The sequence below is a fragment of the Delphinapterus leucas genome, chromosome 4 (assembly GCF_059928025.1).
Source record: "Delphinapterus leucas isolate spDelLeu-1000000601 "Yukka" chromosome 4, BTC_Dleu_Yukka2, whole genome shotgun sequence".
In the NCBI taxonomy this organism is placed as follows: Eukaryota; Metazoa; Chordata; class Mammalia; order Artiodactyla; family Monodontidae; genus Delphinapterus; species Delphinapterus leucas.
In genome coordinates, this window is record NC_143132.1 from 134,644,766 (window position 1) to 134,716,854 (window position 72,089).

Sequence of the window (72,089 nt, forward strand, 5' to 3'; positions counted from 1 at the left end):
TCTAGGCCCTTATTTCCACCTGGCAAGGCTTTGGCTGGAGTAAGAAGCAGCTGCTCCTCTCAACTGAGGAAGCCCCTCCAGATGACCAAGGTTTCTACCTGGCCAAAGTCGATCACGCAGTTTCATGCAGTCTCCATCGGCTTTGGGTGTAGATCTCTTGTTCATGCTATTCCCTGTGCCTGGAACATTCTCCCCTGTGCCCCCAACCCTTTGCCCTGCTAAGTTGTTTTGATCCTGCAGGAATTTCTCAAATGTCACCTCCCCAGGCAAGACTTCCCTGACTACCCCGACTGAGTTAAGTCACTCTGTTTTCTGTTCTCATTGCATCCTTATAAAACTCTTCACTGCTGTCACAGAAGAAGTATTTGTGACAACTCTCCCTTACAGAAGAATTCTACTTACTAAATATAGAAGGAATGAGGAAATACAAAACTACCATTAGAACTTCAGATTTCTGCAGGCAAGGTCCACCCCTGGATGTTAATCTTAGTGGCAAAAATTAAAGAAGAAAAATGATATTTGCATAGTTTCAAAATACTCTCCCCAAACGAAATTTTTATTAATGACAAAAGGAAAAATGGCAACACTGGAGTGTAGAAACCTGGCAGATTTTAACTTAACGAAGTGACCAAGAGGTTAACATCGATAGTGATAAGACATATTGTGATCATGTACCTCCTGATACCATGCGCTGAGAAGGGCACACCACCCCTGTGGCATCCTTTCTGATCACATAACCTCAATCTAATCATGAGAAAACATTGGACAAACCCAAGTTAAGGGACCTTCTAAGAAGTAACTGACCAGTACTGTTAAGTCTCAAGGTCATGAAGGACTAAAGAACTGTCACAGATTGGAGGCGATTAAGGAAAAATAACAACTAAACATAACATGAGACACTGGTTTAAATCCTAGAACAGAAAAAAAACATTCTTGTGTGTGTGTGTGTGTATATATATATATATATATATATATATATATATATAAAAGAAAATCTGTACTAGATAGTACTGCACCGATGTTAATTTCTTGTTCTTCAGAACTATAATATTAGTTGTGGGAGATGTTAATATCAGGGGAAGCTGAGCTAAGTGATGGGTATATGAGAACTCTGCATCATTTTTTGCAAGTCTTCTGTAATTCTAAAATGGTCACAAAATAGAAAATCAAAAAAGTATTTGCGTAATTATTTGCTTGATGGTTGTGTCCCCTGCTAGGCTATAAACTTCACGAGGACAGGGACTGTGAATGCAGTCATTTTCATCATTGCACTGTTTCATGCATCTGACACACAAGGGGTATTCAATAAACATGTGCTGAGTAAACAGACTCGTGGTTACTGACACAGAAAAAGTCCATGGCATATTACTGAGTGAAAAACATAGGACGCAAAACAACACATATAGTATGTTAATACTTGTATAAACGAGGAGACTAAGGATTTACAAACCAATGCTGACTGTGGCTGTCTCTAGAAGATAAGTTATGGATAATTTTTCTTCTTTTTAATTTGTTATATTTTCTAAGCATATTTAAAGGCTCACAAAACTACTTTTGTGTGCAGAAAAAAGTGTGCGCACACACACACACACACCCTGCATCTTCATTTCAAAGAAAGCCATGAGCATGCCTGGCAGACCTGGAGCCAGGCCTCAAGGGCTAAGCAGGACATGCGTGTGCATGGGCAGTGGTGACCCAGCTACATGGTGACTGCAGCCAGTGCAGGGAAGAGGTGCCATAAGGATGGCTTCTGTGCTTCTGTGCTTCTCAGTTTCTCCATGCAGCCAGCCAGAACTCCCTGAGCAAAAGTGTTGAACTAGTGCATTCATTTCCTAGGGCCGCCGTAACAAATCACCACAAACTGGGGTGGCTTAAAACAACAGAAATGTATTCTTTCCCTGTCCTGGAGGCTGAAGGTCTGAAATCAAGGTGTCAGCAGGGCCATGCTCCCTCCAAAGGCACTAGGAGAGAATTCTTTTTTGCCTCTTTCTGGCTTCTGATGGCTCCCAGCGATCCTTGGCTTTCCTTGGTTTATAGCCGCATCACACCCCCAATCTCTGCCTCCATAGTCACATGGCCTTCTTCCCTGTGTTCCCTCTGTGCCTCTGTATCCAAATATCTCTCTCCTTTCCCTTATAAAGACAACAGCATTGGATTTAGGGTCCACTCTAATACAGTATGACCTCATCTTAACTTGGTTACATCAGCAAAGACCCTATTTCCAAATTACACAGGTACTGGGGATTAGGACCTGAACATGTTTTGGGGGGACACACAGTTCAGCCCTCTACAACTACAAACTTCCCTGTACCCATTACCTATTACTGTGTAACACGCCACTTCAAAATTTAGCTGTCTACCACCATATTATTTGCTCACAATTCTATGAGTCAGCAGTTTGGCCTGGGCTCAGCTGGGAGATTCTTCTACTAGTGTCACCTGGATCACTAGTGTGACTACAGTCTTCTAGTGGCTTTACTGGGCCTGGAAGATCCAAGATGGCCTTATTAATATGTCCGGTTCTTGGTGCTGGTGGCAGTCAGTCTTGTGAGTCCCATCTGAGATGGTACTGTTCTTCTCCACGTGTCTCTCATGCTCCAGCAGGCTAGCCCAAGCGTGTTCACACACAGGCTGGCAGATTCTAAGAGTACAAGGGCAAAAGCTAGTCCTCTTGAGGAAGAGGCTGCTGCATCATAGTAGTCAAAGCAGATCACAGGCAAACCCAAATTCAAGGGGTAGGGAGACAGACTCCACCTCTTCATGGAAAACGCAGCAGAGCCACATTGCAAAGGGCCATACACACAGGAATGAGAGGGGTTGTTGAAACTATCTTTGCAAACAATCTACCATAGGTCCCAAGTTCTGGGAGGATAAGATGAGCAGATGCAGGCCCTGCCCTTAAGAAGCAAGTGCAACAGATGATCGTGATGCACTGGCGAATGAGCTGTGTGTTTACATAAAGGCATGAGAGAAAGCACCATTCTTTGGTGTATGTAGAGGAAGATAGTATGAGGTTTAAACTCAGTAATCCTCTTGCTCTCTGATTCCCAGGTGAAGGGCCCTCTCATCTTTGGTTCTGGATAATGACCCATGTCTTGGACCCTTATGGCTCTAGTCACAAGCTCAGATAATCATTGCTGGGGATCATAGTCTAACCCTAAAGCAAGGAAGGCATGATCGCAAATCTCCAAAGAAGCAGCTATATCCTCATGCACAATGCTGACTGAGACAAGAGATTTTCAAACCAGGGAGTTGGTACAGAAATGGGTGGAATCCTGGATGTATTCATTCACTGTGTAAAATATGGGGTCACAGGCCTTTTGTAAGAACCAACAAGAATGATTTGCAAACTGTACCATCATCTGTAAAGATGTGTTTTGCTCCTGGTTCATTCATTTATTCATTCATTCTCTCATGCTATGTTTAACTTTGTTTTGTCTGTCCAGAACAGAACCCTCCTCCTGGGATCTGCTCTTCACCCTTCTCCAACCACGTGCTTCGAATGGGAACTTCCATCTTCATCCAGGGTCACCCTTAGATGGTGTTAGATGCACCAGGTGAGGCCCAGGGGCTGACAGGACCACTCACATGGTGTTCCACTTACAGCCTTCAACCTGAACCTTGGGACACGCACCTGGAGGTGGTCAGCAGGGGAGAATGGAGCTAGCCTCCTCCAGTGCTCTCATGTCTGGGCCCTGTTACCAAAACGATGAGAGCCAGCACCTCTGTACAGCCTGGCTGCCCCCTCAGCAGCAGGCACTGGCCAGCAGACCATCATGGTGGGCTGGTTTTGCTCTAGGTACTATGCCCTCTGCTCCCACAAAAACCTGGATCAGCTTGCCCTGACAGCAAACACATCTGCTCACAACCTCAACAAAAATGACAAGTGAAGCCTTTGGTTCAGATGGGAAGGAGGCAGAGGGACCTTTATGGAGGCCCCTCAGCTGGATAGGACTAGAGGGGTAGCTTCCTCCTAGGGATCAGAGCCTTTCCTTCCCCAAGTAGTCCCTAAGTGCAATTCTGCACACCCTCACTCCAGGGGCAGCCAAGAACTCAGCCCATGTGAAGCACATGATGAGGTCTCAAGAGCAGGTGGTCAGCTTAAGGCAATGGGACTGTCTGGACACGTACCCCCAAAGCTGTGATCAGAGATCAGCGAGCATCACAGAAGCCATTGGGAGGAGATGGTCTGAGCAGGTGAAGGGCAGAGGTCAAACGGCCAGAGCCTGGAGAAGCTCAAATACATCTTCCTGGACTCTCTCCCGGTCATAACCCCGTTTGCCCACCAAGCTCCCAAGTACCTTGGTCGGCTCCAGCAGTAATGGCTCTATCTGATTCTGTAAACTGTCTGCCCAGCAGGCTGTGAGAGCCCTGATGACAGGGCCCGTTGTCCACACTGCAGACCCGGCTCCAGCCTAGGCCTGGCATGGGGTGGAGGCCGGCAGTGGGAGCTGTCAGTGGATAAGCGACCTCTTGAGCAGCTCCCATGAGGACCTTAGGGAGGGCTAGCAATGGGTGTCAGGGCCAGGACAGCCCCAGTGACTGGAGGGCAGGTCTCAGACAAGAGCAGCAGAGCACGCAGCAAGCTGAGACCAGCAAAACTTGATCTAAGACAAGCTCTGCGAGGGGAGAGGGACAAGGGGACTCAGGCTGCCCCACCAGCAGCATCCTATCAGAGGAGGCTGAGAGCAGGGGGGAGAGTAAGGTGTTGCGGGGAGAATCTCCAGGTGAGGGGCTCAGGGCAAAGAACAGGGACCCAGGGGCCTGGGTCCCCATAGAGGAGTCCTAATGTGAACAACATGAAAGATGTCAGACCTTGCCAGGATATTATGAGCAAGACCCCACAGCTAGGCTCAGGGAGCCCCCGGGAGCAGGAGTGGCCGGGACGGTTGGGTAGGAGACTCCTGGTAGAGCCAGGTGGCCCCTGCACTCAGGGAGGTGAATGGGTGCAGGCGTCCACAGGCTGAGAAGGGGACTGCTGGGGAGAGGCTCCCAGAGGATCCTCAGCATCTTGGTCAAGAGTGTGACATCTGGGCCCACCTGGCAGTGCACAGAGCTGGCAGCCGGGAGGGGAGGTGGGGCTGCAGAGAGGAAGCAGCTGGGGGTCAGAGTCACCCCTGGTGGAGCAGCAAGGACAGGAGGAGGGGGATGGAGCTGGGTGCTGGTACCCAGCATTCAGGGCAGGGGGAAACAGAAGTGAGTCACAAGTGGAGAAGAGTGAGAGGTGAGGCTTTTCTAGTGTGTGGAGACCACATCACTGGAGGCAAGGGTTGCATGTTACCCTGATTACCTGGAGGGCACAGGGAGGGATGGGAGGCAGGGAGTGGCAAGGTCAGTTTGCATTTCAGGAGCTGGAGACTCACCCTGTGGGCCCCGCCATCCCTATCCCAAGGCCCACAGTGCTATGCATCCTGCTACTTCTTTGGCAGCTCTGGCCTTAAGTTCAAAATAGTGACCTACAGGAGGGATGGGGGAGGCAGCCAGGGGCCCCAGCAGGCAAGTTGCCCGTGGGAGATTCCCTGCTGGGCAGTGACCATGGGAACCCTCAGGCCCAGCGTCCCCGGCATGGGAGGAAGCGTGGCCCTTGGGCCTTGGGCCTCACCCAAAATGGAGCCCCTTAGCAGCTCACTGGCTCCCCGAGGCCCTGGGCCCAGCCTGCACGCCTCCCATCCTGCCCGGCGCTCCCTGCACTGGTGGCCCATTAGGCTGCTCTGGCCAGGCTAGAAGGTCCTAGGGCCCCGTCTCAGGTCCTTCACTCACCTGTCCCGCGTCAGGGTTGCTGTCCGCCTCCCCCCTCAGGCTTAAGGAGGGGATGACCTGGGCCTTGGCTCGTCACGAGCTACCCGGGGCTCGCGGATCCCACAGCATGTCAGGCAGTCTGGGCTGGGCTGGGCTTCTGGGAGCCATCCTCCCCCATCATCTGCCCAGGATGCCCAGGTCCCTAAGACCCACCTCTGCTGAGGGCCACACAACCACCCCTCTGCACAGCCCCAGCTGGCAGAGACCAAGAACATGCTCAGGGCGAGGGTGGGAGCTTCCCAACCCCCACTACCCCCCACCAGCTCCCCACGCCTCGCACAGGCACCTGCCACCCAGCGCTCACCTGCTCCCAATGACAGGGCCCAGCCACAGTCTGCAGCACTTCCTCCACGCTCCTGGGAGGGGGTTCTCACCATGTGGGGCTGATGTGGGGACAGGTGAGTCATCACTTTTAGCAGCAGAAGGCTGACACAGTCTCCGGCTCCCACAGGAGGAGGGAGGACGAGGCCAGGACTGGTCCAGAGTGGGTGAGAGGGAATCACAGCATTTTTGACCCCTCCTCTGCTGTCATGCTGGCCACGGATGGTGCAGCAGTCCTGCCTCAGAGGAGCTCAAGCCGGCTGGAGACAGCTGATAAGAGAAACTCACAACGTGTGGAGCAAGCGTTCGTGAAGTTCGTGAAGTGGAAGCAGAGATTCTACAGGAGCCCAGGGCAGAGACCTGAGGGAAGCCAGGAAAACTCAGAGAGGAAGAGCATCTCACCTGAGGCCTGTAGCTTGACCTGTCAGATAAGGAAGAGGCTTGAGGACGGAAGGCGGGTGGCTGGGGTGAGGGCAGGGAGATCAGCGGGCAGGGGGGACTGGCAGCCATTCTATACGGCCAGAGAGTGGAGGGCCAAGGGGTACGAGATGGCCTGGAGAGAGGGTGACCAGGACAGCACGGACCCCAGGAAATGCCTGCTGCCCGGAAGGGGGCCTCTTTCGCCGGATGGCCACAGGGTGGGTCTGAAGTGGGTGTCCTGGGTGTGATCGTGAGGATCATGTCCTCCAGAGGACTCACTCCTGCTTCTGCCCCATGAGCCCTGGACCATAACTGCAAGGCTGGACCCACAGGAGCCCCGGTATGTCCTCTTGGGACCACCAGCCAAACACGTACTCACTCTCATTGACCACACGGGGAACTTATTCTGCAAATAGGCGTCTGAGGTTCAGAACATCCAGCGACCTTGCCTGAAGTCAGGCGGCACATCAGGCACAGAGGAGGTCCAAGCCTGTCCAACGCAGGAGCTCTGGGCAATGTTAATGGGTGTCATACTTTGTGTCACACACATACACAACAGATCTCCTGGTCATGTAAACTTGGGAAGTGCTGGCTTAAATAACTCAAAGAGGCACTTTCCTGCAGGGCTTTTCAGGGTCTTTAATGTGCTAATGGGTGATTCACCGGAGAGATTTCTGAATGCATTTGGCATGGAATCCCTTGGTCCCTGACAGAGCTGCTGTCTCCAAGGAGCCACTCTGGGGCCTGCTGGTCTGGATGGTAGAGTCAGGGACTGGGCTCTGGAAGCCTGCCTGCCTTATGCTTTGTGTGTGCTCACTTTGGTGCTGTCCTTGTGTTTGAGAGGCTTGGTTCGTTGCGGGTACGCAAGCTTGGGCAGAGGAGAATGGGGAAGGTGGGCTCCCTGGGCCCAGGCTTCACAAGAGCCCTCTCCACTCTGTGTCCATTGCCTGTCTGTGGTTGAAGGAGGGACACCCCAGACAAAAGAGCCATTCCCGGCCACCAAGGGCACAGGCATGTTTGGGAAAGGTTTCTGGGAACTGGTGGCACTTTATGGTGAGGGATGAGAAGATCGAAAGCGTCAAGGAAGAAGCCGCGGTTATGGGAAGAAGTGGGACTGAGGCTGGGAGAGGCTGGGAGAGGGAGCTGGTACCTGTGGTGGGGCTTTGAAGGCTGTCCATGAGGGATTTCGACTTGGATCTGGGGGTATCAGAACCACAGAAGGTGCTTGAGACAGGGATGACTTGATCAATCCACACACAATTCCAGCCTGGAGTCATACCCAGCAGAAGGGATGCTTTCCTTCCTCCCCGTGGGCTCCCAGGACCTGTCCCCACCACGTGACCTCAGTCACCGCCTGTGACCTCTGGTCTCACCCCTGCTGGAGTGTGCCAGCTCTGACCCAGCCATGCCACCTCTGACCTGGGCCCGCCTCCTGCAGCCTCCTTGGCCTGGTGTCTCCATCTCCATAGGCCCCCTCTGGCCCTGAGATGGCCTCACGTTGCCCTGGTGGAAAACCGTGCGCCGGGCTTTCGCAAGCTCCCCGCCCTCACTGCACACTCCTTAGTGGCGCCATCCTCCCCCGCCACTTCCCTGCGCCATCAGGCGCTGCCCTCGGCACATTTAAAGAAGGGTAACCTCTCTGGGGCACCAAGAAATACCTGGGCATGCAGAAAACGCTGGCGGGTGGCCCCTGCTCCAGAGAACACAGGAGGGCACTCTCTCCTTGGCCTAGCCTGCTCTTCATCCCAGCTTTCCTGGAGCCCATCTCTGGCTCTCTGGGAGATGGGCACATCAACCAGGCCAAAGACTAACCCTCATGGTCACCCTGACCAGAATGCCGGGCACTCATAATAGGCAGATGCCAAAAGCCGCCTGGGGAGAGAGAGGGGAGACAGAAGAAAGGGTCTTGAGAGTCTCAGACTGCACTGACCTGCTGCCCCCCGCCCCATCCCTGGGATGGTTAAGGGTCCATATGGCTGGGCTAAGGCTGATGTCCCCTCTGCCCTCTGTGCCAGGGTGCTGCCTGACACATCCTTTCTTTGATGGGTTAGTTCTTGGATGTGGTTCTCCTTCTGCCTTGCAGAAGTGGCTTTTCTGATCTCTGCTGGGGTTCTGGGAATGGGGTCACTGGCGTCAGCTCCTTTTACACAAATACGTGCACACATACACAAAAACAAACATATGCAATGCTGACACCCTGGAGCACTTTCCTTGGAATTCTCTCTCCCTTGGCTTCCATGGAAGGTCAGAAGGCTTAGCACCTCTTGAACCCACTGATCCATTCCCTGCTGGCATGTAAGGTATTTTTACAATTGTTCTAAAATCCCATTATCTCATCCTCTGAACAGGTTCTGTGAGTGGTCCTGGCTGAATACGTGACTGGCCACCGGCCACCAACTGGTCCCCTGCTGCCCTCACTCCTGGGGCAGTGGAGCGACCGAGACCTCTGGGTCTTCAACATACTCTCCCCTCCTGAGGCCTGGATTATGGGAAGAACACAATGAAAAGTTAGAAAGGAATGGTCTTGACCACAGGGGATAACTGTAAACGCCAAACGATGTTTCTAAGCAACACAAAAGTGAAATTATACAGTTGACAAGCCGGGAGGAGCTCAGAGATAATTTTGATCATTCTTTCTAGCCAGCACTTACCATATTAGTAATTTTATATTTATCTGTGTTATTATTTGCTTAATTCATTCAACAAATATTTACTGAGCACCCACGCTATGCCAGGGGCTATTCCTGATCTGTGATAAAGCAAAGATGTTTCCCTCTGGGTGCTTACATCCCGTTGGAGGAGAGGGAGAGAAAGACAACAGTAACAGTATTCATAATTAATAAGCAAATGACAGAAAGTAGAAAGTGATACGCACTAGGGAAAACAGAAGCTGAAGAGCAGGGAAAGTGGTGCTTGGGGTGGGGGCATGTGGTAGCCTTCGAGAGAGTTAGCAGAGGAGACCCCGGGGAGGAGCTTGGCAATGGAAGGGGCAGCTAGAGCAAAGGTCTGAGCAGGGGCTAGGGCGGTGGGAGAGGTACCAGGGAAGAGACCGCATGGGGCCCGGTGAGGACTTTGGCTTTTGTGAGAATGAAGTGCAGAGGAGGGGGGTGGCGTGATGGGACCTCACACCTGTGAGAGCCCGGGGAGGCCAGGGTCAGCCTGCAACCCCATGCCTAGCATTCAATAAATACTAAATACTGGTGGAACGAATGAATGAATGAATGAACCCAAGATGGAGATCATGCCTCCACCATCCCAGAGAGACAGGACTGTGGAGATAGCTCTGAACAAAAATGTTTCCAATCTGGTCATTGTGTCTGAACCAGAGATTCCTGTCCATATCACTTGGGGAGTTTTTCAAATTCCTCAGGCCCAGTCCCAGACCCCTCCCCACAAGTCTTGATTCCTAGATTGGGTGGCGCCCAGCACATGTATGTGATTCTCAAGCAAACCCACCCCCAAGGGAGAAACTGCGGTCTAGACCTTCCCAGATGCTTCCAGCTCCTCAGGACCTGACAGCAGTTCCAGCCCCAGGGCACATATTGAATGAAGGCATAAATGTTTGTTGACTGAATTCATGCACGTACATGTGCATGAAGATAGCTAATTAATTGTTCTCAATGTATTTCTGCAGAGCTCTGAGCGCGGGGCCTCTCCTCCGAGGAGAGGGCTGCTGAGGAATGAGGCTGGACTAGACAGCCCAGTGTCTGCAAGAGCAGGGGCGCCCAGCCGGCAGTGGGGGCTTGGAGGGAGATGGCTGTTCACTTCCCCTTCCACACAGGAGGGGCCACCCACATTCCAGGGACGGGGACCACATTCTTCCTGCAGGAAATGCTGGGGCTGCGAGGACGGTCCTGTCAGCCCCTTTCCCTTCATGCTTCTTCCCTCTTGGCCAGCTGCCTCCCTGGGGGCCTGGGGCCCCAGCTCAGGGCGTCTGGGTCTCACAGATTCCCAGCCTCTTGCTTGCAGGTGTTGGCTGCCAGAGATTTTTTTCATGTAAACAGTAGGGAGCCCCTTATTCTCTTGACATACTTGGAATAAGTACGGCCATTTTTTCTCTTCCCAGAATTCAAAAAAGGCCAGAAATTCCACAAGGCATCTGACTCAACTCTATTTTCTCTTTCCTCTTGCTTTTCCACCCTGAGCCTTGTGCCCTTTATAGAGCAGCCCCAGGAGCCTGTGCGCTCCAGCCTGGGGCTGTGGCCACACCTGGTGGCCAGAAGGAGTCCTGTGAACCAACTGGGTCCAGAGGCCCGCCTTGGTGCATGCCACCAAGGAGCAGCTCTGAGCGCAGGAGAGCAGAGAGCAGTGGGCCGAGGGCCCAGCACAAAAGTCAGGCGGCCTGGCTTCGGTCCTGCCCCTCCACCTATCAGCTTTGCAGTAAATGCGTTCCATCTCTCAGCCTCATGTCTCACATGGGTGCGTCAGTAGCTTCTTTCTCTTAAGGAGGCTGTGTGGCTTCAGGGAGATAATACACGGAGAGCACTTCACAAACAGTAGCTATAATTATTGTATGTTTTCTAGTATTTGAGTGCCTGTCATATAACAGCTACCGTACAAAGTCCCAGTACAGTAACTTTGAACTAAAAGTTCAGGGCCCACAGAGGCCACCTTACCGATGGGACAGTCAAGGAAACAGCAGCTTTGGGCTCCATGTGATAAAATGGTGCTCAAGACAGAGGGGGAGGGGTTTCCCCAGTGGTGCAGCAGTTAAGAGTCTGCCTGCCAATGCAGGGGACACGGGTTCGAGCCTGGGAAGATCCCACATGCCACGGAGCAGCTAAGCCCGTGCGCCACAGCTACTGAAGCCTGTGTGCCTAGAGCCCGTGCTCCGCAACAAGAGAAGCCACTGCAATGAGAAGCCTGCGCACCGCAATGAAGAGTAGCCCCCGCTCGTCGCAACTAGAGAAAGCCAGCACACAGCAACGAAGACCCAACACAGCCAAAGATAAATAAATAAATTTACATATAAAAAGAAAAGGTAGAGGGGGAGGTGGGCTAACCCTTTGCAAAGAGATCAAGACAGTTTCACAGAGGAAGGAGACCCTTGCAAAGGCTTTGAAGGTTGAATAGGAGTCCTTAAGACAGACGAGGGGGAAAGGACATCACAGGTAGAGGAGTCAGCATTTCCCAAGACTCAGAGGCGCCGTGAGCAAGCTGGGTTTGGAAGTCCACCGTATAGGAATCTAAAGTGGGAAAAGGACAAGGCTGACAGGGAATCTAGCGAGACGGGCAGAGGCCCATCCTAGAAGATCTTGGAGGCCTTGCCAAGGAGAAGTCCAGCTGTCTCCTCTCCCTAAGGGCACTTACTTGTAGTGAAGGTTTCTTTTTAGGAAGACCTCTGGCCGTCGTGGGGGGAGCGGCAGGACAGACACTGGAAGAGACGAGGCTGGGTCAGAGTTAGAGGATGGATGCAAGAGGTCGGGCAGGGCTTCTGCCGCAGTGGTTGAGAATCCACCTGCCAATGCAGGGGACACGGGTTCGAGCCCTGGTCTGGGAAGATCCCACATACCACAGTGCAGCTAAGCATGTGAGCCACAACTGCTGAGCCTGTGCTCTAGAGCCCGCGAGCCACAACTACTGAAGCCTGCGCGCCTGGAGTCCGTGCTCACCAACAAGAGAAGCCACCGCAATGAGAAGCCTGTGCACTGCAGCGAGGAGTAGCCCCCGCTCACTGCAACTGGAGAAGAGCCCTCGCAGAGCAGCGAAGACCCGACACAGCCAAAAATAAACAAATTAATTAATAAATTTAAAAAAAAAGAAGTCAGAGCAGTGGCCCCCAAGCTTCAGTCATCCCCCTGCTCCTTCCTGGTGTTTGACATATCCAGGCACAACCCCAATCATTATTTACATAATGTTTCCCTTTATGTTAGTTCAGTTTTAGGTCTGTTGTACCATTATAGCTACTGCTTCACTTTTTCCGAACATCTATGTAAATCCTACACTCTTGAAATGAAACGTGTATGTCCACTTGCCACTGGAAATCACTTCTCTGCCCTCCTGCCTTGGGAATCATGGATCCTGCTAGAGCCCACCAGCAGGGAGGGGAGAAGGGTCTGCTGTGTGGTGTCAGCTGGGCTGCATCCCAAACCCCTGCTTCAACCTTTATGGCATTTGTGACTTTGCTTGGGGGCTGGAGATGGGCATCAGGGTTGCAGCTCTGAAAACAAAGACAAAACAGACCTCCCCAAATAATGCCATTTGCAGCAACATGGATGGACCTAGAGATTATCATACTAAGTGAAGGAAGTCAGGCAGAGAAAGACAAATATCATATGATATCACTTATATGTGGAACCTAAAAAAATGATACCAATGAACTTATTTACAAAACATAAACAGACTCACAGACTTCGAAAACACACTTACGGTTATCAAAGGGGAAAAGAGGTGGGGGAGGGATAAATTAGGAGTTTGGGATTAACATATACACACTACTATATATAAAATAGATAATCAACAAGGACATACTGTATAGCACAGGGAACTCTACTCAATATTCTGTGATAAACTATCTATGGGAAAAGAATCTGAAAAAGAATGGATATGTGTATATGTATAACTGAATCACTTTGCTGTACACCTGAAACTAACACAACACTGTAAATCAACTATAATATAAAATAACAATTAAATTTTAAACAAAACAGGCCTCCCCAGCCCCTGGCGGCCCAGACTCTTGTCATTAGTGGCCCTCCTCCCCTGAGCATGTGGGCTCCAGCTCTGCTTGGAGCCCAAACAGGCAAATGCGCTTCCCTGAGACAGACAGAGTTAGGCAGACCTAAGGACACCTCGGTGGTGGAATCCTCTGTGGGTAACTGCATGGTGCTGTGTTAGTGAAAAATATGCAGGGGGAGGGAGAGAAGGAGGAGGAGGAGGAAAGAAGGTAAGAAGAGAGGAGACGCATCATCTGATCTATCTTCCCAGGAATCTTGTAAGGTAGGAATTATTGTGCACCTTTTACAGATGAGGAACCAATCTCAGAGACATTAACCAATCTCAGAGACGTTAAGCTACCTGCCAATGTTGCTTCTAATGAGAAATAACTGTATAACTAAGCAAATAACCCAGATCCGTCTGACATTAAATCCACTGCTTTCTTTTAAAAGAATGATGTTCTGGGACTTCCCTGGTGGCACAGTGGTTAAGAATCTGAATCCGCCTGCCAGGGCAGGAGACACAGGTTCGAGCCCCTGGTCCAGGATGATCCCACATGCCACGGAGCAGCTAAGCCCGTGCGCCACAACTACTGAAGCCCACGTGCCTAGAGCCCGTGCTCCGCAACAAGAGAAGCCACGGCAATGAGAAGCCTGCGCACCACAATGAAGAGTAGCCCCCGCTCGCCGCAACTAGGAAAGCCCGCACACAGCAACGAAGACCCAACACAGCCAAAAATAAATACATAAATAAATAAATTTTTTAAAAAAAGAATGATGTCCATAATCACACCACTGTAGCAACTGTTATTTTTTAAAATCCCTTTGTAGTGTTTTCTGCATGAATCTCTTCTTTTATTCACCTAGCATTGTACCCTGAACATTTGTAATGTTGCTAAATAGTCTTCACAGTAATGATTTTTATGTGATTTTCCACACTGTGGACATACCATGTTTCACTGAGCCATCACTGAGCATGGTGGTGGTTTCAACGTCTCGGGATTATCAATCCCCACTTCCACCCTCCCCAAGGCAGGCTCCCCTGGGATGAGTCAGGGCTCCCACCTGCCCTACGTCTGAAAGGTTATTTAGGTCGTGGGGACCCCATGATACCTGCAGTGATGCAGCAAGGTATTCTGGAGCCTCAGAAGGTGAGAGCGACTCAGAAAGCTGTGTCCTCTTCCCCCTCTCACAAGCTTGCCATGGTCCTGGCCCTGCCCCTGCCGCTGTCCCCGCCTCATCAGGCCACAAAATCGGAGGTGCTGTGGACTGGACAGGCCAAAGGCTGCTCTAGGTAGTTTCTTACTGCCGGAGAAGGCAGCCCAGACATCTCAGGGGCCAAAAGGCACCCAGAAGACCCCAGAACTGGGATAGAAGGCAGAGCCCTGCAGAGGACCTGGGTCATTACTTGGTCCCCATTCCCCTGAGAGGCCCCTTACAGAGAGTCCTCTGTTCTCTGCCCTCTTGGGGAACACACACATCCCAAGCCTCAGCAACTCCAAGATGCCTCTGGAAGCAGAAACACTCCCAGCAGGCGAGCAGGTGTGCACGCCGCCTAAGGTGACCGGCCAAAGATCACATTTTCAGGATGCTTCTTTGTTTTATCTGTTTGCAAGGCAGATATTTGGGGAGGCTGGGCTCAGAATTGCTTCTCGGTTGCCAGTCCCATGGGAAATGGTTCACATTCTTCGCATAGTTGCAGGGCTGTGAGGCAAAGGAGCTGACTGCACACGAGTGCCAGGAGGCCGCTCCCACCAGACCCGAGGAAGATGAGCCACCGCCTCGGCATCCTCTCTGCTTGGACCGGTTCCGGTGTGGGAGCACTGGATGTTCTCTCCAAGAAGGCAGGGTGGTGGGAAGCCTCTAGAGGGGGTTTTTGGAGAGACAGTCATCGCATCATTTATGCAGGCCCAGGACTGAGAAGATTTTCAGAGGTCGAGTTCTCTGTGCCCCTGCCTGGCGCACACGCCCAGTGCCAGCAGCACTGACCTTTGGAGATGCTCACAAAGTGTTAAAGAGACCAGCTTTCTTGAGCCAGTGGGACTTCAATTTCTTCTGGGGGTGTTGCTGTTTGCATTGTTTCCTTTTAATAAAGAACATGGATCCTTTAAAAACAAAATCAATAAAGTTATTTTAAAATAAATAACTAAATAAAAGGACCACCAAGCTAGGGCATTTCACCTCTTGCCTGGATTGTAAACCCCAGGGTGTAGCAATCTTTCTTGTCAGAAAATCATGCTGTTACCCCTCTGTGCCCTTTCCTGGAGTCGCTCGGACACCTGCCTTCGCTGCTGCATGGGGGTGGGGCCGTGGCCTCCTTGGGTCAAACCTGTGACTGGTGGCCAGTCCTCACCCAGCATGGGCATGCCAGCGTGCAGCCAAGAACCACACACCTACAGAGTTCTCTGAAATGAGGAGCACCATTCCTGAGACCACTGAGTGGAGAGGGCTTCAAACGGCAATCTGGACTTTATTCAGGCGCCACTCAGTGCCAGGAAATGCAGGGAGAGAAATCCCCTCTGGCACCACCTCTGTGGTCTGTGCCAGGCCCCTGCCCAGCCCGCGCGTGTAGATGTGTGCTCAGGGAACCCGCCCGTGGCGCTGTCCTGGGAGCTGCCCCCGCCCCCCACCCCCTCCAACAGCCACAGCTTCAGAGCTTCAGGAAAGCACCAGAAGAGAGGAACTGACGGCAGAAGGAAAGCCAAGCAGCTCGCAGCCTGCTTGATGACTGCGTGCCTGCTTAATATGAAACTGTGAAATCCTCCTGGGAACCTCGTGCCAGGTGTGCGAGTGGGATTTAAGAGAGGTCCGGACCCCTCCCTGGGGTGGCTACTGTCCAGGAGGATGGAATGAGAGGCATGCCTCAGAAGTGCCAGAGCTGACAGGCTGACAGCCTCATGTTGCCTGAACTTCCCATACGGCCGAGGCTCTCAGCCCTGGCTGCACACCGCACATCACCAGAAGAGCTTTCTAAAACTCCCCGCAGCCGGGCCGCACCCCAGACCAACTCAATCATGCTCCTTGGAGGCGAGACCCAGATATTAGCATTTTTTCAAGCTTCCAGGTAATTAAAATATTAGCCATGGTTGACAACCAGTGCTTTAAAAAGATATCTGGGGTACCCTGGTGGCGCAGTGGTTAAAAGTCCACTTGCCGATGCAGGGGACACAGGTTCGAGCCCTGGTCCAGGAAGATCCTACATGCCGCGGAGCAACTAAGCCCATGCGCCACAACTACTGAGCCTGTGCTCTAGGGCCCGCGTGCCACAACTACTGAGCCTGTGTGCTACAACTACTGAAGCCTGCGTGCCTAGAGCCAGTGCTCCGTAATAAGACAAGACACTGCAGTGAGAAGCCCACGCACTGCAACGAAGAGTAGCCCCTGCTCGCCGCAACTAGAGAAAGCCTGCGCACAGCAACGAAGACCCAATGCAGCTGAAAATAAATAAATTTGTTTTTAAAAAAATGAAAGAAAGAACAAAGATATCTGATGCATCCCAGGCTCATCAAACAAAGTAGGGCTCCTCCTAAGTGATTCACAGAGCCGCATTCTCCCTCGAGGCCCTCCTCCCTAAGAGTGAGAGGAGAGTCTCAGCTCCTGCCATTCTTCAAAAGCCGTCTCAATCCCCACCTCCCGTGGGAAGCGCTCCCCGGCTGCCTCAGCTGCTGTGAGCACCTTCCTCTGAGGTTCCCGGTCACTTAGGACCTGTGTCACTTACCATGCACAGCCATTGATGGACTGATATTTGCCTTGTCTACAAATGGGGCTATCTGTTCCCGTGGAGGCACGCACTCTGTTGCATATTATGCTTCCTTGTAACACACCGACCTACCACCCACGACCATGCATCACCCATATTACATGCTCAGTAAGTGTAAGTAAGGCTGACTTACATTCTACTGCATTTCAACATTTCAGGCAATCTTGGTAAGAAAGTTGAAAGAATGTCTGACACAAATTAGTGGTTTTAATGTTGATCAGTCATTGTGGTCACAGAGGAAATGGGGGTGGCCAGCAGGGGGTGAAAATGGCTGCAGGAAGAAAGGCTAAGAACTGCCTGCTAGACTCTCTTCCAGGAATGTATGTGTAACCCATATAACCCAGCTCCCATGTGGTCCAGGCTCCGCACTGGACATCTGCTAAGACGTGGCAGTTCCACGGGGTAGTGGGTGGGGGAGAGATGTTTTCTAATTAAGAGCACTTTGAATATTTACTGCAGTCCCTTAAGGTAACTTGAACATGGCAAACTGAGCCCACACTTTCCTATCTCCTCTCTACCTCTCTCTCTGTAAATCACATCTGAGGAGCTGGTATATCAGCTAGGCCTTAAAGGGTGGAGAGAGAAAGAGAGGGTGTTTCAGGCAGAGACACTAGCTGGGACACAATGCCCACTGGGTTCTCAGACTGGCCGGTGGTCCTGTGACTGTGGAATGAAGGGATTAAAGGATGGGGGTGGTTAAAAAGAGACTGAAAAGGAAGAGCAGGGCCAGTGTATGGAGGGCCTTGAATCGCAGGCTAAGGAGATGGACTCCAGGTTTTATCATCCAAAACTGAAGGCCGAGAAATGTTATAATGGGGTCACTCTGGCAACCTGGAGACCAGCCAGGGCATGGCAGCAAGCCCGGGAGAGATGGCTGGGCCAGAGAGAGGCTGCCCACGGGGGCTGCACAGTCAGGTCCACCTGTAGCTGCTGGGGAAGACGTTTCTGAACCCCACCTCCTGTGTGGTGTGTTCTCAGGCCTGGGGCCAGTGTTGGAGGTGCTCCCACATTCCTTACTTCAGAGACCCGTCCAGAGGTCCTGGCCTGCCTGTTCAGTCACCCCAGACCCAGATCGGCTACTCCACAATGCTCCTTCAGCCTCTGAGCTGAGATCAGAATACCCCCAGGTGTTGGTAGGCCTGCCCTCAGCTGGCTTCACCCACAGGCCAACATTTTTGTTTTATGCCCAAGCCAAAGGACACTTACAGTTACCACCAAATGGAAAACAAATAAGCAAATCTCTAGATTCAAACAAGAAATATATTTCAGTGAACTTTTAAAAACTGAGGAATAGCTCTTGAATTCTAAAATTTTTATGTCAATTTTTACCAGAAGACTTTAGGAGTCTGGGCTGCTTGGGTTTTCCAGGACGCTGATGCTGAGATGGAGTTAGGAATGCAAGATGACTTATGGGGTGAAGTGTGGCAGAGGAGAAAACACCTGTGAAAGAAGGGAGAGAAAACACGATTGGAGCTTCCAGACTGCGGTGTGGGCCTGACAGTCTCTGCCAGCCCACCAGGGAGCACTAGAGGAGCCCAGGGTTAGGGGGAAGCGTGGAAATGCCTCGGCCCTTGTACCACCACCTTGCTCAGTCATTTGCCAAGGCCACCCCCAAGAAGGCCTTAAACTTGTTCTGAAAGCTGGGTGGATGTAGCAGGAGTCAACAGCTGTAGGTTGTGAGCTGACCACAGCCTTGCATCTGGGCAGTCATTTCTTGGAGAGACATCTTCACATCTGCCATGGAACCTTTCCTCCCCACACCTGCCAGCCTGAGTGGACCACACCTGGAGCGTTTGAGCCCTGTCCTCCAGTCTCCACAAGTGTTCCCTTCACTCCCACCTTCCTTCCCTCCTGCCTCAGTCAGCAGAGGACATCTCTCTCAGGGATCTGTTCTGTCTTCTCCCTCTTTCCACTTCCCAACGCTGATGCCTTTTCCTTCATTCACCTCCTCACGATACTCTGCCCAAAACTCACCACAAGGAAAATCAAAAGATGAATGACTACCTGGGAAATAATCTGTATCACTTGAGTCACCAAGGATTCACCTTCCCAAGATATAAAAAGCTCAACAAAAGTCACAGACATAACGAAACATAAAAATGAGCAAAAGATATGAATGATAGTTCATAGGAAAAAAAACACAAACGGCCCTTGGGTGAAGAGATGCCCGACCTGACTCATAATGAAAGAAATTCCAGTTACGACTACACAGAGATACTGTTTTCACATATCAGATTGACAAAGATCAAAACCTTTGATTCAGCACAGCGTCGGTGTGAAAACAGGGCACTCACACACTGCTGGTGGGAATGGGAATTGGTAACGCTGTATGGAAGATTGACAATATCCCTTTAAGTGACATTCCTATGACCTTCCAAAGGCGGTAGAATGTAATAGTTAAGAGAATGAAGTGGAGCCCCAGAACCTTGGTCTGAATCCTAGCTGTTCAGGTCGCCTAGTTTTCTGTGCCTCAGTTTTTCTCATCTGTAAAAGGGGATGATAATAGTACCTACCTCTGGAGATGCTCATGAAAGGATTAAAATATATTAGTAATTGTAGAGCACATACTATAGTGTCCGGCTCTTAGCAAATGCCATGCAAATGTTAATATCATTATTATTAATTGGCCCAGCAATCCCACTGCTAGGAATTTATCCTACAGATGCGTTTGCTCATGTGCTAAATGAGTGTACAATGTATTCACTGCAGCGCTGATGCAGCTGGGGAGAAAACTGCAAGTAACCCAAATGTCCTTAAAAAGGTTAAATTAACTGGTGCATGTGTATAATGGAATACTATGCGGATGCAAAAAAAACAAAAAAACAAAAAACAACCCAAAAAAAGCTCCTTAGTACTGATCCATTGTGTACAGAATACTACCGTAAGCTTTTAAATAAGGAGTAGTATAAACACAAGTCCACATTCCCTTATCCACAATTATGAAGTTCAAAACTCTCTAAAAAAAAGTTTTTGTTTGTTTGTTTGCTTAGGAAATTTGGCACAAACTCATGTGGTAGCAAAACTTGAACTGAAATGAACTGAACTTACTTAAGGCTGATTATGGCTCCATTTATCCTACCTGGTGCAGAAATACTAGCATGTTTTGTCACAGACTCTGCTGGGAGTGTGACATAATATACACGTACTACTTTTGTACACTCCTTGAATTCCGAATTCCCAAACTCACCTGCCCCCGAGGGTTCCAGATAGGGACGTGTGGACCTTTTTTGACCTTTTCTTTTTCCCGTTAAAGTATCTCTTTAAGACTGCACAAGAAATTAGCACCAGTTGCCTGTAATGAAAGGAGCTGCCTGGCTGTGTGACAAGAACGTGAGGGACAATTTCACCATATTTGAGTCCAAGAATGTAAAAAGTCTATGGATATCTTACTTATTCAAAAAATACTATTGAAGACCTTCTTAGCCCAGGCTGCCAGGTCATCTTAAAGCCTGGACACCCTCTCACTGGCATGTCTGCGGCAGCCTGCCTGGGAACTCGGACCTGGGAACCAGGGCTCGAGGGTGGGGGCAGGTGGGACAGGAGCCTCATCTCTGACTCACGGTGCTGCCCTGGGCAGGTGGGGAGGCCTCCTCCCTAGAAAAGTGCAGACACTGGGAGTGAGTCAGTGTCAGGCACTCCGATGGGCCGATTGGCAGGGAAGCCAGGTCCCTCGCTAGCACCCTCCTGCACACCTACTCTCTCCCGGAAGGGCGAGAGCCACCCTCCAACTCCATCTCAGCACATCTCCCAGCAGAGACGTGGTGTGAGGGTCTCCGATCCAGCTGTGACCGGCAGGGTCCTGCAGATGGAGGCTCAGGATGGAGAGCAGGGTGCACCACTGTGGACACACAGGAAGCTCCCAGCAACCCTGGTTTCAGGGGTGAAAATTCTGAACAAGCCACCACATGAAGTCATGACAAGGGGGGATAATTAAATACATCCAGGGGATGGATAGACCTGAATATGCAGTATGGAATAATGCCCATGACCTAGTAATGAGTGAAAAAAGCAAATTGCACAACTACATATATATATGTATATAGGGAGATACATATATATAAAATCATATATAGTCCCACAAGGACCCTTAGAAGGCAGGGGGTAGAGGGGAAAAACTAACAGAGCAAAGATGTTAGTGCGTTTATAAAAGAGGAAAGGTAAGTGGCAGATGGACAAACTAAAACCAAGTGCTGGAGGGACCTGCCCATCAGGAGCCCACCGACTACTCCTCTGGTTTCTCAGGAGGCAGGCACCGCAGGAGGGGCTGGAGTGGAAAGCAGGGCACAAGCAGTGAGACCGCGGCTCCCTCCCCACTGGGAAGCAGACTAGCTTATCCTTCACCCGGAGGAGACTGTAAAGTTAGACCCCGGGGGACTCCAGATTCAGGGGCACCAGGGTACAACAGAGGGTAAGGGGGACCCAGCACTGAAAACGGGGGATTGGGTGAAGGTCCACAAATGGAGGATGAGCCCATGACCCCTTTCCCCCCACACCCCCAAACACTGGCTGCCACTCAGCCATGCTGTGAGCCCTGCCCTCCCCACCAGGGGTAGATTATACCATTCTCAGAAGAAACTGAATGGCCTCAGAGGAAAGACCCACAGAAACTTTGTCCCCAGACAAACCCCGGTCCTCCTATCACCCTCCAGTGAAATAAAGCTCTAGCTAAGCACACAGTTTCCCGTTAGATTTTTCTGAGCACCCCTCTTGAATTATGAACAGATGTGCAAGAGTCACCAGTCACTTGAAAAAACTCCTGCCACAAAAGACAGAAACCACAACAAAGAAACAGAATAAAGCAGACAGCATATAATGCATAGAGTAGAAGAAAACGTCAAGAAAAACAATAATATCTTTACAGAGATGAGAAACTGGCTTCTGTTAAGTTAGATCAGAATATTTTTTAAAGACAGGAAGAAAAAAAATCAGAAATTAAAATTGTGATTCTAAAATAAAACAGACAAGATTTAATAGGAAGATTTGGAGATTAGAAAAATCATCCAGAGAGACTAAAAAGAGAAAGGACAGGAGAGAAAACATGAAAAAATTTGGAGGCTCAATCAGAGGCCCAATGAGGAAAGGAGGTACAGAGGAAGTGGAGAGAAGGAAATCATATGTAAAAATATCACAAGAGAGCTTCCCTGAACGGAAGGACATGAGTTAAGTGCCTGTCAAGTACCCAGTACAGTAAATGAAAAAAGACCCAGAGCAAGAAAAGTGGTGGAGAGATTTCCAAATACCTGGCATAAAAAAGATTCTAAAGACTTCCAGCAGGAGGAAAACAGGTCATCTACAGACAAACAGGAGTCAGAAACTGAGTAGGGCTGCAAGAAGAGCAGGGTTTGATCACTGGAGGTGAGAAACTCAAATTCATTTTTTAAACGTGTAGAAATTGAGCTACTTCTTCAGATGTTGTATAGACTATTGAATATGGGAGCCTGGAATTCTAGAGATTTTAGTGCATTTTTTTCTTCTTTTCTTTTCTTTCTCTTTCTTCCTCCTTCTTTCATTCCTTCCTTCCTTTCTTTCTTTTTTTTCCTTTTTTCTTTTGTAGGACCCCTTCCCATAAGCCATGTAGCCACCTAGTGCGTATCCTTCCACACTTGTCACTATGCCTAGATATCACACATCTACTAAATGTATATATGTATATATACACACACATATCCACATGTATACATACATGCACATATATCCATATTTAGACACAAACATATGCAAGCATATCCACATGTGTGAACACGTGGCAGCACAGGACTGCGCCTCTCATACCTCTGACTGTAGTGTTTGCATTGAGGCCAGGCTTCCCCAGTCTCTGAAACAGCAAGGCACGGACATTAAGCCAGGCCTGTTCCCAGGACACGGAACTCCAGGAACTTGGGACTTTGATTCAGTGACACCCCATCCGAGTTGCCAAAACTTTCTTAGAACTGCATTCTCCCAGCCTCCTCCAGCAAACTCCCCATATTTAAAATTTATTTATTTATTTATTTTTGGCTGCGTTGGGTCTTCATTGCCAAGCGTGGGCTTTCTGCGAGCGGGGGCTACTCTTGGTTGCGGTGCACGGGCTTCTCATTGCGGTGGCTTCTCTTGTTGAGGAGCATGGGCCCTAGGCGCACAGGCTTCAGTAGTTGTGTCACGTGGGCTCAGTAGTTGTGGCTCACAGGCTCTAGAGTGCAGGGTCAGTACTTGTGGAGCACAGGCTTAGTTGCTCCGCGGCATGTGGGATCTTCCCGGACCAGAGATCGAACCTGTGTCCCCTGCATTGACAAGAAGATTCTTATCTACTGCGTCACCAGGGAAGCCCCAAACTCTCCATTTTTTTAATCACAGGAGTTTTTCCCAATAAACTTGAAGTCTAATATCCCATTTTAGTGACTGATTCTTGAAGGACCCAAACAAACAAAGTATATATACATATATATGTATATATATATGTATATATATATACACATATATATGTGTATATATATATACACATAAACTATATATATGTATATATATATGACTCTAGGTTTGTTTTTTTTATATACAGCAGGTTTTTATAAGTCATCCATTTTATGCATATCAGTGTGTACATGTCAATCCCAATTGCCCAATTCATCACACCACCACCACCACTCCCTGCCGCTTTCCCCCCTTGGCGTCCATACGTTTTTTCTCTACGTCGGTGTCTCAATTTCTGCCCTGCAAACCAGTTCATCTGTACCATTTTCTAGGTTCCACATGTATGCGTTAATATATGATATTTGTTTTTCTCTTTCTGACTTATTTCACTCTGTATGACAGTCTCTAGGTGCATTCACGTCTCTACAAATGACCCAATTTCGTTCCTTTTTATGGCTGAGTAATATTCCATTGTATATATGTACCACATCTTCTTTATCCATTCGTCTGTCGATGGGCATTTAGATTGCTTCCATGACCTGGCTACTGTAAATATTGCTGCAATGAACATTGGGGTGCATGTGTCTTTTTGAATTATGGTTTTCTCTGGGTATATGCCAGTAGTGGGATTGCTGGGTCATATGGTAATACTATTTTTAGTTTTTTAAAGAACCTCCATAGTGGCTGTATCAATTTACATTCCCACTAGCAGTGCAAGAGGGCTCCCTTTTCTCCACACCCTGTCCAGCGTTTGTTGTTTGTGGATTTTCTGATACTGCCCATTCTAACTGGTGTGAGGTGATACCTCATTGTAGTTTTGACTTGCATTTCTGTAATGATTAGTGATGCTGAGCAGCTTTTCACATTCCTCTTGGCCATCTGTATGTCTTCTTTGGAGAAATGTCTATTTAGGTCTTCTGCCCATTTTTGGATTGGGTTGTTTGTTTTTTTAATATTGAGGTGCATGAGCTGTTTATATATTTTGGAAATTAATCCTTTGTCCGATGATTCATTTGCACATATTTCTCCCATTCTGAGGGCTGTCTTTATGTCTTGTTTATGATTTCCTTTGCTGTGCAAAAGCTTTTACGTTTCATTAGGTCTCGTTTGTTTACTTTTGGTTTTATTTCCATTACTCTAGGAGGTGGATCAAAAAAGATCTTGTGATTTATGTCAAAGAGTGTTCTTCCTATGTTTTCCTCTAAGAGTTTTATAGTGTCCGGATGTACATTTAGGTCTCTAATCCATTTTGAGTTTATTTTTGTGTATGGTGTTAGGGAGTTTTCTAATTTCATCCTTTTACATGTAGCTGTCCAGTTTTCCCAGCACCACTTATCGAAGAGACTGTCTTTTCTCCATTGTATATCCTTGCCTCCTTTGTCATAGATTAGTTGACCATAGGTGCATGGATTTATCTCTGGGCTTTCTATCCTGTTCCATTGATCTATATTTCTGTTTTTTGTGCCAGTACCATATTGTCTTGATTACTGTAGCTTTGTAGTATAGTCTGAAGTCAGGGAGTCTAATTCCTCCAGCTCCATTTTTTTCCCTCAAGACTGCTTTGGCTATTCGGGGTCTTTTGTGTCTCCATACGAATTTTAAGATTTTTTTGTTCTAGTTCTGTAAAAAATGCCATTGGTTATTTGACAGGGATTGTATTGAATCTGTAGATTGCTTTGGGTAGTATAGTCATTTTCACAAAATTGATTCTTCCAATCCAAGAACATGGTATCTCTCTCCATCTATTGGTATCATCTTTAATTTCTTTCATCAGTGTCTTACAGTTTTCTGCATACAGGTCTTTTGTCTCCCTAGATAGGTTTCTTCCTAGGTATATTATTCTTTTGTTGCAATGGTAAATGGGAGTGCTTCCTTAATTTATCTTTCAGATTTTTCATCATTAGTGTATAGGAATGCAAGATATTTCTGTGCATTAATTTTGTGTCCTATAACTTTACCAAATTCATTGATTAGCTCTAGTAGTTTTCTGGTGGCATCTTTAGGATTCTCTATGTATAGTATCATGTCATCTGCAAACAGTGACAGTTTTACTTCTTCTTTTCCAATTTGTATTCCTTTTATTTCTTTGTCTTCTCTGATTGCTGTGGCTAGGACTTCCAAAACTATATTAAATAATAGTGGTGAGAGTGGACATCCTTGTCCTTTTGCTGATCTTAGAGGAAATGCTTTCCGTTTTTCACCATTGAGAATGATGTTTGCTGTGGGTTTGTCATATACGGCCTTTATTATGTTGAAGTAGGCTCAGTCTATGCCCACTTTCTGGAGAGTTTTTATCATAATCGGTTTTGAATTTTGTCAAAAGCTTTTTCTGCATCTATTGAGATGATCATATGGTTTTTATTCCTCAATTTGTTAATATGGTGTATCACATTGATTGATTTGCGTATATTGAAGAATCCTTGCATCCCTGGGATAAGTCCCACTTGATCATGGTGTATGATCCTTTTAATGTGTTCTTGGATTCTGCTTGCTAGTATTTTGTTGAGGACTTTTGCATCTCTATTCATCAGTGATATTGGTCTGTAATTTCCTTTTTTTGTAGTATCTTTGTCTGGTTTTGGTGTCAGGGTGACGGTGGCTTCATAGATTGAGTTTGGGAGTTGTCCTTTCTCTGCAATTTTTTGGAAGAGTTTGAGGATGGGTGTTAGCTCTTCTCTGAATATTTGATAGAATTCACCTGTGAAGCCATCTGGTCCTGGACTTTTGTTTGTTGGAAGGTTTTTAATGACAGTTTCAATTTCATTGCTTGTGATTGGTCTATTCATATTTTCTATTTCTTCCTGGTTCAGTCTTGGAAGGTTATACCTTTCTAAGAATTTGTCCATTTCTTCCAGGTTGTCCATTTTATTGGCATAGAGTTGCTTGTAGTAGTCTCTTAGGATGCTTTGTATTTCTGCAATGTCTGTTGTAACTTCTCCTTTTTCATTTCCAGTTTTACTGATTTGAGTCCTCTCCCTCTTTTTCTTGATGAGTCTGGCTAATGGTTTATCAATTTTGTTTATCTTCTCAAAGAACAAGCTTTTAGTTTTATTGATCTTTGTTACTGTTTTCTTTGTTTCTATGTCATTTATTTCTGCTCTGATCTTTATGATTTCTTTCCTTCTGCTAACTTTGGGTTTTGTTTGTTCTTCTTTCTCTAGTTCCTTTAGGTGTAACGCTAGATTGTTTATTTGAGATTTTTCTTGTTTCTTGAGGTAAGCTTGTATAGCTATAAACTTCCCTCTTAGAACTGTTTTTGCTGTATCCCATAGAGCGTCATGTTTTAATTGTAATTTGTCTCTAGGTATTTTTTGATTTCGTCTTTGATTTCTTCAGTGATCTCTTGGTTATTTAGTTACGTATTGTTTAGACTCCATGTGTTTGTGTTTTTTACGTTTTTTTCCCTGTAATTGATATCTAATCTCATAGCACTGTGGTTAGAAAAGATGCTTGATATGATCTCAGTTTCTTAAATTTACTGAGGTTTGATTTGTGACCCAAGATGTGATCTATCCTGGAGAATCTTCTGTGCGCACTTGAGAAGAAAGTGTAATCTGCTGTTTTTGGATGAGATGTCCTATAAATATCAATTAAATCTATCTGGTCTATTGTGTCATTTAAAGCTTATTTTTCCTTTTTAATTTTCTGTTTGGATGATCTGTCCATTGGTGTAAGTGAGGTGTTAAAGTCCCCCACTATTATTGTGTCACTGTCGATTTCCTCTTTTATAGCTGTTAGCAGTTGCCTTATGTATTGAGGTGCTCCCATGTTGGGTGTATATATATTTATAATTGTTATATCTTCTTCTTGGATTGATACCTTGATCATTATGTAGTGTTCTTCCTTGTCTCTTGTAACATTCTTTATTTTAATGTCTATTTTATCTGATATGATTATTGCTACTCCAGCTTTCTTTTGATTTCCATTTGCATGGAATATCTTTTCCCATCCCCTCACCTCCAGTCTGTATGTGTCCCTAGGTTTGAAGTGGGTCTCTTGTAGACAGCATATATATGGGTCTTGTTTTTGTATCCATCCAGCAAGCCTGTGTCTTTTGGTTGGAGCATTTAATCCATTCACGTTTAAGGTAATTATCAATATGTATGTTCCTTTTACCATTTTCTTAATTGTTTGGGGATTGTTTTTGTAGGTCCTTTTCTTCTCTTTTGTTTCGCACTTAGAGAAGTTCCTTTAGCATTTGTTGTATAGCTGGTTGGTGGTGTTGAATTCTCTTAGCTTTTACTTGTCTGTAAAGCTTTTGATTTCTCCATCGAATCTTAATGAGATCCTTGCTGGGTGGAGTAATCTTGATTGTAGGTTCTTCCCTTTCATCACTTTAAATATATCATGCCACTCCCTTCTGGCTTGTAGAGTTTCTACTGAGAAATCAGCTGTTAACCTTATGGGAGTTCTCTTGTATGCTATTTGTCATTTTTCCCTTGCTGCTTTCAATAATTTTTCTTTGTCTTTAATTTTTGCCAATTTGATTACTATGTAGACACATAGTTTTCTCCTTGGCGTGTTTCTCCTTGGGTTTATTCTGTATGGGACTCTCTGTGCTTCCTGGACTTGGGTGGCTATTTCCTTTCCCATGTTAGAGATGTTTTTGACTATAATCTCTTCAAATATTTTCTCGGGTCCTTTCTCTCTTCTCCTTCTGGGACCGCTATAATGTGAATGTTGTTGTGTTTAATGTCATCCCAGATGTCTCTTAAGCTGTCTTCATTTCTTTTCATTCTTTTTTCTTTATTCTGTTCCACAGCAGCGAATTCCACCATTCTGTCTTCCAGATCACTTATCCGTTCTTCTGCCTCAGTTATTCTGCTATTGATTCCTTCTAGTGTATTTTTCATTTCAGTTATTGTATTGTTCATCTCTGTTTGTTTGTTCTTTAATTCTTCTAGATCTTTGTTATACATTTCTTACATCTTCTCAATCGTTGCCTCCATTCTTTTTCCAAGGTCCTGGATCATCTTCACTATCATTATTCTGAATTCTTTTTCTGGAAGGTTGCCTATCTCCACTTCATTTGGTTGTTTTTCTGGGGTTTTCTCTTGTTCCTTCATCTGGTACATAGCCCTCTGCCTTTTCACCTTGTCTATCTTTCTGTGAATATGGTTTTTGTTCCAAAGGCTGCAGGATTGTAGTTCTTCTTGCTTCTGCTATATCTAGGTTTTTAAATCATCGTTTTCCCTAAATACTGTAAATGCTTTTCTTCATCTTGCTTTTCTTATTCATCAATGTCTAATGAAAATTTATTATGGTATTTCTCTATTTCATTCTTTTAATGGCTGCACAACTTTCCTAGTATGGATGCACCCTAATTTACTCAACCTATAAATGGTCATTCACTTTGATTCCAATTTTTGGACACTATGGACAGAGCTGCAATAATTATCATTATCTTGTACAGATATTTGAGGATAGATGATAAAGAATAGACTGGCAGTCAAAATATATTTATGTACATATAATTTATACAATTTATAATATACAAATTGTTAATTTTATATAATAATTTTAATTGATGCTGCCAGATTGATTTTTTAGAAAGCCTATAAAAATGAACATTTCCAGTAACAATGTATGTGAATATCCCTTTCTTTCTCTGCAGGTCCACAAGCAATAGGTATTACCAATCTTTTTCATTTTTGGGGGGTGGCTGATTTAACTACTTTGCTAACTACTAGTGATTTTTCATATCTTTTGGTTCTTTAGAATTGTTTTTAAATAAATTGCCAATATTTCCATTGGGTCATTTATCTTCTTCTTGTCAGTTTCTAAAAATTCTTTGCTCCTTTTGTCCTGGTTTATAAACATGGTCTTCAAATCTCTTTATCTGTTGTCTTCAGTGTTCTCTCTTGACACACAAAGTTTAAAATTGTAATCTAGTCAAATATGTTAATTTTTCTTTCATAGCTTCTGGGTTTCTTGCCTTTGTTAAAGCTTTCCCCCACCCCATCTTCATGGTCCAAGAAGGCTGCTAGAGCTCCAGCCATCCAATCTGTATTACAGGCAGCAGTATGGAGAAAGTGACAAGAAGGGCATTCCACCTCTCTTTGAAAGAAACTTTCCAGAAATTTCTACACAATAATTCCACTTACATGTCATTGCCATAATTTAGAGACATAGCCATAGCCAGCTGCAAGAGGAATATTATCACAGCCATCTTCGGGAAATGCAATCTTCCACACACACATTTAGAAGCAAGGGTGCCCTTGCTTCGTGGCATTCAATAGACAAGCAGAGACCACACACTGCTAAGAGTGGGCTGGAGCCTGGGAACCTGCTTTTAGGAGAGAAAGGGCCTCTATTCTGCCTCCACAGACACCATGCTTAAGACAGTTGGACTGCTAAGTCAGGAAGGTCTCAGCTCTGAGGCTTGTGTGAACAAACCCCAGAGTGGCCGTAGCTTCCAGAAGTGGCACCTCTGCCTCAGGCCCCTCTCCCCTCAGGGCCCTCCCCCGGGGACGGCCAGAAGTTTGCAGCGGGTGGGCAATAGGCAAGCCTGCTGGCATGAAGGGCTGATGGCTTCTGAATTCTGGGAAATATCACTAGACATTTCGAGGAAGATGGGGTCCTTAGAGAATTACTTATGATTCATGCCAATCTGCAGGGCGTGTCTGTGCCAGAGAGAAAAACATAACACTGGAAATACTTTCTCATTCCTTCACTCAGTCCCTTACAAGCCCAGAGAGGGGCCAGCCACTCCCACCCAGATATTTCTTTATTTTATTTTTTTAAAATTTTTGTTATGTGGGCCTCTCACTGTTGTGGCCTCTCCCGTTGCGGAGCACAGGCTCTGGACGCGCAGGCTCCGGACGCGCAGGCTCAGCCGCCATGGCTCACGGGCCCAGCCGCTCCACGGCACGTGGGATCTTCCCGGACTGGGGCACGATCCCGTGTCACCTGCATCGGCTGGCGGACTCTCAACCACTGCGCCACCAGAGAAGCCCCCAGATATTTCTTGCAGGTTTTCTTCCTACAGTTATGCTCTCTGTTGAGAAAGCACCAATGGAAGAGGTAGGTCAATGGGGGAGCAGCTGGCCAAGAAGAAGGGAGGCTTAGAGGTTTCAGTTTGGAAGAAGCTGGGAAGCAAGAGACCCAGCAAACCAGGCTGTGGGTAATGCAGATCCAGGGCAGCATGCAAAGGCCGGTTCCACCAGGTCCCAATGGTACTATTCTCTGAGTCCTCCACCTCGCTGAGCCTCGTCTTCCTCATCTATAAAGTGGGAGTGGTAAACCTGGCCCTGCCCCCTTGCCAGCACTGAGAAGCAGGGTGATTTGGGGAATTCTCCAGTCTCTCATAGCCCAGGATTAACTACATTGTACAGCCCAGCGTGCTCTGCTACAATTCTCTTGTCTTTTTGAGATATCTTTAATTATACAAGTATTACATGTTCACTGTTAAAATAACCAAAAAAGCAGTGACAAACAAAATGAAGGCCATAAAAGAGAGAAAGCAATTAACATCTTGGTATATGCTCTTACAGTTTCCAGGACCTGGATATATTTTAAATAGAAACCATACTTTATATATGGTTCTGTAATCTATTTTTCACTCAATGATATACCATGAGTTTCCTTCTAAAAGTCGATAAGCAAACTTCCATAAGATATTTTAATACTTGTGTGATATTCTGCCAATGCCGTATTCAATTCTGAACCCATAATCAGTATTACTCATTTTTCCTTTCCCTCAGATTCTTCTGTCTTTATTTAAAATTCTACTGTTTTGTTCACCATGGATTGATTTTTATTTTTTTAATATTGCATTATTCATCTTGATTATGGCATCTTCCCCTAAGATTATTTTCAATTTTTCCAATTAATTCGTCTCTCTATTTCCAGCATCCAGTACAGTGCAGTATACCTGATAGTGCTCAGTAAACAGCTGTTGAAAGAACGAATAAATGAATGAATGAATTGGTGACCGAAGGAAACACTACACCCGGCCCCGAACGTCTCCCTCACACAGGCTGAGTCAGGAGCTCACTGATACCAGGCTGATGGCTGGGCCCCTTCTCCTGGGGTGCTGGGCCTGTGCCCCCTGTGTGGACCTGCCTCACCACAGCAACAGCAACAAAGAATTCTCCCAGCCCTAACGAAGGTGTGGAGTTTTAAAATAACAAAGCCAGAATCTAAGGGAGGAAATTCTAAGAATGTGAAATAAGTCAGAAGAGCAGAGGTGGTTGTTTATTTTCCATTGACTGTCTGGTCCTCTGCCTCCCTTCCCCCACCCCAAAGGCTGGGGGAGGGGTCCGGATTCAGATGTCAGCACCACAAAGCTAAAGGAAACCCATCTTCCTGTGTTTGCCAAGGAACAATGCTGGAGAGGCCATTCCAAGGCCTGCACTTTTCCTCTATACAGAAGAATTTAGGTCCTGGTGCATTCCTGGGAGGGTGGCTGGACAAGGAATTTCTGGACGTAAACATTTTTGTTCCATCACTAAAGAACATTTGGGATGCGCTGGCTATCATCCGAGGTGGCCTCCTGTACTCAGATCCGTACTGACCGATACCACGTGAGGATCTAACAGTGGATCTGGGGCCTTGGCTCCACCCTGCAGCCAATCAGCTCAAAGTCTGGTCTCATCAGCTTCCTCAGTCTCTATCACCCGGCACTCCCCCTTCAGCTCTTATCAGGCTCTTACCGCTCCTTTTCTGAGCTACTGCCCAAGTCCAGCCTTCCTGGCCCTGACCCTCCTATCCTCACCCACGGGCCATCTTCCCACAATGCACTTACAGGCGAGGCCCTTCCCTGCTCCCAATCCTTTGCACCTGTAGCAGCAGATGCCCCAGATGTAGTCCAGGACCTTTATGATGGCCAACCACACCACTCTCATCTCCTGCCTGCTCCCCTCCTCAACCAGGGAGGGACAAAAAAATAGGAAGTTCCATGACCAGTGTCCATCCCTCAGCCAAGCACCTCCCCAGGGCAGAAGAGCTGGACAGCTGCCCTTCTCAGAAGCACAAACAGCTACTTTGAAGGGAAAGAGGAGTCAATGAATCAGGCAGGGAGTTGAAGACCAGCCAGTGTTTACTGAGCATCTACTAGATGCTAGGTACCATGCCAGATGCTTTATGGGCTTTATGTCTCTGTCCCCAAAATACTCCAAAGCATCATGTTGAGTCGTGATGCTCTTTATACTCCTCACAGGCCCACTACTGTGTTTCCTGCAGAATGAGAACTCCATAAACCAACCAATATCATGGGTTCAACAGATATTGGAACCCTGATCCTTGTTGTGACTCAGCTGGTGGCATGGCAGGCACTTTTGGGGACGCAGGCTCAGGGAACCAGTTGGATCACATGGTCTTCCTTCAGCCTCTGAACACAAGGTTCCCTCTGTCTAGAACACTGTTCCCCCATCTTTTGGGCTAACTCCTATTGGCCTTTCAGGTCACTTGGCAGCTTCCTCCAGGAAACCTTCCTGGATCTCCCAATCTGGGCTATTCTTTTCTGTTCCCCATCACCCTCAGCTTCTTCCCTCTCTCTGGGTGTTTGAGTGACTGTCTCTAGGATCAGAATGTCAGCTCCTAAAGGACAGGTGATGCCTTGTTCACCTCTGTGTCCCCAGAATTTAGCTCAGGGACTGGCACAGAGCAGAGGCTTGGTAAATATTTGTTGAATGAATTAAATGCTTATTCTTGGATATTCAGTCTCTCCCTGGCTGGTCAAAGAGCACCTAATCCCAAACTGGATTGTCTGCTTTTCCCTTCCTATCTCTAGGCCTTGCCATCCACAATATGCCCTAAAGATGGGCAAATCTAGGGTCTGAACTCTGCCCCTTGAGGCTGGTGTCAGAGAAGGTGGATTCCATCTCCCCTTCCAGCTATAGGCCCTGCCTTCTCGGTGCCTGAGTGGACTACTTCGGGTTTCCTTCCTTTTCTAAACCACACCTGGTCTCGAAGCACCGGTACCAGAGGGCTGGTGCTGAGTCCCAGCTGGCCTGACAGCCCTCAGGACCCTGTCCTTCAGCCGGACGTGCGGCAGGTCCTGTGGGGTGGCAGACAGGGGGCCTCCCCTGGAGCCGTTGCCAGGCGTTCTCTGACGGGAGGGGACCGAACTTGCGCGTCCAGGGCGCGCAGTGAACACCCTGTTCACATTCCTGCGCCGACCGGAACGCGGACAGGGATAAAGCCAAAGGCCGCATTCCTCTGGCCGGCGCGGGAACAGGGCCCGGGCCCCGCCCGACCCCGGCCCCGCCCCGTCCGCCGGACGCGGGACCCCCCCCGCCCGAGAGGGCTCCCCCTGGCGGCGCGGGCGGCCGGAGGTGAGACCCGGGCCCTTGCCTTCCAGTCCCGGCCCCCTGCGCGTCCTCCCCCTATCCTCCCTCGCTCCCTGCACCCGCCCGCACCCCGCCTGACCTTTGGATCCAAGAATCCACTCCTTCCTCTTCCCCGGGAAGCTTCCAGCTTCCGGACACTGATTAGGACTCCAGAGGTCCTTTTGTTGCTTGTATCTCAGTAATCCTTCTCCACTGCTGTTTTCATTTTTTATTATTTGCTGCCAATCAAATCAGGTAAAAAAGAATGGCTCCCCAGAGCCTTAACACAAAATCCTAACTCCAGGGTGGTTTCCTTTCCTGGCTTCCCATCCTGTACCCACAAAACCGCCCTTGACCCTCCTCTGGTGGGTGCTTCTGCGGGAGTCTCCCACCCTTGTGTGTCATCTCCTCCCCATCAGGGCCAGAGACCAAGATGAATGAGCTGCAGGCCTCACCCTGGCCGAGTCACCCATGCCTGCACCGTCACCTCCCGCTGCTCCATTGAGGGCTTCAGGAAAGGAGATGCAGTCCGTCCCTAGTTCTTGTGGCCCCAGGTTGAAAATGAGCCTGGGTCTGTCGGTCTGTACATTGGCACCTACTGGAAAAAGCACCACTGCCTCACAGCGAGGATCCCTGCTACTGATGGGAGTCGAGGCCCCAAGAAAGTGGAAAGCCACTAGGCTGAGGGTTTCCATGTTAGTGTAGAAACCACTCACATCACAGGCAAACTGCGCCAGCCTCAAACACCACTGAAACAAGTAAGCAGGGCTGTACCCGTTTAAGTCACCCTCTAGGGACTTGAAGAAGAGGGGTGTATACTGTTTACTCACTCCTGCATGAGGGGACAAGCAGCTTGTTTTCCCAGATACCTGGTAACCGTGAATGGTGGATGGTGCCAGGAAGACATGGGCTCGCACCCAACTTTCTCAGCTGGTTCTCAGGTATCTTTCTTAGTGGGAAAGAAGCTTCAACCTAACACTGTTTGCATATGGAAATTTGCATGTTTATCAGCCCACGACCAGTTAGGCACTCACCCTGTGGTTAAAGTGACACCTGGGCAGCCAGTAATGAAACAGGCATGCCTGGAACTTGCATTGCTCACCATTGGGGAGGGTTGTGAATGTTGCCAAGAAAGGTGGGAAAGCAGAAGCCAAACTCTCATTGGCCAACACCTCAGCTGCAAGAAAGGGTTGGGCGGCAGGGGAGCTGGATTGGAAGTTGGCCTTGAAAGCTGGCTTACCTTGCTCAGTTGATTTCTTAGCCTCTAAGAGGAGGAAAATACTGCGGTCCCTTCCTACCTGGCAGGGAGGTAGGCCCAGAGTGACAAGTTGGCAGGTGGTCCTGCAGCTCTGGTTTGTGATTGCAGCCCTGGCTCCAGGTCTGCCTCTTCCCCATGACAGAGAAAATGGACATTCTAGACTTTTCTCACCGCCCTGGCGGTTCACCGAATGGCAGTGCCAGGGCTCTGTCTCAGTGGGGTGTGAGGGTGCTTGAGGTGATCGTGAAAGACACAGGAGAAGCCCCAGTGATGAGTCTATTCATTTTACAAACATTCACTGAACCCAGGCCCTACCGCCAAGAGACTTACTGTCCACTGGGGGAGACAGACGCCAACCCGGGCAGCACAATGCAGTGTGATGAGTGACGAGGTAGAGACAGGTCCAGGATGCAGTGGAGGCGGGTAGACTGGGGAAGGGAGTGCTGGCCAGCCTGGGGCAGAGCATGGGCAGGAGCGTCTTTTACGGAGGTGGGGGGGGCGGGGAAAGGAAGGCTGTGCCGGAAGAGGGCTCTCTAATTCTTGCCTCTACTCCAGAGTCCTCTTCAGTATTGTGAGGCCAGCATGCATTGTGCTATTTTTTGCTAAAGAATCTCCGTGGATTTTGCTGGTCACGTGGTTAGATCGGCCAGCTTTTTTTTTGTTTTTTTTACGTGGCCCCTTCCGTTGCGGAGCACAGGCTCTGGACGCGCAGGCTCAGCGGCCATGGCTCACGGGCCCAGCCGCTCCGCGGCATGTGGGATCCTCCCGGTCCGGGGCACGAACCCGTGTCCCCTGCATCGGCAGGCGGACTCTCAACCACTGTGCCACCAGGGAAGCCCTCGGCCAGCCTTTAAGCATTGAGTTCTGAGGTCCCTTTCTAAAGATGAGTGGGATTGTAATTCCCACTGGGCCCAGGCTGGGATATGGTTTCAGGGATGAATTTGCCCCAGAAATTCACCCCCTTCCCATGGAGTTACTTGAAGCCAGGGCCCCCCTTCGCTGATGCGTGGACTGTCATCTCGCTCCCCACAGCCCTGTGAGTCTGGTGTGAGCGGCAGCTCCCATCCACTGGGAACGTCCCACACACTTAGGTGAGTGACTGACCCCCTCTGAGCCTCACTCCACCCTTGGGCTTAAAATCAACAGAAGGCTACTGGGCCCTACCTATCCCATATTGAGAAAAATAAATTCAGACTATAAGCCCTTTGGAAAACTATAGTTTTCAAAAATATCATTATATAGAGTGATGTTTCTATAATATAAGCACGCTTTCGAATCATCAGTTGGTAGAGGTGGGGACAAGGGTTTATTTAAAATGCTTTTTCCTCAGTCCACTCACAGATTCTGAGTCAGGAGGTCTCAGGTGGGACATGGGAATCTGCATGTTTCCAAATCATCCTAAGGAATCCTGATGCCATTGGTCTTTGGACGGCACTTTGATAAGAACTGATACAGGCGACCGTGCATCTGTTCTCAGAATGAACTCTCCCTCTGTCAAGATTTGGGCAGATCTTTTTAATCTTCTGCCCCTGAAAGGAAGCACATAGGGACTGGGGCTGAGAGGGAGGCCCCTCCATTATGCAGGGTGGGGAAACATGCAGTAAACCAGGACGGACCCTCGGGAGTCCCGTAAAGTAGGCTTACTCCAGTGATTCCAGAAGAGGGCCACGCACAGAAGGCTCCCACCTGCCCTTCCTCCTCCTTCTGTTACAGGAATCTGGCACTCGTGAAGCAGACCAAAAACAAACAAAAACCACCCTATTTGAAATGCCTCAGTTGGAATCTGAATCAAATCCCAAAGGGTCATGGTTCCAATGTCTGGCCTTGAGCAGTGTCAGCAACAATCTTCACAAAACCCAATGCTTAAGCCTTTGGTACACAGCAAACTGTAAGAACTGTCAGGACAGGAACACAGGACTGTTGGCAGTGGCACACACCAGTGATCTCCAGGCTCTTTTGATCTGGGCCTCAGCCTCCAAGCACAGTTTTGCTTGCACCCCTGATAAGCCATATGGCTATACTCCTATTCCTAGTACTACTGATATCAAGGCCCAGCTATGTTTGTTATTATAGCAAAGCTCTCTATAAATGGTAATAGATATAATTTCAAATGGTTTTGACAGGTTTGAACTTGGGAGACTGATGTCTTGTCAGATCTGAATGGGCTGTCCTTGTTTTTATGTCATATGCAGCTAAGAGCTCATACGAGGAGTGGAATGAGAGCTTAGTCATTTCTCTTTCTCTGGGTCACTTGTGCAGGTACCATTTGAATTACCTTCAGACTATGGTTTCTTCACAGGGAATTCTTAAAAGCTACTTGTCCGTGCTGTAAGGATTACTTTCTTTTTTTTAAAATTTTATTATTTATTTGGTTTTGCCGGGCCTTAGTTGCTGCCAATGGGCTCCTTACTGTGGCTGGCAGGCTCCCCAGTTGTGACATGCGAACTCCTAGTTGCAGCATGCACATGGGATCCAGTTCCCTGACCAGGGACTGAACCTGGGCCCCCTGCACTGGGAGCACGGAGTCCCAACCACTGCGCCACCAGGGAAGTCCCAAGGATTACTTTAGGTAACGTACGTAATACACTCCATAAGTCCAGCCTGGTGGGGACACATAAAGTCTGTCACACATGCTTTGCTGATACAGGACTATTTGACATCCATTCCAGTGAGAGAACCACCACCAATTTGGATATTAAATATTAGCGAGGCTACATTCTTATTTTTAGATTAAAAATATAAATAAATACATAAATAAAAGTTCTAGTATTTTCTCCCTGTACCTCCAACAGACCATCTTGCGTACCTCAACGTGGAGACCAGTAGTCTAACTGGATTCTCCCACACCAGGGGCCCACCTCCCTGAAAGCCAACCTTCCTCCCTCAGGAGGAGAACCCAACAGTTAGCCAGGCCCCCAAAAACCAGACGGATAGAACCCTACACCTAGAAGAAATTCTGACAGAGCAGAAGAACTCTCCAGTTCAGACTTCTACTTTGGCATCTGCAATGGCTAACCTCCCATGCTCCCTTGTGTCTGGTTGGGGGGCATGCAGGCTGAAGGCTGTGCTGAGGACTGTGGTAAGGTAGGGCAGGTCCCCTAGAGTTTGGGGGACTCCCTGGGCTCACAAGTCCAAGCTCCGACTGTGCTCTGTGGGGGACAAACTAGGTCAATGGGGGACCGCGGCCAGGTTCCTGACCCGAGCATGGGGAAACAGCGGCCCCTGCTGGCTGGGACACACCGTGCCTCAGAACCCTGGCATCCCTCCTGCTGTAACATTTGCTGAACCCTGGCTTTGGTGTTCAAGTACTGTGGTGTGATCAATTGCACAGACACAGGTAAGAAAGACCTGGCTTCCTATCTGGGCTCATCTGATGGTCCCAGGCAGATTAACTTCTCTGAGTCTTAGAGTTGCTGCTAGGATTAAATGAGATGCTGAGTGAAAAGTAGTGAACAGTGCCAAGCACATAGGAAGAACTGAAATGTGATGTCATGATGATTGATGTTAGTGCCTCTAGACATCTAAAAACACCTGGAAAATATCTCTGGGGGCAGCCCTGGAGAGAGAGTGGGAAACTGTGAGCAGGAACTCTTGTGTTTCTGTGCTAAGAGACACAAATGAGCAGTGAATGTGTCCTGGACACTGGTGGTGAGCATCAGCCTGTGTGTGTGTGTGTGTGTGTGTGTGTGTGTGTGTATAAGCACAGCCGCGGTAGAAAGGCAGAGAGCTCTGGAAGATGCTCAGGGCACCTCCCAGAAGGGAGCAGTGCTGACAAAGGGGAAGCCAGTGTCACCTCTTCCTCTAATCACACTGCAGAGCTCAACTCTGAGAGAGGATGGGTGTTATTGAATCACACAACAATTACTTATTGATCATCTACTATGTGCTGGGCAGGGTTAACAAGATGGAACAAATACCTGTCACAAGGCACTTTCAGATAGAGTTCAGGGCTGAACAAGAGGGATGTCGAGAGGTCAGTCTAGACTGGTGGTCTGGGGACTAGTGACTATTCCCTGCAGCCACCAGGACAGAATCCCGGGAAGTTCACAAAACCAGGCCCAGGCAGAGGAAGGATTTCTCTGCTCAGGTGGCCTGCTGGAGGTGCATCACCACCCAGCTTTTTGGAAAGTCCTGGGCCCCGCACAGTTCCGGTGAAGCCAGGGAAAAGTCTGAGGTACAGTCTCTCAATCACCCTACCCAATCTCTGGGGTTTCACTCAACTAAAATTTGGTTCTGTTCAAAACTAGCAACTTCTGAGAGTTCCCCTCACCACTTGCAGAAGGGCTTGCTGGTGGAGAAAGAAGGAGGGGCTGGTGTCCCAGAAGAGATCTGCCAAGTCCTTGGTGGGCCCTTCTGGAACTCTTGGTCCTTCCACAATTCATTGAATAAAATTATATCAAAATACATGGACCACTTGTTGCTGTGCTCCCCATGCTGCCTCTAAATTACAAACCTCTAACATTCCAACAGCCTTGAGAGGTGCCCTGAGCTTACGGTGCTTAGGATTTATATTACTTCTTAACACCTGCTCTGTGCTGGGCAGGGGTGGGGAAGGAAGGCACTGAGGTGAGGGAAGGGCTTCTGCCCAGTTTAAAGCTCCCCCTTCCTCATGACTTGGTCTCTCTCTCTCACACCTGTCTCACCCCGTTTGCCCAGCTGGAGACACTGAGGGCCTGCCTTTGGCCCACTTCTGCCCCCACCAAGTATGACTTACCACGTACCCCTCTGCCCTCAACACACTATTCTTAGATAAATGCAAACTTGTTGGTGCTAATTTGAAAAATGACACAATCCTCCTGTAAAGGTCCAGTACAGCTGTTCATCTTGGGGGTGGGGGGGCTGGGAACCACCCACCACCGAGAGCACCCTTTCTGTAGAGACATTCCCAGCTCAGACAACTGACCCCTGAAGCTCCAGTCCCGGGATCACTGCAGATCTGTTTCCCTTTTGCGGGCCCCAGCCCTTTCCTACCTCTCATCTTCCCCTGACGCCTTGATCCTGTCTTTCTTGGTTCTGTCCTCAGACCTCAAGAAGGAGAGAAACAAAGGAGGGAGCCAATCCATGGAAAAGCGCTCTTCACAATTCAGAAGTCTTTTGCAATTCCTTTTGGAGGGCTTAGAAGGCTTTAGTTAAAGACGCATGTAAATCTAAAGCCAAAAAAGATTTTTTAAGGTAATTGTTAATTCCAGGGGGAAAAATAAAGGAAACATAACCGTAGTGAACACTTTAACTTAGCCATGAACTACACTCACATATTTATCTCCAAAAGTAGCTAATACTTTAACAAAAAGTTGGGGCCCAGCTGTTGCAGTAGGACGGAGAGAATGGCAGTGAGGACACGGAAGTGGTATTAGTACTAAACCTTCACCTTCCATAGCAGGAGATCAAGATAATGTCTTGATTGAGAAATACAAAGAGCTGAGAAATACAGAGGTACATACCAGAAAAATACTGCTAAAAAGTTTAGGAAAGGGTATCAGGAATAAGAAATTGCAGGACACTGCTATCTATAAACTGGATAAGCCATATTTTATTTATACATTTTTTAAAAAGCAAGCTGAATGTTAGGGAGATAATGTTGAAAAACATTTTCTTCAAGGCAGAGTGAAAAGACAAACAGCTGGAAACTATGAGATAAAGATAAAATAACCCAAGGACAAATGTAGATGTCTGAATGCAGGAGAAAAGGCAGAGAAGGTAGAAGAAAGGAGACAATTGGAGAAGTAACCAAAAGACTTTTTCCTGAGGCAAAGAAAGACACAGGTCATCCAAGAAAAGATCCACTGAGGCCAAGAACATAAATGGGAAGTCAGGAAAAAGAAATTCAGAGGGCCAGTAACATAGGAAATGATACTAAGCCATACATTCAGCCAAAGAAACACACATGAAAGCACCAATATTTTCACCTGTCCAGACTGGCAGTACTTAGAAAGCTTGATAATACCTACTATTAATAAGTTTGTAGAGAATGAGACACTGATAACCTGTTATTGAGAATGAAATGTGCAAACTTTTGCAGGGCAAATTGGCAAAAAATGATCAAAAAATAAAATGTCCGGGCTTCCCTGGTGGCGCAGTGGTTGAGAGTCCACCTGCCTATGCACGGGACGTGGGCTCGTGCCCCGGTCTGGGAAGATCCCACATGCCGCGGAGCGGCTGGGCCCGTGAGCCATGGCCGCTGGGCCTGCGCGTCCGGAGCCTGTGCTCTGCAACGGGAGAGGCCACAGCAGTGAGAGGCCCGCGTGCCGCAAAAAATATAATAATAATAAAATAAAATGTCCTTACTCATTATTCCAGCAATGTCACTACTGGGAATTTATCCCTTGCATATAGTCATTAAAGTATGTCAAGATACCTATAGTCATTCAGAGGTGTTTACTGTAGTATTGTTTGCACAGCCATAAAACTTGAAATTGTCTAAATGTCCATCAACAAGGGACTGGATATGTTACTGAGTCCAAGCTTGTACTGCTTGCCACATGACATGCCAATAAATAAATGAGGTGTTGGGGCAAGGAATAGTGACTTTTTTTGGAAAGCCAGCAGACTGAGAAGATGGAGGACTAATGTCCCAAAGAACCATCTTACCCAAGTTAGAACTCAGGCTTCTTTTATACTAAAAGGGGAGGAGGTGTGGTTGGTTGGTGCAAACTTCTTGGTGTCAGAATCCTTCGTTCTTGCAGCTGTCCTCCTAAGTCAGGTCATGATGCTCCTGTAAACCTCCAACAAGACAACTGTTATTCTCTGTTCTGCTATTTTTTTTCATCTCTCTGTTAATGGAAAAGTGTTATACTTTTAAAGGTCAGAGCCTTGACTTTAAAGCTATGCTGTATACTTCAGGCTATAGGCAACATTCTTAGTTTGTAGCAAAAGCAATAGAATACAAAGGTCAAAGTAAAAGAAACAGATCCATTCGGAATCAGATTTGTTCTTCCCTATTACAGTTAGATCCCTGAGGGAGTGGAGTAAGGGAAAGCTGACTGTGTGGTTAAGTGTGTGTGGTGTGTACTTTCCAAAAAGTGAATACTATTTGCCAGTAGAAACATTTTTTCCTGGTTGTATGGATACCCAATGAACCAAAGAAAAAGGAGAGAGGGACTGCAGGTGAGGCCTGAGGAGAGCTGTGCCTTTCATTTTTAAACAGTACAGAACTGTTTCACTTTTTCCATAATAGTGTTTTGTTTTATGCTTCAAAAAATTAACTGGAGTTATCTCTGTGTTGCTATTATTGCCATCCTTGTTTTTCTCATAATACATTTTGGTATTAAACCAAATAAATGTTTTGTTTTGGTTTTGTGTTTTTTTAAGGGTCCCACTGAGGGCCAATGAGGATGAGTAAAGAAATATCTCGTTTAAATGCACTTGGGTAAAATTTCAGAAATTAAAGCATAAAGAAAAAAATCATATAAGCTTCAAAGAAAAAACAGGTTACCTATGAAGAAATGAGATTCAGCCTGACATCAGATTTTGCATCAGATTTTGAAGGAAAGTTAATTTGAATCTGGAATTCCAGCCGAAGTACCACCCAAAGTGAAGACAAAATATAGACATTTTCTGAAATCCAGGGAGTCAGAAAATTTAACATTCAAGTCTTCATGGTCTATGAAGAAATCACTCAAGAAGATGTCCCACTGAAACCAAATAATTCAAAAAACAGTAAGTGAGATTTAAAAAAATAGAAGCTGAATGTTCAAAGAGATATAAACATAGGAAAAAAATGAACTGATACTAGTTTGGACTTGGATACCTGGAACATTCTCCTTTGCTCTACAGAGATTTAGTAATTGAAGGCTATTTTTTTCTTAAGTGCTCCAGTCATACAACTTGAATCTGTAGCAAATAATATTTACACAATTGTAACATCAGAATTACATGTTACAATAGTGTTATTATGTGGGGTTTGATATCTTAGACTCAATCTGTAGACAAAGCATGTAATGAAATGAACAGAACAGAAACCTTGACAAAATAAAGGGGAAAATTTACTTTGCAGAAAGCCAGAAAGCTAAATTCTCTAAATTCCTTTAGCTGCAAATAGTATATCAAAGCCAGGCCTGGTTGTTTAGAGTTTAGGGTTCTATTAATCACAAAATTGGTGGAAGAGCCCAGGCCAGATGTAAAGGAAGTGGCTCCAGGGCTGTATTGGAGGCATCCTAACAGTTCCTTAGAGCTGATTGTCTTTATCTCTTCTCAACTCTCATTGACATCATGACGTTAGCTTGAAATTAGCCATAGTGGGAATATTTACACCACAGATATGGCAAACTTTATATTTGAGGGCTTCTTTTCTTCCCAGAGAGCGTGTTGTTAAATATTTACCAGCATACCCATGGGAAAGCCTGACACGTCTGGCTTGAAGTATTGTAAGGATAAAAAGGAAGAGGAAGGTGGTGAAAGCAGGTGGTGAAGACCGCAGGGTTAGATGGGTCATGGGGGAACTAGTGGCATTCTTAGTGAAATCTTCTAAGGTATGAGTCAGCAAACTTTTCCTTAAAGGTTCAAATAAATAGAAGTATCTCAAAATTATTCAAACCTGCTGTTACAGCTCAAAAGCAGCCATAGACAATATCTAAATGAATGAGCATGGCTGTGTTCCCATAAAACTTTTATTTACAATTAAGTGGCCAGCCCCTGGGCCATGTAGTTTGCCAAGCCCTGGTCTGAGATAAATCCCCTGGGAGGGCACTTCAGATATGGCCCAGAAAATGGCTCAGCACTCACAGCTGGAGGTAGCTGGGTAGCTGGATATTTGAGCTAGAGGTCCCACCTCCGGCTCCTCATGGCCTCCAAGTAGCTTGCAGGGGATCCAGAAGTTCCTGTGTCCCAGGGGAAGGGACAGAAAGGTGTCTGCCTGATCTTTCCTCTCCGCCATTCCTAGGTACAGCTCTCATCCACATGGCCCAAGGTGGCTGCTGAAGCTCCGCCATTATACCCCTCACATCCAGCAGGCAGGAGGAGGATAGCAGAAGGGGGCAGCCCTCCCTACCCTCAGCTCCGTGGACATGTGACCTGTGCAGTCACTTGGGGCCCAACTCAGTTTAATGGTGGACTGTCACCGTCTTGGAATCTTAGTAATGTTATTTTTGAACTTCTGTTTTGTAAAAGAAGTCTGATGGGACAATAGAGCATGTCCACGAGCAGAGGAGATCCATGCAATGTGCCTGTGTGTCATCCCTCCTTGCAGCCCTCATTCTCACGCAACATAGGTAAGGCCTGGCATGCAGCTTCCATGACATGCTTACCTTGTACTCCGATCAAAGGGCCTCCATGCAGGCATTAATTTAATGCTCTGGATTCCTGTTTTGAATTTGTAATTAACTCTATCTTTGAACTTGTGCTTTGTGAGTGAAGTCCAGTAGGACAATGGCTGATGTGTAGTAATGTGTGCCTTCCATTTCCACGTGTGCCAGGAGCACAGAATTTCAGTGGACTCACCACGTGTGGGCTTTTATCAAGATTCAAAGCGAGTACAGGTAAGCATGTTATAATCCATGACTAAGTGGGAGTCCACAGCCCTGAGAGGCCACGCTTTCCATTGGAATCAGAACTTGCTTCAAATACAGAAAGAAGGTAGCGGCATTTTAGGAAACACAAACAGCCAAGGAGCCCACCGTATCCTTTCTTACTTGTGTTACTTTCCTGTATTCACTTACTTCCCTGTCAATCACTCACTTTGAAAATGATGACAGATAAATGATAGGGTAACCCAGAGTTCCTGTGATGTTCAGTCCTTTAATCATCGGTAAGGTGAAGGTAGACAATGTTGGTACCATGTGAGCATACCAAGATGTAAAATTAAAATGTTGGTTTTATGCAACATTTCTACTGTTTGGTGTGAGTAAAATGCATGCATGATCTATGAAATATAAATTGCATAATTTCTGTGATTTTTACATATGAGTTAAATGCTCTTAAGTTTTTTATTTAAAACTGGCATTGTACAATTTAAAGATGAATGGTAAAATTCATAGTAAGAGTATAAAATTTTAATTTTTCTTTACTTAAAAATGACATTAAATAGCAAATAAAAATCACCATGACAAATCAAGAGAGAGACTGCAGAAGAAAGGAGAAACTTAATATTTTAGTACCTGTAGTAGTACTTTTTGTTTTCTGCTTTTTGAACAAGGGGGCACTGGGTCCTGCAAATTATGTAGCTGGCCAGGGCAGCACATTAGCGCAGGATGTCATATGGGCCCAGTCTCAACTCTCGTGTCAACAGCAAGGAGCTGATGCCCCTTTTCTCAAAGAGAGTAGCAGAGGTCCAGAGGACCTGATGTGTTGAGGGCCCCCCTAAGCTTCAGTGGATACAGTAAGGGTCCTTATTTACCCAGATACCCAGAGAGCATCTTGAGGAGAGGAAGGGTGAGGGCACAGAGCTCAGGACAGTGAGTTTTCCAAGAGACTATGGAAACCAGCCACACGAGGGAGTTCAACTCCAAATAGACTGACTACTCAGACCAAGGGGAGACCATTCCACATGGAGAGCCGGGTGTCGTGTTAGAGGCAAATCCAGGCTTCCCCCTGTATGGTAGGGTGGAACTGCTAAGTAAGACCCTCATCTTCTTTGCAGGTCGGAATGGCGTGTGTACTTTTGCAAGCCAGCTACCCTGGATCCAAGGCACTTTCTGTCTGAAATACCCTCCTACCTGCTCCACCTCAGTCCACCCCTAGTCCTGTAACCCCAGGTCACCTGGCTAACTTCTCACCTTTCTGCACTCAGCTCAGGTATCTCCCCCAGGAAGCCTTTCTTAACACCCTGCCCTCACTGTCCCCTCTGGGCACTCATTGCAACCTGGCCACCAGAGTGTCAGAGGAGCAGTTTGAGTGGCAGCAGGCATGGCACTTGCCTTGGGGCCTTCCTGCTGCTCACTTACCCTCTCTGAGCCTGTTTCTCCATATGGAAAATGGGGTAATCATAGCAGACCCACTGACCTTATAGAATTTTTTAAAAATTTAATTTGTGAATAGGTTCTAGGTATACCTAGTACACAATTCAAAAGGTATAAGGACACATAGTGGAAAGTTACTCTCCTTCCCGCTTCTCTCCTCCAGACTCCCAGTTGTCTTCTCCAAAGACAATCCCTGTCACCAGTTTCTTTAGCTTCCTTCCATAGATATTCCATGTGTTTTAGAGCAAATATATCGTCCATCACCACCTGTGCAGCATTCCAGGGGAGGAGAATCCACAACCTGCATCTAACTATGAGGAAGCATCAGACAAATGAGGAATATTCTATTTTTTAAAGTGGCAGTTACAAAGCATCAAAATCACAAAACACAAAGAAAGACTGTGGACGTGTTCCAGAATTAAGGAGAATGGTAGATTAGATAAAAGCACTGTATCCATGTTAAATTTACCAAAGTTGATAAGTTTACTGCAGTTATGTAAGAGAATCCCTTTTTTAGGACATAAACACTAACATATTTAGGGGTAAAGGGGCCATGATGTACAACTTACCCTCATATGTTTCAGGAAGAAAAACGTGTGTGTGTGTGTGTGTGTGTGTGTGTGTGTACATAAGAAGGGAAGGGAGGACACACATGATAAAGAAAATGGGGGTAAATGTTAACAATAGGTGAATATGGGTAAAGTGTTGATGAATATTTTTGTAGTATTTTTATCTTTGCAACTTATGTCTAAGTTTGAGGTTATTTCTCCTAAACAATTGATGTTCATATTCATGGGTTCAAGTATTTGCAAATTCATCTACTCACTAACCTTTATTTGGAGCCCCAAATCAACACTCCAGGCACTTGCACAGCCATTCACATGCATGTGCAGAGCAGGGACAAATCTGAGTCATTCAACATGCACGTTCCAAGCTGAGGTCAAACAAGGCGGCCCCCTCCCTCCCTGCTTCAGCTCTCAGCCTGTAAACAAGTGTCCTCTTTGCAGTCTATTTAGTGTCTATTTAGCCACGTTTTTTGAATTTTCATGCTTTTTGTTAATAATTGTGCTGCTTAAAATTGCCTTCAGTCAGAGTGTTGAAGTGCTCTCTAGGGTTCCTAAGCACACAAGAAGACTTTGATGTGCCTTACGGAGAAGGTACATGTGCTAGATGAGCTTCATTCAGGTACGAGTTCCAGTGCTGTTGGCTATGAGCTCAGTGTTAATGAATCCGCAATACATATTAAATAAGATGTCTTTAAACAGAAAACAATAAAGTTATGTATGTGTTGGTCTGTTGATGAAAATACTGTGACCGGAGCTTGCAGGAACCTAACCCTGTATTTCCTCTGGGAACAATAGTTCAATATCTGTTAATTCAGTGTTTGTGGCAACTTTATAGAACATAACTACCATGAATAACAACAATCAACTGTTTCTATATATGTGTTTCCTACACAAATGAGAGAATACAATATGCACTGTTCTGTACCGTATGAATACATTTACCAACATTCATAGAAATCGTGCTATTAGTTTGCATTCATTCTTTATTCATTCTTTTTTTTTTTTTTCAATCAGGTGAACAAAACATGTGCTATGGAGATCTGTCAGCCTCTTTTCTCAGCCACCCAGTGTTTGCTCAATGGGCCCATGTAACCAAGTGGCATGGTAGCTGGGTTTTGTGGGCACATTGGGGTTTTTTTTTTTCATTCTTCTGAACAGGTGCCTGGGATTCCCCATATGGGTGTTTCCTAATTGATCTAACTAGTCCTCTAGTGACAGACATTTGGGTTTTATCTTTTCAAAATGTTGCAGTCCTGCTTAAAGTACTTCCATGCCTTACTTCTGTGGCATCTCCTGGCTCTTGGGATAAAAATTAAAGTCCTTAACCATGACCTGACAGACACTCTCACACAGCACCCTGTCATCTGCAAGTCTCCCCTCCAGCCTTCTCTCACCCCCGGTATCATCCACACTCCCTCCTGCCACATAGCATGTGCACGAGCTTTCCTCGTGGGACAGCATCCCCATCCCTCGCCCTTGGCCTGATTAACTATCCTCTTCCTTCAAACCTCTACCTGCTCAACCAATGTATCGCCTTTGGGGCCTGGCATAGAACCTGGCATATAGAAGCTGTTCAATACACTCGTGTTGAACAATTGAAGGAATGAGGCAGGAGGCAGGCAAGGAGAGAAGGCAGCTGGTAAGAATTATGTTTATGTGGCTCTCTTTTGACCAAACACTTGGTTGTAAGTGCTTAGTGGAATGAAAACTGTACAGCTGTCTTATCTCCTGTCAGACTCTCAGCTCATTAGCACCAGAGTGATTTCTGTTGAACTAGACACATAATGATGATGGGAAGTCAGGGAGCCCCGCAGAGTGACCCTGAGGAGGTCGCCATACCTTTCTGTGCCAGTTCCTCGCCGTGAGAGGGGGTGATAATGTCTGGATCTGGCTTGCTGTGAGTAACACACCTTAGGACACATCACAGGGGCTCTCTTCCCCCCTCCAGCTCCTACCACCTGTAAAGCATTGCCCCTGTCCTCTAAGAATATCCTCAGCATATTGGCTCAGAACAAAAGATCTGAATACGATGATCCAGTGACAAGTCAACATTCCCCCAACCAGGAGATGCCTGCTGGCACCAAGCTAAGGGGAAGGAACAGAAAAGGAGGTATCATAGACAAAGTGTCTTCCCGCCGCTCCAGGAGCATATCACATGCCCCCGAGCAGGGAGAGACAGAGTTCTTTCTAGGCTGTCACCAGGCCTTTGGCTCCTTTCCACCTTCAAGCGACTAATTCTATTCTCACGGTTTCTCTAAAACTATATGAAACTTGTGGTAAAACCCACATCCTTCCCCTATGCCAAAAGGCCCCCAGCCATATCCTCCCAATGACCACCACCCCTTTTCCTCTATTATTGTTGCAAAATGAATCAAAGTAGCTCACAAAAAAGGTGTGAGAGAGAGAGCATACACAGGGGATGTCATAGACCCAGAATCCAACCAGCTACTTTTCCCCCCCGACCAACCACCTCCCCAGTCTGAACCATCCTCATCCCTCACCTGGTTTCTTGCAACACCCTAGCTGATCTTCCTGCTTTTACCTCCGTGCCCTAAAGCTTTCTCCGTGTACAGGGTTGCCAGATAAACTTCAGGACACTGAGTTAAATTTGCATTTCAGATAAACAAAAAACAATTGTTTAGTATAAATATGTCACAAATATTATCTGGGATACACTTCTACTAAGAAAAATATTCATTAATCTGAAATGCAAATTTAACTGGACATCACGAAGTTTTATTTGCTAAATCTGGCAACCCTAACCATGTAGCAACCAGAGTCAGCCTTTCAAAATGTAAATTAGCTCATATTATCCCTCTGCTCAAAATTCACCAAGAGCTTCCCATCTCTGAGCAAAGTCTTTACCATGATCTGCCTTCCCCAGTACTTCTTGTATCTCATCCCCTACCACTCCCTTCCTTGGCCACCCAGCCCAGCCAACCTGGCTTCCTTGTTGTGCCTCACACTTCTCCCAGGTAGCCGCATTGCTAGCTCCTTCTCCTTCTTTAGGGTTTTGCTTTCTCAGTGATGTCTTCTCTGACCATCCTTTAAACAAACACTGGAGCCACCCTACCTTCTGTCATCTCCCTGCTTTCTCTCCATCGCATGGTGATGTGTCAGCTCCTAACACACCACAGTACACATATGTGTTGGCTGGCTCTCTCTCTCCCCACTAAAAAGCATAGTTCATGAGAGCAGGTACTACAGTTTGTTCAAGCTGAGTATCCAGCCCCAGAATACTGCTTGGCACATAGTAGACACTCAATAAATACTTCTTGAACCAATGATGAAACCCAAGGACAAGAAGCACAGCCAGAAAAGTCCGAAAACAAGGGGGTTTTGCTGCATTTTCCTTTCTTGGCAGGATTGCTCTTATCTTTCTCCACTTACTTATCTTGCTCAAGGCCCCCTTTGGCCACATTTCCGTGCCTCACCAGGACTTCTTGGGGGCACCATCACAAGACTGGGGTAACCTGATTGGCTCAGCTCACCTCCCTTCCTTTCTCTCTCTCTTTTTCTTTCTCCATCTAACCCTTTCCCCCTCCTTCCCTCTTTCCCAATCTCTTTTTGCCACTTATGTTTTTAATATTTTTTAATGAATGAGTAATATTTCTAAAAATTGACTTTATTTTCTTTATGTCTAGTGTGAAAAAGAGTGATCTGGCGGCTCTGACAGCCAAGAGCAAATGCCACTAAACATCTTCCTTGTGCCCTTTCCCAGCCTCAGGTTCCCTGCAGAGAATCACTGGTTCTCTGGTCTGTATTAGCTAGGAGAGGACAGCCTTCAGTCTGGTAGCAAACAGACTCAAAATCTGAGTCATATAAGACAGGAATTTACTCCTCACATATGATACATGTCCAAAGTGAATTGGCAGGGGTTCTGCAGTACCAAGTCTCAGGAAGCCAGACTGATGGAGACTCTTTTGAGTTGTAGCTGGGTCATCTGGTCACCCTCCCCAGAGCAGGGAAATAGAGATGGAGGGACCCACCCTGGTCCACCCACCCTGGTTCTTAAATGCATCAGTCCAGAAGTGAGGGCCAGCACATCCACTCACAGCCCTTTGTCCAGAATTGGTCACATGGCTCCACATAATAGCAGGGGTCTAGGAAATGTGGGCGAGCCTAGAGATATTTGGTAAGAAGTAGATGTCTCTTCCTAGGCACCCTCTTGGGGAAGAGGATGAGAGGCAAAGTGGGCGAGAAGCCTGTTCGGGCACAGATGTTCTTCTACTCGCTCACTTCACCTCCCAGAGCTCAGGGAACTCAGATGAGCCCTGGCCAGTAAAGAGGAAGAGATCAAATGTGAGCCAGCTCTAAGCACTTGAACCAGGCCAGATGGCAGTGAGAAAATAAGATGATTTTCTGGGTAATGCAGGCTCCATTTCCTGATTCCATATCTGCTATGGAAAATAATAATATTAACTTTCATTTTTCCAGCACTGACACTTTTCAAAGAGATTTCCCTTCCATGTGGGCTTCACGAAAAGGCAGAAATTAATACCTTTTTACCGAAGAAAAATCAGAGGCTCAGAAAGGTTAAGAGCATTGCCTAAGGTCAGGCGCAAATAGAGGCGTAATTGGGACTTGAGCAGCTCTGTTTGCCTCTACCTGGTCCAGGGCTCATCATCACATCATACTTGTGCTTTGAAGGACTGGCCAGTGGGGAGGGAAGAACACAATTGGTCCCATAGAGGTCTCTTCAGCCACACCACATACATGGGAAACCATCACTGCTGCCTCCCTGTTATTCATAAACAGGTTAAGATTCAAAAATTAGGTAAAATTTAGCTCTGTTCAGGAAACAGAAAGCATGTTATCATGTGGATGGTGGCGAACAAAAGTGTAATGGCTTTCAAAGCAGAAAGATGAGGGAACTTTCCAAAAACCACACTCTTTCCATGTATCCCAGAGAGCTAAGTTGTAGAGCTGAACAGGCTGGTTACAAGGAAGGTTGCCCTGGGTTTGAATCCTGGCTCTGCCCCTAACCTGCTCCATAAACTTGAACAAGTGACAACCTTCCTGAATCACGATCTCCACAGTTGTACAATGATGGTTACAGCGTCCCCTTTATAGACTCTTGTGTGGACATAATGTAAAGTGAACCTATGTGGTTCTCAGCACACAGCTGTCGTTTGATAAATGATGTCTGTTCAGAACTGTTGAATGGGTTGACAGGAAGACTGTGGGACCCTCAGTCTCAGAGAGAAGAACAGAAGGAACTGGAAGGCGAGGGCTTCCCAGTTCCTCTTCCTTTTGCCCTCTCTTCCTCCTTCTCTCATACTATTTTATTTTTACTTATAAACAGAACAGAGAATAATTTTTAAAAGTTTAGGAGTAAAGAAGAAATAAAATGCAAAGAAACACTCACAACCTCATGATGGTAACCCAAACGTCTTGCCTTGTTCATACTTAAAAGTGAGTTTGCATTCTCGAAATACTGTGTTTTGAGGCTTTTTCTATGTTGCCTCTTAGGTTTAGGATAGCTTGTGCTCCAGTATCAACCCCCAAATCTCAGAGGCTTAAAATAATAAAGGCTTATTCCTTATTTCCCCAATGTCCTCTGTGGACCCGAGTGACTCTCGTGCAGTGAGAGTCATCTCCCACGGGATGACTTAGAGATGGAAGCTCCTTAAACCTTATGGCCCCTCCATTTGAACACATGGTCCTCTTCTTGACTGTAATGAAGAATTGTGTGTGGCACCTTAGATGCTCTAGCCCAGCAGAACAAGTATCAGTTCCTAGCCACGAAGCTGTATCTTAAGGCAAGGCAGGGTGTGAGGAGGCCTGGACAATGCAGTCTTCCATGTGTCCAGGAAGGAAACTGAGAGTACCTGTGAGCCATCTTTTCAACTTTGTGTTTGCATGACTTTTCATTAATGGCACATTCTATCATTTATAGTTAGACATTTAGATTGTTTGCAATTTTTCAATATTATAAATATAATCAGAGCTCCCCAGTTTCACTATGTTTACAGGTGGGACCACACTAACATTAAGACTGCCATCTTGCAGATGTAGGCCACCACCCACTCAGGCAGAGCCTCAGCTCTCATCCCCACTCATCCAGATCAGCCCTGTTTCCCAAAGTCCACAGGTGAGTAAGACCACTCAAGTTCTTCTATTCATTCAGAAATATACACTGAGTGCATGCTGGAGGTGAGGCACTGTGCCTGACTCACCTGGAGATACAGCAGAAAATCAGACAGATGCAGTCCCCACCCTCAAATACTCCATTCATGCTCTTGTCCTCTGCCCACACCTTTCGGAGCACTGCTGAGAACTCTGCGCCTTGACAGAGTAGAGGGGGTAGGAGAATGCTTCTCTCTCTGTTCCGTATGGCACTTGGCCATGTAGGCCCTGAAACTACACTGTTTGGACGTTAGGGTCTCACATAGTCCTTTGTTCATTCTTTTCCTTCTGTTTCTCCCACAAAGCATCAAAACCAGTGAGGCAGCCAATTCTAGGGTGGCAGAGACTCAAACCTTCTTGTCCCCCATGGTCCTCATCTTTATCATCCCTAGGAACCTCTTACTCATTCTTCAACCAAAATCCCAAAGCTGCCATGTACATCAACTGATGAAAACACACACTTATGGAAAGGGGTGTCCCCTAATGCCACCCACCAGGACCACTGTAGACTCAGGCTCAGGTCATCCAGAAGCAGCTGAGAAGCCAGTAACACTCAAAGGACATCACCAAGAAGAGCTTCTTTCTTCGTTAGATTATTTCCCTAGGATAAATTCCCAGATGTGTGATAGCTGGGTCAAAGTATTAAAATATTTTTTGTGGCTCTTGATTCAAGTTGACAAATTGTTTTCTGAGACTTGTGTGGTGATAAGCGCTATCTACGATAATACCAGTTTCTTGCACTGTCACCAGGATTAGGAATTATCATTGTTATAAATATTGTCACTGTGGTGGAAAAAAGCCATACTTTTCCCTTGCTTTAATTTGTATTTCTGTGAATACCACAGATTTTAATTTTTTGCCATCTTTATTTATAGCAGTGTTTATACTTGTGTGATTTGTCACTGCGGGTGTTGATTTATTTATTCAAGCCTTAATTTCTTAAACCAATTTTTATGAGTTCTTTGTATAACAAAGATGTTAGTCTTCTAGCTGTGGTAATTATATCTTAGAGCCTCACCCCACTGCCCCTGTTCTGGTCTCTTTACTTTTTTATTTTGGTTATTTTATTGTTTTCATTGTAGCGCAGAAGTTTTAAATTTTAATTCATTCAAATGTGTCAGTCTTTTCCTTTGTGGTTCCTTCTTTTTTCTTTTTTGTTTTCACTTCAAATATTACAAAAGTTAAAATTGATGACTAATAAGAACCTGCAGTATAAAACAAACAAACAAACAAAAAAACAACTAATACTAAACTTTCTTTGGGTTATTTGTATGGAAATATGTTAATATAAATATTTCAGCTATTACATGAAATTTCTAAAAATCTTATGTGTTCTGGTATAATGTTATAAGTCATAATTCTAGTTATTACTTTAAAATGTGTATCTCAGAAATAACTAAATTTCCTTGTCAATTGCATTATTATGAACTTTCATCAAATCTTTAACCGTGGTCATTTTTAAGTCTCTTGTCATTTACAGACAGTTCTGGGCGTACTCTGATGCTTTTGCAAAAATGTTCCTATAAAAGGGTTTCATCTTCAAGGAGTTCATGGAAAAGACTCTGACACGTACAGGTTTCTGGTAACTGACTATACTGCTGAACTGAATGAAGAAGCATTTTCAGAACTCTAATGGAAAACTGATGAACTCATAAAAGTGCTAACAAAAGATCAAGATGAAAAAAAATTAATTACATGGGACTGAGTGAACTGATGAGGATGATTATAATTTTTATGACTTTCTGTTTGAATAAAAAAAAATCCCACAAGGACTCAGAGGCAAAAAATATACAAATCAATTTTCACTGCAAAGTAAAGGAGCTGTTACAGTGGAGGATTACTGGACTGATGTCAATATTATGACATAGTATGAGTGTGTTTCATGCTTGGTAGTTGCAATCATTGTCGCTTTTGTTGTGGTCATCCATTTATAATGCTTGGTGTCAGTTTATTTATCTCTTGTAAAAATAAAATACAGTGTTTGTGTGTGTGTGTGAGTTGTGAAAAAAAAGAAAGCTTACAAAAGTATTTCCTATCCAGAAACTTGATAATTATGTGATTTTATTTTCTTCTAGTTTGTCTTCTATGATTTGGCTTTTTAATATTTAAATCTTTTTATTCCCCCCCGGGCGTGCACTTAAAGAAAACTCAATTGTTTGAACATGGATTGCTTCTTAATTTTTTTCTTTAATGTTTATTCAATTTATTTAAACTTAAAAAAACAGTTCCCTCATTTCTCCTACCCCTCCACACCCCTATCCCTCGCATCTTGCAACCACCAATCTGTTCTATGGGCTTGGTTTTTGTTTTGGTTTGTTTTAGATTCCACATATAAGACAGATCATATGTATATTTGTCTTTCTCTGACTTATTTCACTTAGCATAATTCCCTCAGGGCCATTTCTGTTGCTGCATATGGCAAAATTTCATTCTTTTTATGGCTGAATAATATTCCATTATATATATAATATATTCCATTATATATATCTATATGTAATATACAAATATATTCCACAGCTTCTTTATCCATTCACTTAGGTTGTTTCCATATCTTGACTATTGTAAATAAAGCTGCAATGAATTTGGGGGTGCATATATATATTTGAATTATTGTTTTTATTTTCTTCTCCATTTATTTTTAACTAGCTTTAGAGGGGATAAAAACCTTCTCTGAAAGGTAAGGAAGCTTATTTGGGGTGTTTAATTCTAAACCCAAGGCATCAGGCATTAAATTTTCATTGGTTTGAAGGATTAGAGATAACTCTGTCCCAAGTTTTAAGCAAACTGAACTATAAAAATATCAATTCTTCCAATCCATAAGTATGGAATGTCTTTCCATTTATTTGTGTTTTCTTCAACTTCTTTCATTAATGTCTTGTGGTTTTCAATATATGGATCTCTCAGATCCCATGGGATGACTTAGAGATGGAAGCTCTAAATTGGTTAAATTTATTGACAGGTATTTTATTCTTTTCAAAGTTTTAAATGGGATTGTTTTCTTAATTTCGCTTTCTGATAGTTTGTTGTTAGTGTTAAGAAGCGTGACAAATTTTTGTGTGTTGATTTTGTATTCTGCAACATTACTGAATTTGTTTATTATTTCTAAAAGTTTTTTGATAGAGTAGGGTTTTCTATATATAATATAATGTAATCTGCAAATATGGAGTTTTACTTCTTCCTTTCCAATTTGCATGAAATTTATTTCTTTTTCTTGCCTAATTGTTCTGTCTAGGACTGCCAACACTGTCTTGAATAAAAGTGGCAAGAGTGGACATCCTTTTCTTGTTCTTGACCTTTGAGGAAAAATTTTCAATTTTTACTGTTGAGTATGATAATAGCTGTGAGCTTGTCCTATAGAGCCTTTATTATGTCTCCTGGAGGGAAGCTTTACACATGTCTGGTGTCTGGTTTATGCAGCTGATGCCCAGAGGGCACCCCTTGATCACCTGACTCTGGTGGCTGGAGGAGCTTGTGTTTCTGAGTCCCATGGGAATGTGGGAATTGGAGAAACAGTCCTTAACCAACCACCGTGCCCAGGGCACAGCACAAACAGCGGACTGAGGCACACCCACAATTTTTTCTGTGAAGGAGGCCACTTTGCTTGTCCTGGAGCTTCAAACTGAGGAGGCCGCTCCAGGTTTGGCTCACATTTAGTGGCCTATGGAGCTGCTCTCAAGGAAGATAAGCTGTGGATGCCATCTTGGCGTTCTCCCTCTGCCTTGTTCCAGCTTTCTGGTGTCTCCCAGATACCAGAACTTTTACACTCATCTGGAGCCCACACGGTGGACATCTCTGGATCACTTGGCTCTGGTAGCCAGTGGGGCTTACCCTTGCAGCCCCTCAGAACTATATATATTTGCATAAAAGCTGCTGTCTGAGGGTTAGCTACCAGTCAGATTCAATCTAGGTGCTGAGATCCTCCACTCTGGGACAGTAGCAGGTCTTGGCACATCCTCAACTACTGGGAGCTACTAAAAATATAATAGGCTGCCTGGACAAGCACAGAGGTTTAAGAGAAAACCAGGAGCTGAGGTAGGGTTATAACAAGGTATAACCTTGTAATAACAAGGTTCATCTCCTACACAAGGCCACTCCTTCAAGACTGGAAGAAGTGGTTGTTTCATCTACTGTACAGAAACCAACAGAGAGTCAAGCAAAATGAAGAAAGAGAGGAATGTGTTCCAAATGAAAGAACAAGATAAACCTCAGAAAACATCTTAACGAAATGGAGATCAGTAATTTACCTGATAAAATGTTCAAAGTAATGGTCATAAAGATGCTCACTGAACTGGGGAGAAGAATGGATGAACACAGGGAGAACTTCAACAAAGAGATGAAGAAAATATAAGAAAGTACCAAATAGAAGTCAGAGAGCTGAAGAATGCAATAACTGAACTGAAAAATACAATAGAGGGGTTCAACAGCAGACTAGATGAAGCAGAAGAAAAGATCAGTCAACTCAGGGACCAGGCAATGGAATTTACCCAATCAGAGGAGCAGAAAGAAAAAAGAATGAAAAAATGTGAAGATAGTTTAAGGAATTTATGGAACAACATCAAACAGACTAACATTTAATTTATAGGGCTCCCAGAAGGAGAAGAGAGAAAGGGACAGAAATCTTATTTGAAAATGTAATGGCTGGGGAGTTCCCTGGTGGTCCAGTGGTAAAGAATCCACCTTACAATGCAGGGGACATGGGTTCGATCCCTGGTCAGGGAACTAAGATCCCACATGCTGCGGAGCAACAAAGCCCACGCACCACAACCACTGAGCTTGCGCGCCTCAACTTGAGAGGCTGCATGCCACAAACTACTGAGCCCACGCGCTCTGAAACCCATGTGCCACAACTAGAGAAGAGAAAATCCGCACGCCACAACTAGAGAGAAGCCTGTGCGCCACCACGAAAGATCCCGCATGCCTCAAAGAAGATCCTGCATGCTACAACTAAGACCCTTCACAGCCAAAATAAATTAAATAAATAAATAATAAATAAATCTTTAAAAAAAAAGAAAAGAAAAGAAAATGTAATGGCTGAAAGCTTCCCTAACTTGGGGAAGGAAGCAGACATTCAGATCCAGGAAGCCCTGAGAGTTCCAAAAAAGCTGCTACCAAAGAGACCCACACCAAGACACATAATTAAAATGTCAAAAGTTAAAGACAAGGAGAGAATCTTAAAAGAAGCAAAAGAAAAACAACTAGCTCTATACAGGGAACTCCCATAAGACTATCAGCAGATTTTTCAGCACAAACTTTGCAGGCCAGAAACACGATATATTCAAAGTGCTGAAAGAAGAAAACTTCTAACCAAGAATACTTTACCCACCAAAGTTTTCATTCACAATTGAAGGAGAGATAAAGAGTTTTCCAGACAAGCAAAAGTTAAAGGAGTTCATCACCACTAAACCCGGCTTACAAGAAAAGTCTCAAATAAACAACTAAACTTTATACCATAAGGAAACAGAAGAAGAAGAACAAATGAAGCCCAAAGTTAGTAAAAGGAAGAAAATAAAGATTAGAGCAGATATAATTGAAATAGAGACTAAAAAGACAATGGAAAAATATCAGTGAAATTAATAGCTGGTTTTTTGAAAAGATAAACAAAATTGACAAATCTTTAACAAGATTCACCAAAAAAAAAAAAATAAGAGAGGATTCAAATAAATAAAATCAGAAATGAAAGATGAGCTGTTACAACTGATACCACAGAAATACAAAGGATCGTAAGAGACTACAATGAACAATTATATGCTGACAAATTGAATAACCTAGAAGAAATGGATAAATTCCTAAGCACATACAAGCTATCAAGACTGAATCATGAGGAAATAGAAAATTTGAACAGATCAGTTACTAGCAAGGAGTTGAATCAGTAATCAAAAATCTCCCAACAAACATAAGTCTGGACCATACGACTTCACTAGTGAATTCTACCAAACATTCAAAGAAGAAGAATTAACACCAATCCTTCTCAAACTCTCCCCCCAAATAGAATGTCTTCCAAACACATTTTACGAGGCCAGCATTACCCATTATAAAAACCAGACAACCTGCCAAGACTGAATCAGGAAGAAATAGAAAATATGAACAGACCAATCACAAGCACTGAAATTGAAACTGTGATTTAAAATCTTCCAACAAACAAAAGCCCAGGACCAGATGGCTTCACAGGCGAATTCTATCAAACATTTAGAGAAGAGCTAACACCTATCCTTCTCAAACTTTTCCAGAATATAGCAGAGGGAGGAACACTCCCAAATTCATTCTACGAGGCCACCATTACCTTGATACCAAAACCAGACAAGGATGTCACAAAGAAAGAAAACTACAGGCCAATATCACTGATGAACATAGATGCAAAAATCCTCAACAAAATACTAGCAAACAGAATCCAGCAGCACATTAAAAGGATCATACACCATGATCAAGAGGGGTTTATTCCAGGAATGCAAGGATTCTTCAATATACGCAAATCAATCAATGTGATACACCATATTAACAAATTGAAGGAGAAAAACCATATGATCATCTCAATAGATGCAGAGAAAGCTTTTGACAAAATTCAACACCCATTTATGATAAAAACCCTGCAGAAAGTAAGCATAGAGGGGACTTTCCTCAACATAATAAAGGCCATATATGACAAACCCACATTGGTGAAAAGGCCATATATGACAAATCCTCAATGGTGCAAAACTAAAAGCATTTCCACTAAGATCAGGAACAAGACAAGGTTGCCCACTCTCACCACTCTTATTCAACATAGTTTTGGAAGTTTTAGCCACAGCACTCAGAGAAGAAAAGGAAATAAAAGGAATCCAAATCGGAAAAGAAGAAGTAAAGCTGTCACTGTTTGCAGATGACATGATACTATACATAGAGAATCCTAAAGATGCTACCAGAAAACTACTAGAGCTAATCAATGAATTTGGTAAAGTAGCAGGATACAAAATTAATGCATAGAAATCTCTGGCATTCCTATACACTAATGATGAAAAATCTGAAAGTGAAATCAAGAAAACACTCCCATTTACCATTGCAACTAAAAGAATAAAATATCTAGGAATAAACCTACCTAAGGAAACAAAAGACCTGTATGCAGAAAATTATAAGACACTGATGAAAGAAATTAAAGATGAAACCAACAGATGGAGAGATATACCATGTTCTTGGATTGGAAGAATCAACATTGTGAAAATGACTCTACTACCCAGAGCAATCTACAGATTCAATGCAATCCCTATCAAACTACCACTGGCATTTTTCACAGAACTAGAGCAAAAAATTTCACAATTTGTATGGAAACACAAAGGACCCCGAATAGCCAAAGCAATCTTGAGAACGAAAAAAGAAGCTGGAGGAATCAGGCTCCCGGACTTCAGACTATACTACAAAGCTACAGTAATCAAGACAGTATGGTACTGGCACAAAAACAGAAATATAGATCAATGGAAGAGGATAGAAAGCCCAGAGATAAACCCACGCACATATGGATACCTTATCTTTGATAAAGCAGGCAGGAATGTACAGTGGAGAAAGGACAGCCTCTTTAATAAGTGGTGCTGGGAAAACTGAACAGGTACATGTAAAAGTATGAGATTAGATCACTCCCTAACACCATACACAAAAATAAGCTCAAAATGGATTAAAGACCTAAATGTAAGGCCAGAAACTATCTAACTCTTAGAGGAAAACAGGCAGAACACTCTATGACATAAATCACAGCAAGATCCTTTTTGACCCACCTCCTAGAGAAATGGAAATAAAAACAAAAATAAACAAATGGGACCTAATGAAACTTCAAAGCTTTTGCACAGTAAAGCAAACCATAAACAAGACCAAAAGACAACCCTCAGAATGGAAGAAAATATTTGCAAATGAAGCAACTGACAAAGGATTAATTTCCAAAATTTATAAGCAGCTCATGCAGCTCAATATCAAAAAAACAAACGACCCAATCCAAAAATGGGCAGAAGACCTAAATAGACATTTCTCCAAAGAAGATATACAGACTGCCAACAAACACATGAAAGAATGCTCAACATCATTAATCATTAGGGAAATGCAAATCAAAACTACAATGAGATACCATCTCACACCAGTCAGAATGGCCATCATCAAAAAATCTAGAAACAATAAATGCTGGAGAGGGTGTGCAGAAAAGGGAACACTCCTGCACTGCTGGTGGGAATGTGAATTGGTTCAGCCACTATGGAGAACAGTATGGAGGTTCCTTAAAAAACTATAAATAGAACTACCATACGACACAGCAATCCCACTACTGGGCATATACCCTGAGAAAACCATAATTCAAAAAGAGTCATGTACCAAAATGTTCATTGCAGCTCTATTTACAATAGCCCGGAGATGGAAGCAACCTAAGTGCCCATCATCGGATGAATGGATAAAGAAGACGTGGCACATATATACAATGGAATATTACTCAGCCATAAAAAGAAATGAAATTGAGCTATTTGTAATGAGGTGGATGGACCTAGAGTCTGTCATACAGAGTGAAGTAAGTCAGAAAGAGAAAGACAAATACCGTATGCTAACACATATATATGGAATTTAAGAAAAAAAAATGTCATGAAGAACCTAGGGGTAAGACAGGAATAAAGACACAGACCTACTGGAGAATGGACTTGAGGATATGGGGAGGGGGAAGGGTGAGCTGTGACAAAGCGAGAGAGAGGCATGGACATATATACACTACCAAACGTAAGGTAGATAGCTAGTGGGAAGCAGCCGCATAGCACAGGGATATCAGCTCAGTGCTTTGTGACCTCCTGGAGGGGTGGGATAGGGAGGGTGGGAGGGAGGAAGATGCAAGAGGGAAGAGATATGGGAACATATGTATATGTATAACTGATTCACTTTGTTATAAAGCAGAAACTAACACACCATTGTAAAGCAATTATACCCCAATAAAGATGTTAAAAACAAAACAAAACAAAAACCCAGACAAAGATGCCACAAAAAAAGAAAATTACAGACCAATATCCCTGATGAACATAGATGCAAAAATCATCAACAAACTACTAGCAAATCAATTTCAACAACCCATTAGAAATATCATACACCGTGATCAAGTGGGATTTATTCCAGGGATGCAAGGATGATTCAACATCCACAAATCAATCATGTGATACACCACATTAACAGAATGAAGAATAAAAGTCATATGATAATCTCAATAGGGGCTGAAAAAGCATTTGACAATGTTCAACATCCATTTTTGATAAAATCAACGAAGTGATTATTGAGAAAATATTTAAATCTTTCATCCAAATGAAACTTACTTTAGAGCTATACCATTTCTTTTTCCAACAAGTAGGAGTTGTAAGTCTTTCTACTATCCCTTAAGCCAAATAAATAAATAAATAAATAAGAAGTTGACCAAAAGTATCTCAGGCAATGTGAGGCCTGGGGATGGGCCTGGGAATAGGAGTTTTCTTTAGCCTCTCCTTCCATTCCCTTGTGTTTCTGATGAATGAACAAGGGCTGGGAATGGCCCATCTGTTCAACGTCTTTTCTTTCAGAGGCCCTTCAGAAGAATAGAATAAACTCCAATTGTTAAAATAAAATCCTTCTTTGTTTTTCTTTTCTTTCTTTGTTTTTTTTTGAGTGTAACATCTGCAGGGTTGAGAGCTGGTGGAGGGAATGGAGGGTTAGGGTAGATGTTTTTATTTTAGGACTTGTGTGACTTTTTTTCTCAAGTTGTCTATATCAGGTAATGGTTTGGGGGTTTGTGCCACAGACCAACACTGTGATTTATGTCATCAGGTATGTTCAGGTCTCTGTATTGAGAAGGCTGTTTAGTTGCAGCCCCCAGCAAAATCTTTTAAAGTGGAGATGGGGTAGGGATGAGCCCAAGAAGTGTGTGTTGGGGCAAGGAGTTCATTACAAAGAACAAAAACTCACTTTGCTTTTTTTGTTTTAATTGAAGGTGGAGAAATAGCTTACTGCTAATATAATAGAGAATGCTAATATATTTCTCTAGTCACCAATACAAATTTTATTGTAAAAGTAGTTATGAGATATAGGGGTAAATAAATTCCAGGATATCTAAAGGAACTTACTCCCTTTGCACCTGAATTTCCCTAGCTGAAAAATAGGATCAACTTGGGATCCTATTGCCCCTACATTTCAAGAATAAATGGAAAAGATTACATCACATAAAACCCTGGAATTATGTACATTCATTTGAATACTTAACCTTTGTTAAATTAATTAAACCTCTGATCATATTTTTCACACAACTGTTCCTTTGAAAATGCTATTGCTGAAATAACACAAATGTCCCTCAGTAGAGGACTGGGTATATCCACACAAAGGAATACAATGCATATGTAAAATGTATTCAGAAATATCGATATATTCTGCTACAAAATGATCTCTGTGATATATTGTTAAGTGAAAAAGGCAACATATAGAACAGTGTGTAAAGGAATGGTATGCCATATTTATTTTAAGAAAGAGGCAGGAGAAATATGGCCATGTGTATACATACATATTTGATTATATGATATTTTTTTAAAAAGGAAAAAATGGAAGAATAGACCAAAAAAGTAAAGGGAACCTGGGCTCTTTGGAGAAACTGCTAAGGCAGGAAATGTACAAGATAAGCCTGAAATGTCTTGTGGTACCAGAAAAAAAGGAAGTTATCAGAGACTACTGGATTTGTGCCAAAAGGACACAACAGCTAACAAGAAGGAATTCCCACTAACCAAATATGGAACAATCTGAAAACGAAAAATAAACAAAAAATAAAAACGAAAACTGTCTGAGAAAATAACGATGTGTGTACTTGATTGAAACACAATAAGCATATTAAAGTTATGAGTTCATTATGCTATTAAAAATAATTTATTAGGCAGATAAGTGGATGCTAGGGAACCAACTCATTATTTTGAAAAGTGGTAAAGAAAAGGAAAGAATAGAGAATTTATTTTGCCTCTTTCATACAAACTATCTTTTAGAGTAACTGAGTAGTTGATGAAGGAGAATTTTCCATCATAGATTTCCAGCTAATACGTGCAAAGGAATGTGGTAACCAGCCTCCACAATGGCCCCCAACAATTGGGTCTCCCAGTATTCACACCCTGTGCAGTCCCCTCCCACACTGTATCAGGGTTGGTCTGTTTGGCCAACAGCACATAGTAGAAATGATGGCATGTCACTTCTGAGATAGATCAGAAAAGACTTTGGTTTCCATCTTGTTCTCTCAGTCTCCCTTTCTCTCTCTCTCTCTCTCTCCTTACTCACTCTGAGGCAGTTGCCATATTGTGAGACATTCAAATAGTCTATGAAGAAAGAAGCTCATAAGTGAGGAACTGAGCTATTCAGAGCCAGTAGGAACTTAGCCCTGCCAACAACCATGTTAGTGAGTTTGAAGGAGATCGTCCAGCCCCAAATGACTGCAGCCCCAGTCAGCAGATTGGTTGCAATGACACGAGAGACCCAGCTAAGCCACCTTCAGATTGCTGCCCACAGAAGCTATGAGATAATACATGTTTGTTGTTTCAAGCTACTAAATTTTGGGCTAATTTGTTGTGCAGCAGTAGATCACCAATACAAGGAATGATGGCGTTAGAATACCATAGATTTGTACTGACTAATGATCATCAATAACTACTAAGATCATAGGTGCAAGGCTAAGGGGGAACTTTATAATAGATGGATCCGCAGGCTGACAATATCTGAACTTAGTAATTAATTTTTTAAAACAACTGGGTACTTTAAAGTAAATCCCAGACATCATAACATTTCACTCACTGGTCAATCTTAACATCACAAAAACAGAGCCAAATAGACATTATAAGCCTCCTGATGTGATGCAATTATAAGTACCGAACACTATGTGTAAAATATTATTGCTAAAAAAAAAATTGAACCTGAATTTAATTAAGTCCCAACTGCAAGTTTATAGGAAATACAGAGGACATGTAGAAAACTCTACATATAAGTGACTTGATTTCTTCAAAAAACAAATTGCCTAAAAGAGTGAAAAAAGAGAATCGAGATAACCCAGAAATGGGTGGACTCAGGGTTCTCCAGAGAAACAGAACCAATAGGATATATACAGGAGGAAATTTATTATAGGCTTTGGTTCAGACAGTTATGGAGGCTGACAAGTCCCATCATTTGTGTCTGCAAGCTGGAGACACAGGAAAGCTGATGACGTAATTCAGTTCGAGTCTGAAGGCCTGAGAACTGGGGGTGGGGGTAGGGGGTAAGTGGGGGGCAGCGGTGTTAAGTCCTGATCTGCATCTGAATGCCCTAAAGCCAGGAGCAGCATGTTTGAAGGCATCTCAGCCCAAGCAGAGAGTGCAAATTTGCCCTTCCTCCATCTCTTTGTTCTATTCAGGCCCACAATGGATTGGATGATGTCTGCCCCAAACTGGTGAGAGTGATCTTTACTCAATCTCTTGAATTAACTGCTAATCTCTTCCAGAGACACCCTCATAGACACACCCAGAAATAATGTTTTACCAACTATCTGGGCACCCTTTAGTCCAGTTGAGTCGACACATAAAATTAACCATCACATGTACCCTATTTGGAAATCAATTCAAACAAACCATCTGTAAAAGACATTGTGAGACAACAAGGAAAATGGAACATGAACCAGATATGCAATAACATTAAGGAATTATTATTGAGTTTGTCAGGTGTGATAATGGAATTGTGGTTTTTGTTGTTGTTGTTATCGTCCTTATCTATAGAGATGTCTACTGAACAATTTATGAAAAAATTAAATTATGCGATGCTGGAATTGGCTCTGCTCATCATGAACATTTTTGCATTTTGATTTTTAAAAATATTGCATAAAGTATTACTTACCTTGATTACTGAGTTTTCCTGGCATGTCCTTACGTGCTCAAGGCAATTGCGTCACTCAGCTTACTCTAGTCCTGGTCCTGAGGAGACTGAATGTAAACAAGGCAGTCAGGACATAAATAATGCAACTGCGGAATGTGATGAATGCTATAAAGGCAACTTTTTGGACAATCATTAGGGAGTGGGAGCCAGAGAGACTGAGAGCGAGTGTGTGTGGGTGTGTGTGTGTATGTGTGGATAATGTTGGGTGGTGGGGGCAGAGGGGGGAGTCAGGGTCCAGATTTCCAAGGAGATGATGGAATTGGAGAGAAGTAGAGGGAATTCAGGATATATTTTCAGGATGGAAAAGATGGGATTTGCCAATGGCTTAGCAAAAGGAGGGGAGTGAAAGATAAGAGATGGGATTCAGCTTCAGGAATGGCAACCTGGGGTACCTTTACAGAGGTGAATGATACTGCGGAGGAACAGAACTCAAGGGAAACCGAGTTTGACTTTGAACCATGTTAAATGTGAGCTGCTTATTAAAGACAGAAGTAGAGTTGGAAAAGGCATTGATAAAGGCAAATCTGGAACTCGAGTGGAAAGAGTTGAACCAGAGATAGATAGAAACTTGGATGAGATCACTTGTGGAGATTATATAAATAGAGAAATGGGGAGCGCACAGGTCTGAGCTCTGGGCCTCTACACTTAAAGTTCGGGTAAGGAGGAGGAAGGAGGCTGAGAAGTGGCCATCAGTCAGGCAGGAGGAAAACAAGGAAAGCCTTTCGCAAGGAAGAACTGTGTGAAATGCCGCTGAGAAGTAACGTAAGTGGAAAAAAGACAACTAGCCATTGGCAGTTTCTGGTGACCAAGGCACGGGCAGTTTCCCTTGAGTGGGGGGATGGAAGCTGGATTGGAATGAATTGGCAAGGAATGAAGGCAGTGAATTTGACAATGCATTTGAGAAATCCTTCAGGGATGAAGAATAGAGATGGCTGGGAAGAATCAAGTTGGGGCGTAATCCACAGCCCGCACCTCTACTGTCTACCTGCAGCATTTTGTATTGAGTACAACTCAGGTTCAGGAAGCTGTGGAGGTTTCATGGTTTCTTTACTTTGTGTGAAGATTACAAAGAGGGAGGAAAATAAATGTAAATTGTTTTACATTTTGCATACTTCTTTTTTTTTTTTTTTTGGCCACACCGTGCAGCATTCAGGATCTTAGTTCCCCGACCAGGGATCAAACCCGTGCCCCCTGCAGTGGAAGCATGGAGTCTTAACCGCTGGACTCCCAGGGAAGTCCCCTGCATATGTTTTTAATATCTTATCTTTTAACCAGCTATGACAGTGGCAGCAGAAGACATTAGCTAAAAATGTTAAGTCTAAATCAGGGTGTGAGTGTTTTTAAAGCAAGAATCATCTCTTAAGGCAGGGGACCGAGAGTATAGGCAAGTGAGAGGTGAGGGGTATGGAGCCCCATCCCTAGGCAGAGGTCTGACAGCGGAGACTGGGGGTCTGCCTAGCAGCACCCACGTGTGAGTGCCCTAGCTGAGTGGCCAAACCCTTGGAGCAGGCTGCCCTGAGATAAGCAGCCTCGGGAATACTCTCCACCTTATAATTTTGTGAGCAGTGCCCTGTTGTCCCCTCACCTTCCCACAAGAGCAAAGCCAGGACTGTCCCTGACACTCCAAGCACCCATGGGGGTTGAGGTGCTCCTTCCATCACCAACAGATGGAAACTGAGAAGCAGCAGAGATGGCATCTCTTCCCTCCCCACCCCCATTCCCCCTGTTCTCCAGTAGAGACAGGAGAAAGAGGAGGAAACAATAAACATCCATTTGAAAAGCCACCAACCTCATCTTTCTTCTCCAGGTATTTTGAACTAGTCTTCAAGGGGGAAATTGCTGCTCTGAGAGGTAAGGAAACATACTTTGGGTTTTGAGTCCTAAACCCAAGGCACCAAGCATGACGTTCCTTGATATTCGTTGGTTTGAAGGATTCTAGATAACCCTGCTCCTCGTTTCAAGCAAACTGACCTGTAAACATGCCCCCTTCTCAGAGCCCTGCTTGCTCTGCTCCTATGGCTTTTAAAATTTCCTCCTTGGACTTGGGCAAGAACTGCTCAGACAGGCCTAAGTTTCTGCCTTTAGACAAGGAAAAGAGACATTCATTTAATCAGCAACTTTGGCTGCTCTGTGGCCACACTTCACCCAGAGGTGTATCCAGAGCACACACAAATCCACCTCCAAAAGCCTGTAGAATGAGACAGCTTTTACTGAATGTTTTTCCAAAAGGGGCAATGAGGGGGGATCATGCCACCCACCATGGCATGATCCTGGTCCCTCCTCTTGGGAAGAGGGCAAGTCATCTCTTTCATAAAATGCCCTCTACCCAGTCCACTGGCCCCTCGCTCCTCATTCCCCTGCCCCCCACCACTTTCTCAGCCAGAGAGTCTGGCCTGCTCTCAGCTTCTGTCACTTTCCTCTCCAGCCCTCACCCCGGCAGTCCTGACCGGTCCTGACAAGATATTTCCTGCTCTCGTATGTTTTCGGTCAAAGAGGTGTGCAGGCCCATTGTCCCCAGTGATGGGACTCCCATTTTAATCACTGAGGTCCTTTGAGTTTGTTTCCTATTGCTGCTGCAGCAGCTCGCTGCAGGTTTAGTGGCTTTAAACAACACAGATTTACTATCTTACTGTTCTCTAGTTCAGAAGTTGAAAATGGGTCTCAGTGGGCTAAAATCAAGGTGTCATCTGGGCTGTGCCCCTTTCTGGAGGCTCTGGAGGGGAATCTGCTTTTTGCCTTTTCTAGCTTCTGGAGGCTGCCACATTCCCTGTTCCGTGGCCCCCTGCCTGCCCTCTTCAAAGCCAGCAATCACATTATACCGACCTCTGCTTTCATCACCTATCTCCTTATCTGATTCTGCCTCCATCTTCCACATGTATGGGCCCTTTTGATTACGCTGGGCCTGCCCGATAACCCAGGGTATTCTCCCTATCTTAAAGTCAGCCTATTAGCAACGTTAATGCCATCTGCAAACTGAATTCCCCTTTGCCATGTAGCATAACATCGTCACTGTTTCTAGGGATTAGGGCATGGACACTTCGCGGGGGGACATCATTCAGTCTACCAGAGTTCAAAGGCCGAAGTGGCTGGGGGTAGATGGTGGGGAACAGTCCCCTCCTCCTTTAGCCAAAGGCCTAAACTCAACTCAAATGGGCGCTAAGAGGCTGAGCCACTCAGGATAAGCTCAAGCCTTCCTCCAAGTTTAGCCTCCTGCAACCCCTCCCCGTTTCAGCTCTGCTCCATCCTTGTCCTTAACCCCCATGTTAGGTGGACAAGGGTGGGTGGTCAGTGACTTTCAGAAGAAACACAGATGAACAGACACTTTATCCCCAATGCCCCAGAGACATTTGCTTTCTACGGTTTCTTCTATCCTCTCCTGGCACCTCCTTGGCTCACAGCACTGAGCCATCCAGATTTTGGTGGACAGTTTGGCATTTGAATGGCTCTCCCATCCCCAGGTTAATGCCAGAATCACGTCGAATTCTTCTCATTGACTCGGGGAGGAGGGGAAGCATCGTCACCCTGGGGCTCTGATTTGTAGGTGAGGAAATACAGGATGGTCACTTGTTTTGATTTGGCAGTAACCATCACTCCATATCCCGCAATTACATGGTGTGAGATAGTCACCAAAGATGGCTGTCATTAATTCCTCATCTCCCTGATGCACATCAAGATGTAGAGTCTAATTCCCCTGCCTGGGCTGGCCATAGCGACTTGCTTGACCGATAGAATGTGGGGGAAGTGATATGCTGGGCCTTTTGAGGCTAGGTCACAAGGCTTTTGCACGATCCTCTTGGGCATTGATTCTTGGAATCCCGCTATAATTATGTGAGAGCCCAAGTCACACAGAGAGGCCAAATGTAGGCTCTCTGGTTACTAGGACCTGCTGAGCTCCCAGCCAACAGCAGCATCAATTTCTAGCTACATGAGTGAGCCATCCTGAACAACACGTCCAGACAAGCCTTCAGCTGACTCCAGCCCCAGTTGCTATCTGAACATAATAGTGTGCAAGGCCCTAAGTGAGAACCATCCTGTTGAGCCCAGTCAACCCCCAGAACTGTGAGCAATAAAAATATATTGTTATTTTAATCCACTAAATTTTCCTCGTCTCTGGACCCTGGCACTGAGCCTGCTGCCTGGCCCGGAGGAGTGTGTTTGGTCCATGCCTGCTGAATGGTGAAGCTGTTGCCATGGCCTAGGCTGGACGTGATGAAGGTGTAAGCCACTGCGGGGAGCCGAGAAAGAGAGAGGACAGATGTGGAAGAATTTAACAGGGAAAGGCATGGGGCTTGATGAATCTTGCCAGAACAGAGAGCTTTTTATGTTATGATCTTTCATGATCTAAGTTGACAGCTCTTTGGCACGAGTTGAAAGAACATGAACTAAATACCTCACTTAATAGAAATTTATTGAACGTCTTCCAAAGTTAAGAAATTCCTCAATTGTTTCAAAATCACTAGGACAAAGGATGCCTCGAGCTTGAAGACTTTCAGGCTTCTTGTTCTATGCTTGCCTCTGCTACTGTTAACAGGTTAGAGCACCAAACCGCACGTCAGGGCTTTCACCTGGCAGCCCTTCCACACCACTGACAACACCTTTCTGTGCCGACCGGCCCCCAGAAGTAGATGTGTGCACTCACTCACTAATGTCCAGACACCAGCTGCTTTCTAGAAACCAGGCTCTGTGGCTATAAGCACAATTTGCACACGTCATTCTTCAGTGTCAGCTCAGGTTTTGGAATCAGGGCAGACTGGGTCTGAATTCAGTAAAGGGCTCTGCCATTTACTACCGACTTTGGTCAAGTTATACCACCTGTGTAACTCCCAGCTCCTTTACCTGTAAAATGGGGATTGTAATGGGGCTACACCACTGGGTGTATGAGGATTAAATGAGGTTCTGGGTGTAAAGCACTTGGCCTTTAGTATGCACTCAGTATACAGTAGCTCTTAAACTGTTAGGATAAGTAGGTTTTCAGGCCCCTGTGGCCTCTCGAGTCAAAGGATATTAACAGTGTAATGAAAATAATAGTCAGTTATGGCCATTCACAAAATTCAAGTGTGTAAAATAGAAACTTATTAATTTCTTGCACTGGCCTTATTTTCTGATCCTGTGACTCTGTCCTGGCCTTTGAAGGATGAGCTGATCCTGGTACATGCAGTCCTAGCCCATGACTTCACAGCCACATTTGGGATTAGTATCCAGTTGGAGCTCTCAGCACATCCTCTTTTCTTCCTCTGCACTGCTGCCTGGTCCAACATAAGCTGAGAACTTTGCTCATCAGGACAGTCACCATGCAAAGGGAGAAATGGATCCCTTTTTTGGTCTCCTAGGCTCTGGGACCCAGGCTGTTGTCAGTTCCTGATGTCCTCTGGTCTGTGGTGCTCTCTCAGAGATGACAGTGGGGCAGCTCTGGTCAGTGGCACATCCTGTTCCATCCCATGGAGCCCAGCCTCACCCTTCCCTCACTGCTAAGGATCAGGCCTGTCCCTCTCTTACCTCCTGGCACAGGCCCCCGTGGGTAGGTGTCTCTTCCCAGCCAGGCCAGCACGTCTCACCCTCCCAACTAACCTGTGACTCACTACAAGCTCCTAGAAGCCTCTAAGCCACTCTAGGACCTGCAAACCCGGGGGGCCCACTCACATCTCTATGCTGTCATCCTACTCGCTTCCCCTTATCAGAAGGTAGAAGACCCGTCTGAGCAACTGCAACTTGGACACTAAGCCCACAAGCCTCCCCTTCTCGGAGGTGCCCCTGCACCTCCAGGGCAATGCTCCTCTCCTGCTTTCTCCCCACGTCAGAGTCATGTTAGCGGGAGGACTGTTCTACCTCTTATCACCCTTATTCTCCCTCTATTGCCCTGTCTCCCGTCTCTGTCCTCCTCCAGCACAAATCTCTTTTTATAAACACATACACACACCACAGACACAGTGGAAACCAGTTCTCCGAGTTTATGCAGACTTTCCAGACTGTTTTGTCTCGTGTCCACCGGAGAACAGAACCTCTTTGAAGTGATAAGCTAAGGCATCTGCCATTCTTGTTGCTAGAGGGCTTCTTGTGGTGGCTGAGGGGAGTGAACCTGCTAGTTGATGTCTCAGCTATTAGTCCGCCACAGATTAAGATTTCATGTTTCATCCTGTCTCGTGAGTTACATGGGTTTTTACTACGTAGTTGGAATGAGGTCTAACAGACAGCTCAGTTCACGGGCTGGGAAGAACCCCTTCATCATGCTCCAATCGACCCTTCTTTATCCCATTTCAATCTTTTATTTTAATTTTTTATCAAAGTTCTGCATACATATAATTTTAAAAGTCAAGTAATTCTCTAAAACATTAGAAAAACAGTAGTCTTCTGGTCCTCTCTCCTGTCCTCTACTCCCATTCTCACTTTACACCTTTAACTCATTTTTTTAAAATATTTTCCTCCATATTGCTAAAGAGTGAAGCTATATCGCTACCTCTTGACTTTTGGACATTATTTACTGATTTCCAAGCATGGGAGATAAAAGATTTAGCTTTTATGAAGACTCCCACACACACTAACTTCCTATAGTATACTCTAATTGCCTTTCCTTTCTTGAACAATTTTTGTTTTCCTTGGATTTAACAATTGCCCTTTTTCCCCTTTGCTTAGTTTTCTATGTACTTACCTCTAAGTCAATGTCCTTTTCTTGCAGACTTTGCTCCCAGATCCTTCTGTCTCACCCCCTCTTGCCCCCTTGGTTGACAGATGCGTTGGGCATGCTTCGTTC